The sequence below is a fragment of the Alnus glutinosa genome, chromosome 8, assembly GCF_958979055.1.
Source record: "Alnus glutinosa chromosome 8, dhAlnGlut1.1, whole genome shotgun sequence".
In the NCBI taxonomy this organism is placed as follows: Eukaryota; Viridiplantae; Streptophyta; class Magnoliopsida; order Fagales; family Betulaceae; genus Alnus; species Alnus glutinosa.
In genome coordinates, this window is record NC_084893.1 from 862,711 (window position 1) to 933,340 (window position 70,630).

General features: G+C 36.2%; 8 protein-coding genes and 1 pseudogene across 9 annotated transcripts; 4 read left to right on the forward strand and 5 right to left on the reverse strand.

Annotated features, from left to right (window-relative positions):
* Positions 1–633: 633 nt before the first annotated feature.
* On the forward strand, positions 634–3,664 carry LOC133874754 (large ribosomal subunit protein eL8y). Its single transcript, XM_062312631.1, has 7 exons — positions 634–788; positions 1,525–1,575; positions 1,694–1,895; positions 2,578–2,747; positions 2,865–2,993; positions 3,078–3,170; positions 3,277–3,664. Exons 1-7 carry the CDS (start codon positions 786–788, stop codon positions 3,406–3,408), a joined length of 780 nt encoding a protein of 259 aa, XP_062168615.1. The 5' UTR covers positions 634–785; the 3' UTR covers positions 3,409–3,664.
* Positions 3,665–5,366: 1,702 nt separating this feature from the next.
* LOC133874753 (SWI/SNF complex subunit SWI3A) lies at positions 5,367–9,771 on the forward strand. The gene is made up of 7 exons (XM_062312630.1): positions 5,367–5,540; positions 5,959–6,500; positions 7,647–8,141; positions 8,465–8,634; positions 8,725–8,774; positions 9,087–9,250; positions 9,386–9,771. Exons 1-7 carry the CDS (start codon positions 5,453–5,455, stop codon positions 9,563–9,565), a joined length of 1,689 nt encoding a protein of 562 aa, XP_062168614.1. The 5' UTR covers positions 5,367–5,452; the 3' UTR covers positions 9,566–9,771.
* A 258-nt stretch (positions 9,772–10,029) lies between these two features.
* LOC133875331 (ACT domain-containing protein ACR6-like) lies at positions 10,030–13,192 on the reverse strand. Of its 2 annotated transcripts, none has more exons than XM_062313432.1 (7): positions 13,047–13,192; positions 12,639–12,684; positions 12,437–12,551; positions 12,219–12,286; positions 11,387–11,977; positions 10,707–10,811; positions 10,030–10,626 (listed from the first exon to the last, which is right to left on the reverse strand). In XM_062313432.1, exons 1-7 carry the CDS (start codon positions 13,091–13,093, stop codon positions 10,318–10,320), a joined length of 1,281 nt encoding a protein of 426 aa, XP_062169416.1. In that variant the 5' UTR covers positions 13,094–13,192; the 3' UTR covers positions 10,030–10,317. The 2 variants fall into 2 exon arrangements, with proteins under 2 accessions (XP_062169416.1, XP_062169415.1); XM_062313431.1 differs by having other exon boundaries at positions 12,639–12,759; positions 13,047–13,181.
* Positions 13,193–26,070: 12,878 nt separating this feature from the next.
* On the forward strand, positions 26,071–31,774 carry LOC133874669 (recQ-mediated genome instability protein 1). Its single transcript, XM_062312544.1, has 8 exons — positions 26,071–26,740; positions 26,928–27,098; positions 27,821–27,966; positions 28,047–28,183; positions 28,817–29,160; positions 30,360–30,470; positions 30,555–30,683; positions 30,900–31,774. The coding sequence occupies exons 1-8, from the start codon at positions 26,147–26,149 to the stop codon at positions 31,068–31,070; spliced, it is 1,803 nt and encodes a 600-aa protein (XP_062168528.1). The 5' UTR covers positions 26,071–26,146; the 3' UTR covers positions 31,071–31,774.
* Positions 31,775–31,795: 21 nt separating this feature from the next.
* Positions 31,796–33,832, reverse strand: LOC133874670 (11-beta-hydroxysteroid dehydrogenase A-like; annotated as a pseudogene).
* Positions 33,833–36,011: 2,179 nt separating this feature from the next.
* Positions 36,012–38,329, reverse strand: LOC133875062 (11-beta-hydroxysteroid dehydrogenase A-like; the record flags this gene model as incomplete). Its single annotated transcript, XM_062313051.1, has 6 exons — positions 36,012–36,564; positions 36,650–36,814; positions 36,883–37,014; positions 37,340–37,425; positions 37,639–37,831; positions 38,144–38,329. Coding segments are annotated over 6 exons (1,053 nt in total), but the record flags the coding sequence as incomplete, so codon positions are not given.
* A 1,349-nt stretch (positions 38,330–39,678) lies between these two features.
* On the reverse strand, positions 39,679–40,107 carry LOC133875063 (uncharacterized). Its single transcript, XM_062313052.1, has one exon. The coding sequence runs from the start codon at positions 40,105–40,107 to the stop codon at positions 39,679–39,681; it is 429 nt and encodes a 142-aa protein (XP_062169036.1).
* Positions 40,108–47,291: 7,184 nt separating this feature from the next.
* LOC133875892 (HVA22-like protein e) lies at positions 47,292–48,499 on the reverse strand. The gene is made up of 5 exons (XM_062314156.1): positions 48,305–48,499; positions 48,173–48,199; positions 47,946–48,068; positions 47,636–47,846; positions 47,292–47,532 (listed from the first exon to the last, which is right to left on the reverse strand). The coding sequence occupies exons 1-5, from the start codon at positions 48,349–48,351 to the stop codon at positions 47,512–47,514; spliced, it is 429 nt and encodes a 142-aa protein (XP_062170140.1). The 5' UTR covers positions 48,352–48,499; the 3' UTR covers positions 47,292–47,511.
* Positions 48,500–50,682: 2,183 nt separating this feature from the next.
* On the forward strand, positions 50,683–54,117 carry LOC133875527 (palmitoyl-acyl carrier protein thioesterase, chloroplastic-like). The gene is made up of 6 exons (XM_062313693.1): positions 50,683–51,163; positions 51,366–51,499; positions 52,915–53,028; positions 53,135–53,312; positions 53,451–53,519; positions 53,708–54,117. Exons 1-6 carry the CDS (start codon positions 50,747–50,749, stop codon positions 53,957–53,959), a joined length of 1,164 nt encoding a protein of 387 aa, XP_062169677.1. The 5' UTR covers positions 50,683–50,746; the 3' UTR covers positions 53,960–54,117.
* Positions 54,118–70,630: the final 16,513 nt, after the last annotated feature.

Below are 70,630 nucleotides of genomic sequence, written 5' to 3' on the forward strand. Positions count from 1 at the left end.
CTTATATTCTAAAACGGGGGTGTGACAAGTAGTGTTGTAAAGAATAGGAATTTGCGTACGTTGAAGCTCGAATTGGGCGAGATATTGAATTTCGGGGAGAGCAATAGGAGTTCCTACATTTTGAGTCAATCTCAATTTTCGACAGAGGTGGATGAGATGAACAAGAAGAAGCATTCGCCGGCGTCAAGGGGTAGTCATGAAGAAGGAATGCTAGGGCCACCTCTTTGGCCAAAATGGGGGTGGCCGGCCACCTCCATTGGCCCCCCCCTTTAGTTTTTTAATTTTAATTTTTTAATTGAAAAATGACTCGTGACAATGGTATTATAGATATATTTCGACAAAATGAGTATTTTTGAAACTTTTTAGTAGTTTGGCGATCAAAGTCTTAGGGTCGGTAGTTTGAAGAACCACTTCTAAAACGGCTCGCAATTTAAAGGAATAAATTGTAATTTTCCATTCAACATAATAGGGGACCCAATATCAAAAGATTTGGGTTTTTTTGTTTTGTTTTTATTTTTTTTTCGTATCGCAATCCGAGCGGAGCTGGTTTGCAGATGTTGAAGCCCAAAAGCGCATTTGGTCGGGCGGGTTGAACCCGGGGATTGCTAATGGAGCTGGACAATGACCAAAAGAGCCACCTAATTTCGCTCCTCTGGCCACCCAGTGCCCACCGATATAAAATCCCACATTGCGCTCCACCTCCGCCTCTACTAGTCTGGTATTAGGGTTTTCTTCGCCGTTATCACGAACCCACCAGGCGAGTCCAGGTCCAGCCCCACCCCGAAATGGTACGTCAGAAACCCTACCTACCATCCCTTTCATGCTTGATTTTACTGCATACGTATATGTGTCTTCGATCATGAATAAAATCGAACATGTATTTTTATACATGTTTGTGCATGTGTTTGTGTGTCTTATGTATGTGGTCCAAATGTGGATGTACATGTCTTTTGTTGGATTGATGCATTTGTTTGTATAAATTGGCTTATGGCATACGCACTTTTATGTAACAGTAAATTCCAGATGCTTAGCCATAATGTTATTTTTTTTTCTGAGGTTAAGGGAGTGTTTTGTTGAATCGTTGATGTTTGTTTAGCGGCAAGTACGGGAGATTTTGTGTGTGTGTGTGTGTTTTTTTTCAGTGATGGTAAGTGAAGAATCATGGGTTTATTTGATTTTGTGGGACTATTGTAATTAGAGATTTTTTCTTTTTCTTTTTTTTTGCTTTGTAGAAATTGAGCAAGAGGTTTTGCATGTGTTTGTAAACATTGTTAGAGTGGAGAAGTATGCTGAAAATGATTGTTTTGTCACTCTGTATTGTGTTTATTATGCCACAACAATTTATTTTTGGTATTATCTTTTGGGTCTTTTTTTTTTGGGGGGGGGGGGGGGGGGGTTGGGATTCACTTGACTTTGTTGAAGTGTTATCTGTTCGCTCCCTAATTGTGATTTAGGTGACATAATCATTGGAGTAGCTATTTTATTATGATGGTCAATTTCAATGCTGTTGTTATTTCTATGCAGGCCCCTAAAAGAGGTGTAAAAGTGGCAGCAGCACCAGCCAAGAAGAAACCCGTACTTTCTATTTCTTTTTTTTCTCCTACGTTGGACAAAGAATTATTTGTTCATTATTTATTATGAATTGCTGTTGGTTCTCACTCTTTGCATTTTTGGTTTTGATTTTGGTTTCTAGGAGAAGGTTGTGAACCCGTTATTTGAGAAGCGTCCAAAGCAGTTTGGTATAGGTGGTGCTTTGCCTCCAAAGAGAGATCTTCACCGATTTGTGAAGTGGCCAAAGGTTGTTCGCATCCAGAGAAAGAAGCGTATCCTTAGGCAGCGCTTGAAGGTCCCACCAGCATTGAACCAGTTCACGAAGACCCTGGACAAAAACCTTGGCAAGGACCATATTGCCTCACTTATGGAGTTGCTTAATGTATTTTTTTTGTTGCATTGTTTAGACAATAGCTAATATCAGTTATTTTAAATCTAACCACCACCAGAATATGCTGGTTAAACAGACAAGCACTTATAAATAGAGAACGGCGAAGCCTTTGTTTTCCCAGCCCACTCCCTTTGTATTAGAAAAAGAATCTCATGTAAGAAATGAGTTCAATTTTTATGCCTCTATACACTCCGTCACATTTGTAGTTCTCCGACTGCATGGTACAAGCACGGAATATAATTTATTTATTTTGATAATGGAAGGTGTCAATCTATATGAATTAGTTTTTATTATTAAGAAATTTCTGCTATGCTGAGTGATCTATTGCATGATCTTTCTTGAGGAGTGTGTGGTAAATTTGGTTTGTGACTTTGAGAAATGAGACAAATGTGGGGAGCGTAGAAGAGGAAATAAAATCAGAATAATTGTGGCATTTGAGTGGGGGTAGATGATAGGATTTCAGTAGATATGGGATTATGGCGTATGTGGTGTTGGTTAAGTTGTTTAAAATTGTGATTTACCTGTGTTAGTTATTTTCTTGTTCTGCAGTCTGTTCATGTGCTACTTTTGATGATCTGTATCTATGCTTGTATCGCTTTTTTTTTTTACTATAACAATATTGTCATTACTTGCAGCAACAAATTTGTTCAAGTTACTTCTTAAGTACCGGCCGGAGGACAGAGCAGCAAAGAAGGAACGCCTTTTGAAGAGGGCTCAAGCTGAGTCTGAAGGAAAAACTGTTGAAGCTAAGAAGCCCATTGTTGTGAAATATGGACTCAACCATGTTACCTACCTGATCGAGCAGGTTGCTTAAGAAGTTAGCTGTTATGCATGTGCAATCTGTTTTCCCATTGTACTCTGCTATCTACATATGTAATCTGTTCATTGTAACTATTGACAGTAATTACTTTATTCTTTGCAGAACAAGGCACAGTTAGTAGTTATTGCTCATGACGTGGACCCAATAGAGTTGGTTGTCTGGCTTCCTGCCTTGTGCAGGAAGATGGAGATCCCTTACTGCATTGTGAAGGGGAAGTCACGTTTGGGAGCGGTAATTCATGTTTCATTTGTCTGGCTATTGAATTTTTTATCAAACAAGGGATTCCATGTCATGCGAATGATTTATGTATGACAGATTGTCCACAAGAAAACAGCTTCTGCCTTGTGTTTGACCACTGTCAAGAATGAGGATAAGTTGGAGTTCAGCAAAATCCTGGAGGCCGTCAAGGTAGATTTGAACTGCAGTTTTCGTTATGTAATTCTCTCTTTTTACATGTGTGCAAATTATATATTGTTGTTTTACTAATATATGGTTGGTTGTAATTGCTTTTTAGGCTAACTTCAATGACAAGTATGAGGAGTACAGAAAGAAGTGGGGAGGTGGGATCATGGGCTCCAAATCACAGGCCAAAACCAAGGCCAAGGAAAGACTTCTAGCAAAGGAAGCTGCTCAAAGGATGTCTTAAGAGTATCAAGTGTCGTGGAGAGATGACCTGTTCTTCAATTGTGTTTTTTTTTTTTTTTGAATTTTCGACACTCTTGTTAGCTCTCTTTTGGTTACATATAAAGAACTGTTCTTTTGTTTTTTGAACGATCTATAAGACTATAAGTTTCATCACATGAGTCTGTGAGCTACACGGTGACCAATGTATGTGATCTCAGCGTTTTGGTTGTCTGGATTGTTAGTAATTTGAGCAATAAATGTGAAAAACTTACTATGAAGTTTACTTACCCAAAATAAGTTTTGGGTTGTTTGCTCACTAGTTTGGAGATGCGGGCTTTATAGGAATTTTTTGACATTTGTTGTTTGGAATTGGATCCCCGATATGGTCATTGATCAATGAGATGTCATATGTTACTATTTCATGTCTCCATGACATAATTATTGATTTTTTTTTTTTGTTTCTTTTTCTTTTTTATTTTTATTTTAAAAATTATTAAACAAAAAATTACAAAACCATATAAATGGGTTGTGGTCTAGTTTTGTGTTTTGTGTTTTTTTATTTTTTTATTTTTTTTAAATTAAAATAAAATTGATAGTTGTGTTAATAGTTGATATTTGAGTGGCAAAACATTATTTCTCTTGATAATATGCTGGCAAATGTTGTTTCCTCCTTGCAAAAGCAATTCGAATATTGTTTTCCTCATTGTAAATGGCTTTGTGCAATTACCACTGCCATTCCCCCTTTTCATTCCAATTATGTATTTGATGTTCTTTCTTGGCCACAATTAAGTCCGTCCGTGATCTTGATGCGAGCACAAAATGTGAAACGGTGTTCATGCATGGAGTTCTTTTATATGGTATGCGTCGTCTTAAGGATATGCATAGATTCAAGAAAGAAAACTATCAGAGGTAAATTTAGGGCTTTCATCTCTTGCTGAGCACTAGAAAATGAGAAAAAAGAAGGATCCCAATCCTTGTAATTTTATGTCCGAATTTTAAGGGTAGAGAATGAGAGAGGATGCATGATCTGGGTTGTCTTTGTAGGTAAGTTTTGCACTTTGGGCTACCTGGAGTCTGGAGAGCTGCCTGAACACCTCAAGCTTTAGGTCTCTCATTCCCTGTAAATAATTCAGTTAAGGAGTTTCAATCCGAAAAGAAAAATATAAAAGAGTGAGGATTAGCTTGACTCACCTTACTTCTATTTATGTCTATAAGTATTTAACTTAACGATAAATAATAAATTGAAACCATTATAATCCTCTATAGATGATAATTCGCTGTCTTATCTTACCTTAAAAATCTTACCTTTCAATTTACCCATTCTATTAGCATTTTTCATTAATTTGGACAGAAAATGAGACTCAAATTGTCTATGGATTTGTATTAGATGGTGTAAGAAAAAGACTAGAGCATATGTGCTGTACTTTTTTTAATGGTCCATATTTAATGCTAATTTTTTTTATAAGAAAGAGAGAGAGAGAGTGAAGTTAAATCTAGACCAACACCTGATCCAAATCCATTGTCCATCCCTCTAAATAACCTTCATCTATTTTTTTAGTAGTGTTATAAATCACAAAATATTATTATGACAGTCCTAACTAACTTTTAATTCTTTTTTTTTTTTTAAAAAAAAAAAATACTTATAAAAACATTGAATAAAATTATCACATCAGCAACATAGTTAAATAACTCTTATCATTAGTCATTACTCAAATTTTTCTAGCCTTTTTGAGAATTGTTACACAAATTCTAAAATTTATACTTTTAAATGCTTTTACTTTCTTTCTTACTATTAGATTTTAGATCCATTAAGCAAAAATAAAAAAATAAAAAAATCCATTAATGACTTTCACTTTCACGGTTTCACTTTCACCCGAGGAGTATGTTAGTGTAACATTAATCGGCAGCCTTTCCAATGGTAAACGAAAGTGAAAAGTTTGACTTGAGATACCATTGGTCCGTGACGAAAGTTTACACCTGACAAAGGCACAGTCCCCGCAATGTTTACAGAGCGAGCGATTAAGAGAAAAAGTTAGATCCGGACTCTAAACGATTCAGTCCCGAAGATGGAAATCACACCACACGACCCGACTTCTAAACCGCTCCGACCCGACGAACCAGAGCTCGACCTCTACACCATCCCAATCCACTCTAGTAAGTCTCTCTCTTTCTCTCTCTAAATGCTAACCCTAACCCTAGACTTCAACTTCTCTGGCTCTTCGCTCTCCGTTTAAACCCTAATCTCTCCGTCTGGTTCCGCAGAAACCAATTCCGGAAAATTTTATGGGGAAAGAGACTAAATTCTGTAACTTTCAGTTAAAAGATCGAAATTTTGTCTCTGAAAGCTTTGGGAGCAGCTAATTATACGTTCTCTTACTTAGTTTTTCGCTTTGTGAAAGTCTTCGAAAACACTCACCGCGAATTTCCGCGAAAATTTGAGGCCCAAAGAGATTTTTTCTTTGGAGCCAAAAATAAATTGAAAATTATGATTCTTATTATTGTTTTGTTATTTCTACACTTAACTTGAATTTGTGGAAGCTTAAAAACATGAGATTGAATCGAATTTTCTCAGGTTGGTTTTTGTGGGACGAAATCCACGAAACTGAGAAGACCGAATTGAGAGAATTCTTCGATGGAAGCTCTTTCTCAAGGACGCCTAAAACTTACAAGGAATACAGGGACTTTATCATCAATAAGTACAGAGAAGAGCCTTCGAGGCGGCTTACCTTCACCGACGTCCGAAAATCACTGGTGGGTGATGTTAGTTTGCTCCAAAAGGTCTTTAGGTTCTTGGAGAAGTGGGGGTTGATCAATTTCGGTGCGCCTTTGGGTATCGATAGTAGTAGTTTCGTTGTGGTGGAGGATGAGGAGGACATGTCTAGGGTTAAGATTGAGGGAGTTGTCCCCAATGCAGTTCGGGTAGGGGGGTCGCCGAATTCACCAAAGCCTATTTTGGTGCCCCCAAGTGTGAGGCATAATGCAGTTGGGAATGGATTCAATTTGCCACCCTTGGCGTCGTATTCGGATGTTTTTGGTGATTTGGTGAAGCCGAAGGGGTTGGTTTGTGGGAATTGTGGCGGAAATTGTGACTCTGATCACTATAAATATACCAAGGTATTTAAGTGTGCTCTTGTGAGTTAATTTGTTGGAGATTGCTAGTTCTTAGCGTTTTGGTGTTATAATTCATATGTGACTATGTGATCAAATTGGTTGGTGGAGTAAAATTGGGTATTTGATATCGGCGATTTGTTTACCATACAATGTATGTTATTTTATGAGTTGTGCTTTCTACTACTGCTCTGTTGTTGCTGTTTTGTGTTTACATTTGATCTTGGGTTACGTGTCTCTTAGAAATTGTTAAGAAATAAGGGTTGGCTAGTTCTACTGATTAAATGCCTCGCACGGTCCAGTTACATTTACTCTATTCATGAAACAATCTTATTGGTCAGCTCTTTCTGGGAGTTAGTTTGTGATTTTCCTTTCGATTGGACTTCAGTATAACAAATTCAAATGCAGGGATTTCTCTGTATTACGTGTACTGTAGTGTATTTATAATGTTAGACATATACTCAGATTCAATAGTTTGTTATGCGGACAAAATGTATGGATTGAAGATTATGCAAGTAACAGCTGTGTATAAGTTTATTGACATATTTTTTGTGATGAATAATACGAAATGATAATAATATAAGTTTATGGACATATATGCAGAAGAACATCATGATTCTACAGGTTTTTAATTTAATGAAGGCGAATTATTTTATAAGGACAATTGAGTGTTGGACACAAGTTTCATGACCTCAAATGCCAAAAGCTTCAATTTTCTACATGAAAAAGTGTCTTAAAACCATAGAGGGATCATTGTAGCTAGACAACATAGTTGGGTGCAATGCCTGTCTTATTTGCACGAGCATCATCTCTGTTTGCCTTCATTACAATGTTACTAGTATCTCTCCTTAGGACTTAAGCAGGCTGGTTGCACGGTGGTCCAGCAGCGCCAGGTGATGGGCAGATTATTCTTTGCCTACACTGCGTTGATTAATTATGCAAACAAGACAGTTCTCTGAACTTGATTTAAATATTTTACTTATTGATAGTCTGCACTTTTGGCAGTAAATAGACTTATCATAAAATCCTTTTGCCCCCTTTTTTTGGTATGATCAGTTTTGCATTTGTTTTCTCTCTCTCTCTGTCTCCCTAATTTTTTTTTGTGCTCGAAATTTTTTGATTTTTATATTCTTGGAATTATTACATGAGCAGGGCGAATTCATTATTTGCATAAACTGTTTCAAAAATCAAAATTATGGCGAGAACAGGTCAATGGATGAATTCAAACACAATGAGTGTGATGAAGGCAGTGGTAAACGTGGAGCTATCTGGACTGAGGCAGAAACCCTACTTCTTTTAGAATCTGTATTGAAGCATGGGGATGACTGGGAGCTTGTTGCTCAAAATGTCCAAACCAAAAATAAACGTGATTGTGTATTGAAACTCATTGAACTGCCATTTGGAGAGCTTATGCTTGGTTCTGCCCACAAGTATGGTAATTTTGGTGGCCCCAATGGCAACATGAACAGTGCAAAACAAGTTCAGTTATCTTCATCTGAGTATCACGAGACTATCAAAACAGATGGTCAATGTCATGAACAGAATGATGAAAGAGAGCAGAACGGAGATGCTGTGGAGCAAGGTCCTCCTTCAAAAAGACAGCGCATTACTTCCCTTTCAGATGCTGGTAGTTCATTAATGAAACAGGTAGGAGACATTAGTACAAAAATCTTATTTTTCAGAACTTTCTAGCAAGCTGTTCTTTTGGGACGCATTATTATTGTTTAATCTGGTTTTTACACTGTTTTATAGTTGGTCAAGAGTGTATTATATCCAAATTATAATTATGTAGAAGTGTTTGAAAGACTAAAAATACTGTGAAATGTGCTTTATGGTTTTTTTGCAATGCTTTGGCATACAATTGGCTGAAAAAAGAAGTAATGGTGTTATGTAACATTTATCTTAGAATTTTCAGGCTTTCCCCCCCCCTCTTATTATGCTCAACAAGAAGCTAATTGTGTTTTCATTAGGTAGCTCTCATATCAACCATGGTTGGTCCTCGTATTACGGCTGCTGCAGCTGAGGCTGCTGTCACAGCAATTTGTGACGAGAACTCATTTCCAAGAGAGATCTTTGATGTTGAAGAGGATTATGTTTCTAATGGATTATGTTCTCCCACTACAAGTTACAAGTCAGAGAGGTTATTGATTCATTTATTTATTTAAGATTGATGCCAATAGAAGCACTATTTGGCTCTTCTATTGACATGATGGTTTTAAAATTGTTTCAGAGTCCCTCAGGAAGAAGATTCTGAGATGAAGGAAAGGTCCACTAAAGCAGGTATGTGTTGTTAAGTGCAGCAAATGGTTTCAAAAGTTCTGGGCTTAGTACCTATGTTATAGTAATGATGTCTAGCTCTTGGTAATATTATAGATGTTGGCTTCTGAAATGCATTGATTTTTCTGTACTCTTTTTCTTTAATCCAAAGCATGTTTTTGTTTACAAGAATTTTAATTTGGTCGTAACATAATGTCAACTTGAAGAATCCTAGTCTTTTGTAATTTTTGTTGTGTTTCAGTTCTCGGTGGCTACCTGATATTATCACCCACATCCACAAGTCTTTGCATTGATATGGATCTTTACTTGTTACAGAAACTCAGGATACATCCCTAAAGAAAGATGATATACCTCTAACTCTGCGAATTAGAGCTTCCATCGCAACAGCTCTTGGGGCAGCTGCTTCTCGTGCTAAATTATTAGCTGATCAAGAAGACAGAGAGATTGAAAATTTAGTGGCGATCATAATTGAGACACAGGTGCTCATAGCTTTCGATTTCTGTTAATGCTCCATATGCTTTGCAACTCTTTTCTCCCACTTGTTGAAAACTTACCTTTTAAGGTGAAGCATTAACTTGCCTAATCATTTATTCTTTGCTTGAATGCAAATGTAGATGAAAAAATTGCACCACAAAGCCAAGCATTTTGAAGATCTGGGGATGATCATGGAGAAGGAATTTGATGAAATGGAAGAACTAAAAAGTTCTCTTTTAGCAGAGCGAATTGAAGTCATACAAGGGGCAGTTAATGCTGGTATCTCAAGATGGAGGGATCATTCTGCTGTAAAATCTTGAGGCTGGTTGTGTGTTTAGATGGCGTTTTTTAGTTCATATCATCCACAGAAGGAGAAGAAGAAGAAAAAGAAAAGATGAGATTCAAGATGCATCTCAAGGATTCTAAATCATGCTTTTGTGTTTAGTTCTAAGCAGAAATCACTTGTACTGCCATTAGTTTTCTATGAACACATTTAGAAATGCTCATGGCCCAAAGTTCAATACTATTTACTTTTTGTATTCTTCTATCCTTGTACTAATCTGTAGGCGTCTCCTTGATTTTACATTTGAATATCTAGCAATGTCAATACCATGATTGCATTTTATACAACAATTCCTTCGTCAATTTTGTTAATATGATTTTACCTTGTATTTGTATTCATCAATTTTATTTTATTTTTATTTTTTATTACCTTGTATTTGTACAATCTATTTCATTCACACTCAACTCAACACAGTTCATATACAAGTAATGAGATGTGTCATGTTTTAAGTGGCTTGTCATAATTATTTTAAAAAACAAAAAAACAAAAGAAAAGTTACTTAAAATACACTACGTCAACCGTTACGAAATGAGTGTGAAAAGTAATATTACTCTTCATACGCATGCACCGAATAAACAATTTACAATCATTCCACCATATATGGTGGCTTTCTCAATTCTATTCTCTCCCTTGTATTCTTCTGAAGGCAGCACTCAATGTCGCTTCATTGTTCCATCCAAGAAATAACATGAGCAAACTATTGGGCAGGATTTGATGAGCTTGAAAAATCTATTTTCGACTTTTGAAAAGGTTTTTAAAGAGGAAACTTCTTGCCATCTCCTGAGGAAGTTTCGGAGACATATTTAAGTTCCCTCTCACATGTAATATGTTTTGTCCTATCTGTTGCCTAATCAAATCAACGATTTTAGGGTCAACAGGTTTGCCAGACACATCAGTGACAAAGAAAGTATCTTTTGCTTTCCCACCCTTTGTTGAGACCTCTGCTTGTCTGATGCACAAACCGTTTTCACGAAATATCCTGGTAATATCGGAAAGTAGGCCAAGCCTGTCATCAGTACACAGTTCTAGTTCCAGTCCCTGCACCAGAGAAAGCAATTCTTTAGAAAACTATGAAAGGATGCCGGCTCTAAACTCATTATCTGAAGCGCATAGTCTACCTCAGAGGTTCTCCTCTCAATGGCTGCTTCAAGGCATTCCATAACACGTTGTCGCTCAGCTTCTGAACTTACAGGAAGCCCATCAACATGTCTAATGTAGTATTCCTACAAGCAGATATGGGTTTGACACAGTGACAGGATTAAACTAAAGAAATTTGCATAACCAAACTTTAGTAGTGTTAAATCACCACTGATCAACTTTTGGAATAGACAGTGATTTAATATAGGATCAGAGCAAAAGTTCTTGAGTTCGAACCTTATCTCATCATTTACCCTAATTTCAATTAAAATAATCCACGTGTTGTCTGTGCCCATAATGAAAAGAAGTGTTAAAGTATTAAATAAAATGATTAAATTTATCATTTTCTATCGGCTTAAATTGTTGGAATAATCGGTAATTTAACAAGTAGCACATTCAGAGTACATTCAAAGCCAAGATTCTCTTTTCAATTGTCAAAAAAATTCATAAGCTGAGCGATGAAACAATATCAAATCTCTCAAACCCTTCAAAAAATGATGACCAAATCTTCCAATCCTAAATGTGATCCTAAGTTTGTAATGGAATAAACTAAAATGTTATAGAAATAACTGGAGCCATTTCAGTTCCCATGCTAGATATAATGGAATTTCATTTGATTTTTAACTAATCTACTCAAAAAAATTTCGAGTTCTGATCTTACCTGGTAAGCTTCCATCCTTCCTGTGATGACTGTTCCATGGAACACCACATATTGCATATCTGTTAGAGAACACAGAGTGTCAAATAAAAGCTTGGGCCGGTCTTTGGATCTAACAGTGACAATGGTATAGTCTCTATCATGGCAATCCAATACACAAGCGTGGATTCTTGAACAATGCTTGACACCTTCAATCCTTTCAAAATCTCTATCAGCAAACATCATCTGATGTAATCTCCTTTGTCTGTGCGCTAACCCAGAGGAGGATATTGTCAATCTAGGTTTCCTAAAATTGCTGTTTCCTTTGAGGATATTGCAAAGCAATTCCTTGATCATGGAGAGCCGTTTCGGATCTTCGATTGCTCTTCCGGTCGACTGGTCTGTCACATAAATAACAGCTGCAGCCCTAGAATTGTGTGTCCAGATTTCACCACTTACAACATTGCATCTAAGGTCTGTTAGTACTGCAGATACTTCAGACAACAATCCAGGCCTGTCAGTGCCACATAGTTCTATTGCTGTATGCTCCTTAGAGGGCATTCCCCCAATTGACCCTCTCAATGACTTTAAGCAGCAGGCATCATTTTCAAGAGTCTGCAAAATTGATCAACAAATTCAAGGATGAAACAGGAGAAAATAGAAGTTCTGTGAGAGTCTCATCTCATCTTCTATGAGAATGAAATTCTAATTCCATGCTATTGTGTTGACACTCATGGTGGAAGGAAAACAATGGTTCACATGAAAATAAAGGTAATCTTGAAATGGAAAGAACTTGAAAAATACAAACCAAGTGAAGAGAAGGAAAGTGAAGAATACCATTGCTATGATCACTTACCTTCTGTATATAATTGAGAATCCCTTCATCTCTAATTTTGTTCCCATCACAGTCGGTCACATTAAACACTGGAAATTGAGTTTGAGAATGAGAAATTAGGGAAAAATAAATCGATGCTTCTAAGCAGTTAAAATTGTAAACATAGCTTCCTGCAGGAGAGAGAGAGAGAGAGAGAGAGAGAGAGAGAGAGAGAGAGAGAGAGAGAGAGAGAGCATTACCATCCATGAACCATCCTCCATCATTGGAGATGTATGCTTTTGTTATGATGAAGTTCAAGTCTGCAAGAACTTGGACAACTTCAAGGAGTAATCCGTGCCTATTATCACTAACAACCTAAGCAAAAAACCCAACTTAATTAGAAACATTATTTACTCAACGGTTCAGTTTGCAAAGAAGACAATGAGGAACAGCAGAGTTCACCTCTATAATGGTGGCATGTTCACAAGATTCATTGTCAATCACAACTCTGCAACCACAAAAGTAATGGAGCTTCAAAACTTTGACAGCAAGAGGAGTCCAAAATTCAAATTGAAGCTGCTGGCTTAATCCAATACCACCAAAGCCTTAATTAGCATATACCCAACACAACCATCATATGAAAAATGAATGAAGCAAGTTCAGAGGTGCTTATAAGAAGTAGCAACAACTTCCACAACGCCAAAATGCGTTTCATTTCATTTCCAATGGTTAAGTACATGACCCACAACTCCAAAAGTCTAGGAGAGAAAAACACAAGCAGCATCAGAAACCATTTTCCGTTTTGTGTAGAACAAAAAAGCCAGAAACTACGTTTACAAGAGAGAGAGAGAGAGAGAGAGAGTTCCATACCTTGTGGGGTTCATTCTCTTAATAAACTTTGCATACACGTCATCCATTGATGAAATTCTCAAAACCTCCACAAAACCCAGGCTCAAAAACTAAGCAAAAACCACAGTTGAGAGAAAGAGAGAGAGAGAGAGAGAGAGAGGGCTGAAGCAAAGTGAAGGGGGATGACCGTTCAAATAAGGAACCAAAAGCTAACATACAGAGCAGCAGTGACAACGTGTCAAGTTGTTATTAGTTAGAGTAACAGTTAAGATGTTGTCGGGAACAGTTAAAGCTGTCGACTTGGATTGTTAATTCTTTGGTGAAGATAGCTATTGGGGTCCGTACCGAGCGCGGGAATTTGAAATCACGTGACTGGCATTCCGGTATGTCACGTGCCATGTACGACCTGGTTGGAAATTGATACCACGTGTGTTCAAAATCCAGATAAGATTTAGTCTTTTTTTTTTTTTTAATTAAAAAAAATATTTGATGCTATCATTTCAAATTTCAATGTCTTAGTTGAAGCAAGAGACGTGATTAGAAAATCAATAAATAAATAAAAAATGAAGCAAATTGAGATGTTTCTTTTGGTCCCTTTAGTCCAGTGATGAGGTGTTAAACTATGATCATGGAGTTTTATTTTTTTATTGATAATTCATGCTGGGGATTCTTTTTTTTTTTTTTTTTTTTTTTTTTTTTTTTCTAATAGATACATAAAAGGAAATTATTCCTTACAACAACAAATGTTAGGGATTATTAAGACTATGGGATTTAGTTAAAAAAAAAAAAGAAAAAAAAAAGAGCAAAAACAATACATAGAAAATTTATGTGATTAGGCAGTTTGCTTACGTTTAGCCTCTAATTTTGACTTATATTAACAAGAAATAGGATTAAGACTTATATATATATTGTCCCCAATTAAAACGCTAACATGATATATTCCAATCTCAATATACGCTCCACTTGCTCCGCTCACGAGGCTTTGTTACTTCTTCGTTTAGAATACGGGCCACAATTTCTAATAATTTATAAATAAACTCAAAAATTTCAAAGAAAAAGATGCTGTATAGGCGAGTGTGAGACCATGGGATTGTTTAATATAGTCTAGAGAGAGGAGTTTTATCATTGGATTATTTAATATAATTATCTTAATTACAAGCCATAACTAGATTATCAAATTCTAAGGAATGGATAAGGCTATCGATCGAATACGATATTTTACATGATATTTTACATTTGTGGTGGAGGAAGAACAACGATATATATTTAGATTTTTTTTTTCCTACGCTCAATGATATGTTAACTTGATCATGTAGACTGTTCAACTCTTTTTTCTTTTTTCTTTTTTTTTAAAAAAAAAAAAAAAAAAAAACTTGTTTTTGTTTTTTTTCATGAATAGAACTGTCATAATAACTAGAGTGATCATAAAACCATAAACGTGGCAAATGTAAGCCCAACAAAGGTTCTGGTCTTCTGGATATTGCGGTTTGCCGTGTGAAACTTTCCATACCAGTGATACCACTTGTTAGGGAAATTTATAAAAAAAAAAAAACTTTTGGTGATCCCGGACAAACGCAGAGCCCAACGGCTATAATAGGGAGAGTCCGGAGAGGAAAGGAGGAGCAGTGAAACATTAAATGAAGGCTTTAATGGGGAAATCACTTCATAAAAAGCAGTGATCCAGCTGGTCAAAGACAACCGCTGCCATCTAGAAAAGCACAAATTGCGGCGTGAGATGATCATTTGAAACCGACGAAGGGAATTAATGAGGAAAAGATGAGCATCTCAGAGTAATAAATAGCAGTACGGACTAAGAAAGAAAAAGATATAAAAGGGGGAAGATTCAGAAAAACATATCCAGGTTCTCCAATCTAAAAGATTTTCCACCCTCCATCTTCGAATCCATACTAATTTTACTGTCGGAGGGGGCTTGGCCGGAAACCCCGCCGGTCCTTCTGTTTTGCAGGGCGTGGAGGAAATCGTTCCAAGGTTTTCCGCTCCAATCAACTCGGAGTCCGGAGACCAGTCAGGAGCTGTCACGTGTCACATTCGAAATTTGACATCAACACCACTAATATTTCTGTATTAGGTTAGGGGATTTCTTTTCTCATAAGAAAAATTTATGTGAAAAGGTCCCTAATGACTTTCACCTTTCAACATTTTTGCAATAATATTCATATATTTTAAAAAAGTATTAATTTAATGTATTAATCTTTCAATTTGTTTCAATTTTACTACTTTGTTAGAATTTTTTGTTAAATCTTATATATTGAAGGGGGTCAAAATTCTTAAAATACTCTTCATTTTTTTTAGGAAAAAAAAATTGCAAGGACTTAAATGTTGATCAAAATTTAACGGAATTTGCAAAAATACCCATACCTGAATCTTTGATTTTTTTTTTTAATAAAAAAAATATGGATATTTTGGAATTTTTGACCGGATTTAACGGAAAATCCTAAAGAATAAGTGAAATTGAAAAAAAAAATTAAAAGATGGATATATACACTAAATCGACACTTTTTATAGTTTAAGGGTACGATTACAAAAGTGATGAAAGATTAAGAATGGTAAGTGAAGTTTTTCTAAAACTTAAAAGTAAAACAACAAAGAATGAATTGAAAGGTAAGTAGGGAATCACCCTCCAAAAAAGTTGAAAAGGGATCACAAAATTTTTACTAAGATGATGATAGAGTTAAAATATATACCACAGTATTGAACCATCCTCCAAGATGAAGATCTGAGCCTCAAGATGAATTCCTCATTTTTTTAGCTCATAAATGACTAATTAAGAGGTTAGAGGCACACCGCCATGTGTAGCTGCGCGCAACTACATTGGGCATAATTGCGTGTATATATATAGGTGATGTTTTAACTTTTAAATTTATTCAGTATTGGTGCTGCACAAAACTACCTAGTTGTCGAGCAGAACCCAAGCTGAACGACGTGGTTATAGTTCTTTCACTTGTTCGAAAGTAAAGGGTACTCCAGCATCGTTTAATATTGTACGTTTTTTAGGAACATGTCAACTGTCAAGTTATATGTTGTGATTTAACGATACTCTCGTAGATTGGATCATCAACATCTTTGAAAAATGCTACCCTTAACATTTTTTTTTTTTGGTAACATTTTATTTAAAGACCATAAATATTTGACACTTCAACCACAAAAAACAGGCCAACTTGTGTTCACCCTTCATTAATTGTGGCTAATTAGTTTGCAAATCATTTTTAACTCATAAATGATTAGTTTGTAAATCATTTTTAGTTCACACATTACCCATCTATATTTGCTTACCTTGCTAGCTAGGCCTCCTTTTAGTGATTTAGCTGTGTTCTTCTCATCAACAGCACATATCCTAATAGCTATCGGCTATATATTGCTTTCAGAATTCACAGCATGAATACAAACACACCATTCTTATTGGCTAGTACAATGAAGTACAACTAGAGGTTACGTGAATCACATATAATTAATACGAACTTTTATATGTTGTTTTCAAAGGATCGGGATTTTTTTGAAATTCTTTGGCCGAATTCTAGGAATATTGGACATGGAATGAGAGAGGATGATGCGGGCACCGAGGTCTTCGGGTAGGTGGGCTAAGCATCCCAAGCTCCACACCCCTTCTCTCATTCCCTGCCAGAATCCTTAGAAGTTCGGGTAAGGGCGCTTTCAACCTAAACAGATGCAAAATTTCCCCCGAGGCCTCGTTGCACAGGTTGCACTGAGAAATTTTTCTTGCAAGGCCTTTTTGCATTCAACAAATGCATTGAGGAAGTGTGCATGGGTTGAGTTGGATCCCAAATGCACACTCCACTGGTTCCAGACCCAGAACCAAGAATCCAAGCACCATGGCTACCAACACCAGAGCAAATTTCTTCATTGTTTCGATTGAAAGTAATGCTTTGCCCTGAACAACTTTATGACTCTGCAGATTTTAGTATCTTGAAAAGGAAAACCGCGTTGGCTACATTTATAGAGAGAACAAACACTCTTGAATGTTTCTCCCATAAGATTAAAGCATATAAAAAAATATTAAAGATTACATGAAAGCCTCACCAACGGTGTGATAATGGGGCTAAATTATGGAAGTTGGGCTATATATCCCATTATAAATGAGTGTTTTATGCTTGCAGCTGCTTCCACCAACCATGGCTTTGGCCTGTTTTCTCCAACATTAGTGGATTGGAACCAATAAGAGACTGCCTTGTGGTCAAAGCCCTGCACTTTTTGTTTTCCACGTGTAAATGTTTGATTTTAGGCAATTTCTTTAATGATCAGCCACAATTTCTTTAATGATGGAAATTTAATGAATCATCAAATTAAAGAGAATACGAGCTTATTGGAGCATTCTGACAATGATAGTTTTGATGCTTAAGTCTATATAATTTAGGGATAAACACCTTTTTAGTCCCTGAGTTTTGGCAACTTTATTTTTTAGTCCTTGAGTTTCAATTCGCATCACAGATGATACCTAAATTTTTGGTAATGACCAAATAAGTACCTCAGTTAACTTCTCCGTCCAAAAACTAACGGCTCACCACGTCACTGACACTTAGCACCACTAGAATGTCGACATCTGTCCAGTGAAACACGTCAGCATCCACTTAATTTCCAAATCACCCAAACACCTCCACATGACACACCCACGTCATTTGTTCATTTTGGGGGGAAAACTATTTTTTGCAATTTAAGAAACTCAAAACTGAAACTCAAATATTTCAAACAAAAAAACTTAAATCATTTCATCGTTAATTTGAGAAAGAAATCAAAATCCCTAAAATTAACTTGTGAAGTGAAGAAGTGAAGAACCCTAATCCCTAAAATCCCCCTCGGCCGACTCTCTCTCGACCGGCCGACTCCCTCCCGGACTCCTGGACTCTCGCTCGATTTCTCTCCCTTCGACTCCACAGAACCGGCCGACTCCCTCTCGGACATCGAAGAAAGGGGATTTCACCTAACCTCGGCCGGACGTCGAAGGAAGTGGATTTCGCTCGCTCATCAAGTCGGCACATTCCGAGGTATTTTGCCCATTTTTGTGTTTTTAGAAGTTTGTTTCGTTCTATATATATATGGATTGTGTATTGTGCTTGTCGGTTGAATCTTTGTTTTGGTTTTTGGAACAAATGCTTATCGGTTATAAAAACCGAAACTTTCGGTTGTTGTGGGTGTATCCCGAGTTGGGTAAGGCCTGACCATCGTCACATGCCTGACCATCGTCACATGCCTGACCATCGTCACATGTTTTTGTCTTTTGTTGGGTAAAGAAAACCAACAACCAGTTTGGTTGGGTTGTTGTCCAGCACATTGCATTATTGAATGTATGACTTTATTGCATATCTGTCTTTATCTGTTGTGTTTGTGGTTGCACATGTTGGCCAAGAGGGTCCCAACTATGCAAAAGGGAACAATAAAGTACAAAAAGCACTATACATCCTGTCTAAGAAGCATCTGCAATGTGAAAATTATTGATTGACGCATACAACTCCAATGGTGTTGTTCACAAGGTTATCAATATTTTCTGCTTTAGCTTTATAAAGCATCTGCTTGACAACCAAGCCTCCCATGCTGCATACAAGAGAAAGTCAATCTATTAAAAATAGATATGCACACGAACACACACCAAATATATACTCATGCTGTGAACAAACAGAAGCAAAATTTAAATTCATATTCACTCTAGAAGTCATATAACTTTTACCAATTACAGGACTAATTCATTTTTTTCAATTCTTCACCAATTAACAGACAGACTTATTTTTTCAAAACAAAAACAATGACTGACACTTATGATGATTTACATTTATTAACTAAACCAGACCCACTAACATAAAGTTCCTATTGTTCGGGACAGAAATCATTAATAAACTTGAGGATGAAGGTTGAATGACTATGCCTATCTGGAGGCAAGATCATTTTTTGAAAAACATCCCAAAAATGTGTCATGTTACTTACTACATCAAAAAAAATAAAAAATAAAAGAGAGGAAAACAAAAGAGACTTTCTAAGAAGCCCCTCTTTTGTGCCCGTGTGAGTTTACATTTTACATACTTTCTTTGCCCATCTCTTTGGTAGTTAATTTTACAGTTTTTATTGCTAGAGTGTGACGATCCTTTTTTGTTTAATTCACAGGGTGCAGAAAATGTCAGATCCAACATTTGACCTACTTGTTTACCATAATGGGTCACTATCTGGACACAGGATGGCCTATATTGGCGGAGACATTCTTACAATCGCCGGTATAGATGCATCCCAGTTCAAGTTTGGAGATTTGACAAACATTTTGGAGTGCTACCTGCAATATGAATACAACAACATACCCAAAATGTACTACAAGTTTGATGATGAGACCAACGAGCAAATACACGGTCTTCCCAAAGATGGTGATTTCGTTACTCTAAAATAAAGGGCTGCTGAATAGTGGCAGGAAAAAGCTGCATGTTTTTGTGGATCATGAAGAACCTCTTCCAATTGAAGTGGTAAACCCTGTTTTGCTTTTGACCCAGTCTCCTCCAGAAGTGCCAGCAGTGCAACAGACACCCCAAGAGCCAGCAGCAGTACAACATCCACCACAGCAGCCAAGGAAACGGCCAGCTGGGCGGCCAAGGAAACAGAGGGATGAGAAGGAGGAGGAGGATGAGGATATTGAGTTGAGTGATTTTGAGTTGACTGATGGCGAGGAGGAGGACATGTTTGTAGGGAAGGAACAGGATGTCCTACGGGAACCGAATGATGATATAAATACCTGGTTTCAGACTTTGGATAAAGATTCCAACGCGGGAATTGGAGTCGATGCAGCAAATGACCCGGACGCGGATTCATATGACAGTGAGTACTTTGACAGTCTAGACAGTGGTGAAGAAGACAGTGAAGGGTCACCTGTAAAGCGTAAGAAAAGGTATCCCCAGTGGAAGAAAAAGCGGGACTGGAGTCAGACAGTGGAGTTAAGTGTAGGGTTGAGGTTTACGAACCCGAAAGAATTTAAAGAAGCATTGCAACTATTCGCAGTGCAAAATAACTTTGATTACAAGTATGTGCATAACGACAAAAAACGGGTAACTGCCCACTGCAAATCGTTATGTCACTGGAAAATACATGCCTCCTGGACGCCATGTAGAAAGTATTTTCAGATCAAGACTCTCTATGATGAGCATAACTGTGGCAGTGATTACTACAACAAGAAGGCAACTATCAGGTGGGCTGCAAATCGATATGTAGAGATTTTTCGAGACCAAAGAAGCTTTAAGGCTAGGGCGTTGAGGGAAATGATACGCCGAGAGTACAACGTGCAGATGACAATATTGAGTTGCCATCGTGCAAAGAAGATGGCAATCGAAATCCTCGATGGAAGAGATGGTGAACAATATTGTCACACCCGAGAGTATTGCAATGCATTGCGGAAGTGGAATGCCGGTAGCTCGGCTTACATCCAAAGGGACGGAGTGTTCTTCCAGAGGATGTATGTTTGTTTGGCGGCATGTAAAGAAGGATTCTTGGCAGGATGTAGGCCGATGATATGTGTTGATGCCTGTTTCATTAAGACGAAATGGGGTGGGCAGTTGCATGCCGCAATCGGCCGTGACGGTAATGATGACATATATCTTATTGCATTTGTGGTATGCGAGACCGAGAACAAGGAGACATGGACATAGTTCTTGGTCCAACTGTTGGAGGATATTGGGCTTCCGCGGGAGCATATGTGGTCGTTCATGTCGGACCGACAGAAGGTAATATCTAATACAATTATCGTATGATCATTTTTATTTTAATAACATTTGTTTGATATTTATTTATTGTTTACACAGGGACTAATCGATGCTCTGGAGGATCTAATGCCCGGCCTCGAGCATCGTTATTGTGTTAGGCACCTGCCTGCAAACATGAAGTGGAAGGGATGGAAGGGGAAGGAGTTCAAGGACGCGTTATGGGGTGCAGTTAGGGCACCCAATGAAGTCCAATTTAAGTACTACCTCTCTGTCATTGGAGGTATGAACAAAAAAGCTCTCGAGTATATTGAGGGGGTTAACCCAAAAATGTGGGCAAGGCACGCATTTCGAACCACCAGCTGCAGCGACATCTTGCTAAATAACGTCGCTGAGAGCTTCAATGCTTGGGTGTTGGAAGCAAGAGGCCAGCCGATACTAACTTGTTTCGAGATTATACGGCGGCAAATTATGAACCGGTTCAGTCAGAAAAATGCTGGGGTAGCAATGACATCGAACGTAATTTGTCCAAAGATTGTGAAGAAGTTGGAGAGAAACAAGTTAGAGGCGAAGAACTATATTTGCCGGTGGAGCAATCAGATGCAGTTTGAGGTCGATCGTGCCCATGAGTCTCGGCGGGTGGTGGATCTTCAAGGAAGAACATGTGGCTGTGGGAGGTGGCAACTGAATGGTATTCCTTGTCCACATGCAGTTTGTGCAATATACCTCAATAAAGGAAAACTCGAAACTTATGTCAGCCATTGGTACATGATGGATACATACAGAAAGTCCTATGCCTCCGGGATTTGTCCTATGCCTGGCCCGGATGAGTGGCCTGTTGATGAGGGTGTGGAACCTATAGAACCACCGCAGCCAAGGAAACAGCGCGGGAGGCCCAAAAAACAGAGGAAAAGAGGAGTTAATGAGCAGCCAGACGAGAGCATCAAAGTGAGTCGCAAAGGGATACAATGTGCGGTGTGGAAATTGTGGTGAAAAGGGGCACAATGCTAGGAGTTGCCGTGAACCCGACAACCCGAATAGGAAGAAGTATCCCAAACAGCCTAGGAAACCGAAGGTAGGTATTTCTGGTCGAATAACTATATTTCTATTTACTGGTTCAATGACCATATTTCTGTAACTAATGTGTTTGTCAAATATGGGCAGGAAAGTACATCAAGGACAGGGCCATCAGGTGCAAGCCCATCTACCCCTGCAGGCCCATCTACCCCTGCAGGCCCACCTACCCCTGTAGGCCCATCTGCCCATGCAGGTCCATCAGGTGCAAGCCCATCTACCCCTGCAGGCCCACCTACCCCTGTAGGCCCATCTGCCCCTGTAGGTCCATCAGGTCAACCAGCAAGGACACCTCGAAGACGAAGCATACCTCGAGGAACAAGCATACGTCGAAGACCAAGAGAAAGGAGAATGTCTTCCATGTACAAGAGGCAACCAAAGGTTGGCCACATACTAATTTTTAACTTTTGTTACCCTATGTGGGTTGGTTAATTGTTATTTAAATACATGTTGATTGACCTATCTCTTGGTTGGGTTGCGGCAAGGTGGATCACAACCAATTCAAATAGATTGATGTACAAGACAAAGACAAGACACATTTTATGTTAATGGATGCTTGTATCCGGGTTGTGGATGCCCGAGAGTATTGTTAATGTATTTTGTTACCCTACTGGGTGTTCATGTGATGTGCACATATTTTGTGTTGTATTGATATTTTGCAAAAATGGCTGTTGATGTACATATTTGTACATGTTTGATTATTGGATGCACATATTGTTAATGTATTTTGTTACCCTACTGGATGTGTACTGGTTGTTGATATAACTATTTACACATATTTGTTAGGCAGGCTATTTGTAATCAAGGCACAGGTTGCTCGTGACACATATTAAAACCCATACGGAGGTACTATTTGTGATACTTATATAAAACCTAGGTACCTACTATGATATAAATGGAAACATGAGGTACTCTATGTGATACTGCCTGAAGGGCAATGGAATAAATTGTTTTTACCCAAAATTTGAGCACAGCGTGTACATTTGTTGACAAATTGCAACATGAATGGATATTGTTTGTGTTTTACATTAAAAATTTGTGAAAACCCATACGGAAGTACTATTTGTAATACTTATATAAAACCTAGGTACCTACTATGATATAAACAAAAACATGAGATACTCTATGTGATACTGCCTGAAGGGCAATGGAATAAATTGTTTTTACCCAAAATTTGAGCACAGCGTGTACATTTGTTGACAAATTGCAGCATGAAGGGATATTGTTTGTGTTTTACATTAAAAACTTGTTAAAACCCATACATAGGTACTATATGTGATACTTATATAAAACCTAGGTACCTATTATGATATAAACAGAAACATGAGGTACTCTATGTGATACTGCCTGAAGGGCAATGGAATAAATTGTTTTTACCCAAAATTTGAGCACAGCGTGTACATTTGTTGACAAATTGCAACATGAACGGATATTGTTTGTGTTTTACATTAAAAACTTGTTAAAACCCATCCGGAGGTACTATGTGTGATACTTATATAAAACCTAGGTACCTACTATGATATAAATGGAAACATGAGGTACTCTCTGTGATACTGCTTGAAGGGCAATGGAATAAAATTGTTTAGACCCAGAATTTGAGCACAGAGTGTACAATTGCAGCATGAAGGGATATTGTTTGACATAACATATTAACAATATTTCTCCAGCAGCTTCATCCATAAAACTTACATACTTCTCATAAATATACAAAATACATATCCAAACTACATAATCTACAATTCATATCTCAAACTACATTTCATTTCATAAGTGCAACACAAGCAATCAACAGAATTGTAAACCATGACAAGAATAAAGCATACATCAAAAATTTCTCTCTTGTCCTATAGCTGTCATTTTCCTTCTCTAGAAACCTGATGATTTCCATTTGTTTATCATCCCACTTCTGTGATTGCCTAACTCTTTCCATGCAACTGACATTTTCATTCTCCAAATCTTTAACCCTTGCTACCAAAGTACTATTTGCATCCTCTACTTCGTTAAGCTTCTTGGTAATCTCATCTAAAACCTCCACACCCCTTGCACAAGTTGGCTTGTCCAGCCATTTGAAAAATTTGCATGCAGCTTTTGTCTGCATGTTGAAGTGTAACATTCAGTCAGCAAAAACTCACGACCGACTATCTATAATTATAACAAAATGCTTACTCTTGAGTTGTAAGTTGCGCAACCCCAAAATCTTCTTCCAGGGTTTTCCCTAGTCCACGAGGTCTTCAATGGGGCGGGTAAATCGCAGAAACAGAAATAGGATATGTCAACACGGCCCACTGAGGATGATCCGGATGATGACTTCAAGGAACGGACAACACAAAACACATAACAAACAAAAAATTGTCTAAATCTTCAAACGAAAATTAAGGAAAAAATTAAAAAATTACAAATTTTTTAAAAAAATTTGAGCCGAAGAACCGACCTTGTCTACACCACGGGAAACTTCCTTCCCTTTGGAATCTCGTGTGCGACAAGAAGCCATCAACTTTTATCCACCCACAACAACCGAAAGTTTCGGTTTTTATAACCTCATCACTTTGCCAAACAACCGACAAGCATTTGTTCCAAAAACCAAAACAAAGATTCAACCGACAAGCACAATACACAATCCATATATATATAGCACGAAACAAACTTCTAAAAACACAAAAATGGGCAAAATACCTCGGAATGTGCCGACTTGATGAGCGAGCGAAATCCACTTTCTTCGACGTCCGGCCGAGGTTAAGTGAAATCCCCTTTCTTCGATGTCCGGGAGGGAGTCGGCCGGTTCTGTGGAGTCGACGGGAGAGAAATCGAGCGAGAGTCCGGGCGACCCGGGAGGGAGTCGGCCAGTCGAGAGAGAGTCGGCCGAGGGGGATTTTAGGGATTAGGGTTCTTCACTTCTTCACTTCACAAGTTAATTTTAGGGATTTTGATTTCTTTCTCAGATTAACGATGAAATGATTTAAGTTTTTTTGTTTGAAATATTTGAGTTTCAGTTTTGAGTTTCTTAAATTGCAAAAAATAGTTTTTCCCCCAAAATGAACAAATGACGTGGGTGTGTGATGTGGAGGTGTTTGGGTGATTTGGAAATTAAGTGGATGCTGACGTGTTTCACTAGACAGATGTCAACATTCTAGTGGTGCTAAGTGTCAGTGACGTGGCGAGCCGTTAGTTTTTGGACGGAGAAGTTAACCGAGGTACTTATTTGGTCATTTCCAAAAATTTAGGTATCATTTGTGATGCGAATTGAAACTCAGGGACTAAAAAATAAAGTTGCCAAAACTCAGGGACCTTAGAGGTGTTTATCCCTATAATTTAAAGAGAACAATCTAAGAAAAGCAAAAGTACCGTCAAAAAATAAGAGAGAGATGAAAGTTATTTTTTACTTGACGTCTGCCACCTTTAATAGCAAATTTGCTGTAACTGTCGGCTACGTTGTACACTCTCATTAGAGATTGACTCCCCTATTATTATGTTTCCCTAGGTCCTGTGACTCTTGTAGATGATCATCTCACTTCGAGATTATAAAGACAATTACTGGCATCCCAAAAGGGGGGATCCAATATGGTATCATGCGGTTGTTATTTAGTTAATTGGTCAATGTATTGAATATGGAGTCCACATGTGCAACAATTATCACTACCATCACCCGTCGGTGTCACCATTATCAATAGATTCAATACCATAATATTATACCATTATTATTACTAAATTAGTGTTGTCACTGTTACGATCATAATCGATGTAAGTGATCGAGGGACAAAACTATAAAGTTGATTTTAAGGAGGTCAGATTGTAGTAAAATTTTCTTAAGAGGCAAAAGTTGAAACATAAGACCTAAAATGTGTTTTTTTTTTTTTTTTTAATTTATTTTTTTAACAAATTTAAGAGCTAAAAAAATGTAACTACCATAATACTTAGATATCTTACTAATTTATATACTTATCCAAACAATATAGATTTAAATTGATGAAATTCAAATTCCTCTCAGTTTGAATCCCACCATAATCAACATTCTAATAAAGTTCATTAAAAAACAATCTTAAATCATAGTTTGGATGAGTAACCAAAGTCACATTATGCAATCCAATGTTCATCGATCATGCTCCTGATCCAGCCCAAGATCTCTTGCTCATTGCTGATCTGGATTCTAGCCCAAGGCTTTCCTATTTCAGGCTCCTCGGGCCACGGGTTAAGAATACATACGGGTCCGTTTCATACGCGCTCCACGTATCCACTTTCCCTCCCCTCCAAAACCCCTCCAAAACTTCAAACACAGCATAATACGACTGGAGGGAAACACAAGCCCGCACCAAAACCCAAACCCTTGTTACCCTCCCAAATTCCCAAATGCCCAGACGACGCCTCAGACTAACCTGCTCCTCCGACGATGAAGACGAAAACCCTAACCCTAACCTGAATCCGGTTCCGGATCCATCTGAGCCCGTTGCAATCTCAGACGACGACGAAAACGGCGACTTCATCGACGTCTCCGACAACCTCATCCCGTCCTCTCCTCCTCCGGCTCCGGCATATGAATCCGTTGCAGTCTCCGACAACGAAGAAAACGGCGACTTCATCAACTTCTCCGACAATCTCACCCCGCCCTCTCCTCCTCCGGGGCCGGCGTCGGCGTCCGACTTCTCGGCACAACCACCTCCGGTGAACTCCACCGGCCAAGGATCAGAATCGCGCTCGGGTTGTCCGGTTGGGGATTCTCTTATAAGGATCGGGCTGAGCTTGAAGACGGAGTGGCTGGACGCGTGTTTGAACGTGCTCCCGAGCTCGGTTCCGGGCTTCGCGAGCCTCGACGTCGCGGCGAAGGCCAAGCTATGCTTCGAGCGGTTCTTGGCTTCGGACATGAATCTCTGCGGAAACGGTGTGCTTCCTCCGAACGTGGACTCAATGCACCTGGTCGACCTGCCCGGGCCGTACGTGTTGCAGGTCAGGTCCGAATCTCGCTTTGAATCTATTTGATTGAATAGGTTTAGCGAATGCTTTATAAAATCGCTGCATTTTGCTTCGAAATCATGGAGGCTTAGCTGTTTGATGCTTCTTTAGGTCAATAATTAGTAATTGCGAAAAAAATTATTGTTCTTGAACTAATCTAAGTTGGTTTTGGAATCCAAAGGTTGACGAGATAGTAAATATCACTTGCCCTCTGAAGGGAAGGTATGAGAAAGCGCCTCCAGGAATCAAAAGGTGCCTCAAGTTATCAATGACGGACGGTGTTCAACGTGTGTTTGGCATGGAGTACAGGCCTATTCAAGCTCTTGAAGTTTTGGCTCCAGCTGGATTGAAGGTACAAGAAAACTGTATATGGTTTTTATATCTTCTATCTTGTCACGGTTACTCTTTAGGTTCACGGATTGATAGACTTTGAGGGGTTCTCTGTTTACAAGTGATATGTAGGCATACGCGCTTAATGCTCTTGCACAGGCATGCTCACAATTGCTTATTCTCATGGAATAACTGTCTAGTATTCGCATTTACAATTGGGAAATAGGTAAGTAATATGTCAGGGTCACTTGAATATATTATCCCACAAACCAAACGGATTCACATTTTCATGGTGTTTGATGAGGGAGTGAGGTGTTAAACTGGCTGCCTCAAGACATAACGAATTATGACGCTGATTTCTTTGCCAAAAATTGTGTCTGTCATGCGTATATGTTGGTGGTTTGGCACAAAAACAAAGTCTACAAAAAAGAGATCTTTTGATAAGTTGGCATGAGATTGTGACTGCTTTTGGTGTGACCCTATGCCTTTGTGTCATTAAACTAGAAAATAATGCAATTGATTTAAAAAAATTGTTGAACTGAGGGATTAAGAACGTATTACTCTTAGTCAAATTTTGTGTAAGAGGCCAGCTGTTTCCATATATATGTGGTTCATTATCTGAACTTGTTGCTTGAACATTTTCATATGCCAACTAAAATCAAAAGAGAAATATCTAGTATATCTTTCCTGCTTGTTAAGATTATTCATGTTCTGACCTAGACAGATCATCTTTTTGACTTGTAGGTTGCCATCTGTAATGTACATATACGTCATGGACTTCTAATGCTGGTCCCTGAAGCGTTTGAAGTTCTAGGGGGATTGGTTGAGGAGTTGGAAGCAGCACACCAACGACTTGTTGATGAAATAAATAAGCCACCAAGGGGGAAAAGGTCTCTAAAAACCCAACTGTTTACACCTTTAACAGTTGCTATGTTGACTATCTGACATCGTTTTCACTATTCTTATCCAGAACGAGGACAGGAGTTATTCCTCCTTTAGCAACTAGAGCAACTCTTGCTGCATGGCCATCAAATGGTGCTAATGATGCCGGGCACCACAATAGTTCCACATTGCAAGACGCAACTGCCTCTCAACCAAATAACCAAGGTACATCTTTTATTTATTTAAATATTTTTTTGGGGGTGTGGGGGTGGGGATTCATTTGAGTTTCACCAATACAGAGTAAGACCTTGTATATAATTGCACTTAAATTTGTGTGTACTATATTTCTTCTAGTTGTGGCAACTAGGGGATGTTGAGAGTAAATAACACCTCATGCAATGTTTTTATTTTTTGTTTTGGACTTTTATGGTACTATCTATACAATGGTGTATAAATGTGAGAGCTTGTAGGAAAAACGAGCTGTTCCCATTTCTTTCCCTCTTTCATTCTCTCTGTTTTCTTTTCTTCTTTCTTCTTTCTTTTCTTTTCTTCTTCTTCTTCTTCTTTTTTTTTTTTTTTTTTTTTTTTTTTTTTTTTAATAATTAGTTTCCTTCTTCTCACCATTGGGGTGGGGGGGTTGTACCACTGGCAGTTTCCATCTTCAAGACATATAAGCTAGGACCTGTAATTCCAGTGCATTGCGTGCATGTATTGTCACATTAGACATCAAATCGTAATCAGTATATGCTGAGAAGAAATTTGCTAAATGGTATATGCTGGAATTATAAGTCATTAAAGCAGGAATTGGTACATGCCTGTATTGCCTTGTTATTTTTTGTCTGATTTTGTGTTCTGTAGGTGCTACTTGGGTCCCATCTGGCAGTAATAACAACCAAAGGACTACAGAAGAATCTAGAGCTCCGGTTACTGTAGAAAATGCTGCTTCTAGCACATCATCTTCTGTTATTATGGGTTTTGAGGAGATGCATATAGATACTGTTCCCTTTAGCAGGGGAAATACAGTGCCTAACCCATCCTATAATATTGTTTCGGAGGTTGAGGATATTCAAATGGTTGATGAGGTGGACCACCCTGTCATGCTATCTGGAGACCGGGAGATCCCATTCACATACTTGGCTAGTTTGTCAGCCAAGATGGCAGCAATGAAGGAAAAATCACATTCTGTTCAGGGAAAAATTAAGGTATATATTCTGTTTGCTCTATCAATAAGATAATCTGAGTCTTTTGTCTATTGAACCTGCATTGAGCCTTCAAAACATATTGTAAATCAGATTAAGTTCAGCTCCACTTGACTCCTCATCAAAGCCTGGCCTTATTGATCCGCAGTTGGCTAACTAATCAGATAGTCCATTTGTTACGAATGATAAACCTCTAATATCTTTAATAATTTCAAAGATCAGACTTACGTGCATGTCATTCCCTTTTCCCATTTCCACCATAATTCACACCATTGATGCTCTATGAATTATATATTTGATTGGCTCTTCTATTTTTCCATGCCGTAAAGGAACCAAGTGGTTTTCAATAGCTAGATTATTTATTTACTCCCCTTGCAAATTGATTGTTGAACTTTCCTCTTTTGTCTATACCAAATTGAGTGTCAATCTGTAAAAATGTTAAAGCATTTAAATTTTCACTTCCTCCCACTTTTCTCACCAAACAGTATACGAACCTTCTCTGGGACATTATGCTAACATCCTAAGCAACCTTACTTTGTCACTAATCATGTGGCAAATGTTAACGTCATATTGGGAGGCTCATTACTTCAATTGAGATATTGTGGGAAATTTTTAGAAATTCTAGTACTTAGGCTCCTCTAGTGCCGCTAACAACATCTTAATTGTCATTATCTTAAAAAACATGGTTCTACACAATCATACAATCTTGATCATTGTTGGTTCTTTTCTTTGTTTAGTTATCTCTTCGTTTGGATCAACTATATACGCTTGCTTCTTTTGGCTCTTATCTAGCTCAATTAAACCCAATGTGATCTATTGATCAACATTAGTCAAAAAACCTTCGACAACTTGCTCTTTTTGAATTAATGTTACTTGTGTAAAGTCTTCAATTTTAGATGGACTTGCACTCTTCAAATCTAATATATATATATATATCTCTTCAAATCTAAGATATGCTTATGCAATTTCACTTTTTTATTGTTGAAGGAGGAGCATGGAAAACATTACAATGTAATCCAATAATACATATATATACCCGAGTCACATTGTGCTTAATGTTATACTTATAGTTTTCACTTCTAATTTTATTGCGAGGTATTTTCAAATTGGCCTATATTTATTGTCCTGGTAGAAGTATTCACCTACAATTACTCCACCCTTTGTTATTACATTTTGCTGAAATGTGAACCCAAATTTTGTAGTGCTTTTTGACTGGCGTAAAGGGATTTCAATATAAGCAGCGGCCAACATATGAACTCCGGGTATATGTTGATGATGGTAGCCTTATTTCTGAGATCCTCATTGATCATGATGTGAGTTAAACTTGGACCTTCACCTGTTCATGATATGAGCTTATAGAACTTTTGAGTTGTTGATCATTTGTTTATGCACTTCAGGTTGTACAGAAAGGAATAGGTCATTCTCCAGACGAGGTCACAGCTGCTCTTTCTTCTTTGGACAAGAAAAAAGTTAGTGATATGAAGGATACACTCAAACAGTTCCAGATTTTCTTAGCGAATTTTGAGGTAATATCTTTCATCTTTTTTTTTTTAAAAGAAGAAAAATTATTTGCCCTTGTATTCTCTCTCTCTCTCCCTCAGATTGACTGAAAGATCAATGGGCCTGTTTTATGAGTTGAACACTTCTCTGATAATGTCGTTATGGTTCTTGAGATGTGAGAATTAGTTTTTAAGATTAGTTGATCGATCAATCACTTCTTAGTTGGGAATGTTTTGTACCAGGGCACAATGCTTATAGAGATGAATAAAAATTCTTCGCTCCCAAATGCCATTGAGATGAACCAGGGCTGTCCCGAATCTGATGCATGGTTGCTCCTGAGAAGACTTAAGTCCATTATTCATTCCCAAACACCACATCATTCCCCCTTAGAACCCATTGATGTATCCCCTTGATTGGCTATGCGGTTTACCACTCTGGAAAGAAATTAGGCTGTCAAAATTGACAGGGTGGTGTTCATGCCGAGTCCATCTTTGGTGCAGGAGAGCTCCTTCATCCATAAACTGTGTTTGACAAGCATTTTGGACGGACATGAAAAGATGTTCATGGATCATGCCGAGTCCATTTGACGGCCATATTTGTTTATTCGTCTGTGGTTTGAGCTGATTCTCCGGATGTACAAGCTCTGATAGGAGAAACTGATTAGTTTGCGGGAATTTATTGCGCATCACACTGGTTTTGACTGAACTTCAATGAAGAAATGTTGTTAGACTGATTAAGCTCTCTTAGTTTAAGGAAAGTCATCCGTCAAATGGAGCCTTCCATATGAAGTATATGATCTCTACGGTGAGAAATGCCAAGCCAATCAGCTATCAGGAAAAAAAGACCAGGCCTGAGAATGCTGGGAAGAGCTGGAGACTTCTATTGCATCTTCTGAAGTGAGTTGCACCAGGTATTTGTTCCACAAATTCCAAATTGAAGAATTAATTATATCCATCAACATTTTTTTATGCTACCACTTATGCAGGTGCATCAAAAGTAGCATTACTTTCCCTTGTGAAATGTAGCAAAATGTAGTTTTTTGCCGATGAACCTGGAAATATGGACAATCGGAGTGGAAAAGTACATAGAAATTGAACTGGAACAACAATATGACTTCTTTATTGTCTTATGCCTGACAACTCCATAATCTTTATTCATTTACACTCACAAAGAGCGGTCTATTCTTGTATTGACATTACACAACCTAGAACTAGTTATGCCCGCCGGTCATCTTAAGTGTCCTTGTGCTCGGGAAATCAAACCGTATCTGGGTATATGTATTTCTTTAAGCCGGTTAGTTCGAGGAGCTTCTTGCTAGGTGTATCTCTTTCTGAGGCTCCAGGTCCGGGGAGTAGCGAGCGGTTGCACCACTCCAATATCTCAGGGCAAAACACCTTCCAGAAAAATGTCACCCTGACCCAAGCTGGTTCCGTCAAGTATTTCTCTCCACGGCATGCACCATCCACAATTGCTTTGGCGCACTCTCTAACGGGTGCTATCGGCATTATACTTACTAAAACCTAATAGCAATAGCATTTGAGTTAACAATCTGGGGGGGGAATAAAATGGATTAACATCATTATGCAGAGAAGCTTACATCTCTCATATCTGGATCAAGTACCATGTGGCCTTCTTTCGATAGGAATTTCCCTTGGGTCATTTCTGACTCAATGAAGCCTGGAGTCACAATTGTTATTCCAATGTCGCTCCCAAATTCAATCTTCAGGGTCTCGTAGAAGCTTATCACTGCTGCTTTGCTTGCCTGAATTGAGTTTGATCTCAATGCAATAAGAGAATTAAGTAAAGAATACTTATGAAAAACAATGGAGAATTGAGTAAAGGATGCTGATGAGTCTTCTTACATTGTAGAAGCTTAGTCTTGGTGCGGGTAACCGTCCAGCAGCGGATGCGATTGGTATGATCTTCCCTTTGCTCTTTTTAAGGTGTGGTACTGCAAAATGGGTGGCATATACTGAACCCCAGAAGTTTATGTCCTATCAAAGATAGGAGAGAACTGAGAATGGGATGTTATAGTTCATGCTTCGTAACTCGGTCAGACGATCAGTTCACCTTGCAAATTTGGGAGGTTCGGACAAAAGGTGTGACAATCAATGGGTAGGGACTAGGGAGTGGGTGGAGCTACGAGTGTGAAGTCCCACCTTAGTTCTATTGAGACGGGCTTTCTGATTCCAGGGATTTCCTATTGGAACTTGATTATTTGACTGCAGCACTCGTACAAGTAATTACTCATCAAGGTGTACTAATTATACAAAAATTTCATTAACATATAAAAGTTCATACTTCACACTGTCTTATTTATTTTTCCTCCTAAATTAAGTCTGAAGTATATAAGAATGCAAGAAGAGATGGCCATGACGATGAAGTAATTACCATAGCCGGTGCAAAATTAGTAATATCGGTGATGTTCTCAAACAATCAGACCGGAGCTACTCCAGCATTGTTCACCAGATGATCTACTGCCAGCATGAAAACCCACAAAACATTATTTTTTAATATACGAAGTTAAAAAGAAAAGAAAAGAAAGACCAAGTGCAAAAATGGAACTGTTTTCATTTCTCTTACACCGCCCAAAGTGCTCGACTGTTTCATCAACAAACCGCTTACAGTCTGCAACCCTGGGGAAGTCTGCACGAATCACGATAACTTCAGGGGAGCCGAGCTGATAAGTCGTGCCGGCGACTTCTCGGAGACGGTTCTGTCTTCTGGCAACGAGGGCTAGGCAAGCTCTCCTTCTAGCGTACTCGTACGCAAGATGCTTCAAAACCACAGTATATATACAAGCACGTGAACAGGAAAACAAGAGAAGCACGCAAAAGTGAAGTGAGGTTTTGATTCTTTTGAACAAACCTCGCCAATGCCAGAGGACGCCCCAGTAATGAGTATTACTTTTCCAGCCACATCTTCTTTGAATATGGATCTTTTGATGGAGAGGAGAAGCTTGAAGAACAGATATGCTGGTAGAAAGGTGACTAACATGGTTAGGGCTATGGGAGGGATTATGATATTCATGATTTTGTGAATGATATCCATGGCTTCTCTGCAGAGGAGAGCGAGAGAGAGAGAGAGAGTTTTAATAAATGGATTGAAAGTTTGGTTGTCTACGACGTACTAAGGACTGGACATAACTTTGGAGATGCAACACGTAGACACCTTTCCAGCAATCTGCCAAAAGGCTCTCCATGTGTCAGTGATTAGGACTGCATGGTGTTGTTCTATTTGGCCACTTGGCGCCCAGGAGATATTTATGTTTGAAATTCCTTTTTCCTACTCCTTCCCTTTGAAATTTTTTAGAAAAAGTACACATAACCTCCTTAAACTACCACATCATTGTCAATGTACCCCCTAAACTATTAATTGTGTCAATCTTTCCCTTAAACTATCAGAAAATGTCAATGTCCTCTTAATGACAAAAATACCATTCATAAAATTATTAAAATAAAATAAAAACTAAAAAAAATTATTAAAAAAAGAATATAAAATAACAAAAAATTATTCCAAAAAAAATTAAAAATTAAAACTGTTCTTTTTTTTTTTTTTAAAATAATAATTTTCATTTTTCTTTTCTTTTTTTTTTTTTTTTTTTTTTTAAAAAATTGTTCTTTTTCGTTTTTTTAATTTAATAAAAACTGGTTTTTTTTCATTTGTTTTATTTTTTTAAAAAATAAATAAATAAATTGAAGTTATTTTTTGTTTTTTCGTTTTTTTTTTCTTAAAAAAAAATGTTCTTTTTCGTTTTTTAATTTAGTTAAAACTGGTTTTTTTTTTTTTTTATCATTTGTTTTAATTTTTTTTAAAATAAATAAATTTCAGTTATTTTTTGTTTTTTCGTTTTTTTTTCTTTAAAAAAAATTTGTTCTTTTTCGTTTTTTAATTTAATAAAAACTGGTTTTTCTTTTTTCTTTTTTTCATTTGTTTTTTTTTTTCAAAAAAAAAATTCAGTTATTTTTTGTTTGCTGCTTTTTTTTTCTTTTTTTTTTTTTTTTTTTTTTTTTTTAAATATTTATTTTTTTTCGTTTTTTTTTTTTTTGAAGTTTTGAAGTTTTAGTTTTAATTTTTTGAATTTATGAGGACATTTTTGTCTTTAAAAAAAAATTATGGTCATTTTTGTCTTTTTGTTGGTCTTAAGGGGGACATTGACATTTTTTGGTAGTTTAGGGGGGATATTGACACAATTGGTAGTTTAGAGGGTACATTGACAATTGAGTGGTAGTTTGAGGGGGTTATGTGTACTTTTTCCAAATTTATTTTTAACGATCGAAAAATAGGATTGATGTGATATAACGATAAAATAATTTATATGAAAAAGTGAAAAAAAAATTTGTATTGTAGTGAGTTTTTTATTTAAAAAGTAATAAAAAATTATTGATGTGATATAAAAAATGAAAAAAATTAAAAATGTTTTAAAATTTATGTTTTTTGGGAGAAGTAAAAAGAAGGAGAGGCAGGGGAAAAGGGATTTCAAACGGGGCCATTCGATTTTTTAACCCCCACTCGAAATGCAACATGGTTAGAATTCTTATTTGACTAAGATTTGGTAGTACTCTTTTCGCTTATTTATTACATTCATTTTATAACAATTAACATATTTAACTTATTTAGCATATTTATTTTATACCAACTAACATAGGGTGTCCCATGTTAACCACTTAAAAAAAAAAAAAAAAACACTTAAAACATGCTAAATCAGCCGATGTAAAATGTTAGTTTTCTATTTCAATTCCTTGACACTCTTTCTGATTCTTCTCTATGCAGACTGGAAATCCTTTGATATCGTAGAATCCCAAAATTATTACATGAAGAAATTAATATATTTATGTTGTTCATTACCGATGTTCTGCCCTTAGGTTTCATGTGCAGAAAACAGTCACAAATAGGTTACAACCCAATAAAAGCCAGCGATTTTCTATTCTATGTTTGATGATTTTAGTCAATCATCAGCCTCCTGCCTCGAGTTCTGGAGTTTGGTTGAGTGCAACATCTTCTTGCCTGAACAAGTTTATTTTGCACTCTTTGCCAGGTTCCATAACAGTAGGAGTGACTCGAATTGTTCGCGTGTTGAGTTCGTATCGTGTCGAGATGAGAATAAAATTATATTAGTCAACTTTAATCCGACTCATTTAATTAAACAGATTAGACCCTTCAACCTGTTAATTTTATGTTAAATTCAATACATGTGTATAAAACTATATAAATCAACCATAATTCGACCTATTTAATTAAACGAATTAGACCTTTAATCATGATAGGCTAATTACGCATCGGTTACTCAGATGATATCAAAATTAACTGGCCCTACACAACAGGCATAGATCACCATCATGCATACGGCTCGAGAAATCGAGAAATCACACTGGATTATCAAAAGGAGGCTCCCAACCTCAACATCTTGCGACGACATTTTTGTACAAAACTTCACATACCCTTATTGCGTAGGTACAGACCCATTACAAAACATCCTCCTATCTTCCATACACCAAAAAAGGAGGAAATAGAACACACAAAGCTGATAGCAAACGGAACACGTACACAAAACTGAAGAAACTGATCACCAGTACTATGAACCTCCTAGTCCTAGAACACACAAATTCCTCGTTTTTAATCAGTCTTAATGTCAGGGGTGTGGAGTGTAGATGGATAGAGGGTGTTCTTGGCTCCCGTGAGATCCAATATCTTCTTGCTGGGCGCTTCCCTGTCTGAAGTCCCTGGCCTACTGATATACATCAACCTGTAACACCTTTCGATCACCTCAGGGCAAAACACCTTCCAGAAATAGGTGACCTTGAACCACGCTGGATGTGTCAAGTATCTCTCTCCCCGGCAGGCACTGTTCACTATCGCCTCCGCGCACTCTCGTACTGTCGCAACTGGAATCATGCTTACTTGAACCTGATTTGTTATGGATACAAGTATAAATTGGCACTCTGGCAGAAGCATACACTAAAAAAACACTGGCGATAGGGGAAGAACTTACATCTCTCAAGTCCTGATCAACTTCCATTTTCCCTTCCTTCACTAAGAACTTGCCCTGGGTCATTTCAGACTCGATGAACCCGGGTGTCACAATTGTTATTTTGATCTCAGGCCCAACCTCAATCCTCAAGGTCTCGAAGAAGGTCACCATTGCTGCTTTGCTTGCCTGAGATGGCAGGACATGCATAAGAATTCGTTCCCAACAGCTAAAAAGATAGTAAATACATTGCTTACATTGTAGAAGCTCATTCTAGGTGCAGGCAGCCATGAAGCAGAGGAAGCAAGGGCTATTATCTTGCCTCTACTATTTCTGAGGTGTGGAACTGCAAAACGGGTTGTATATACTGAGCCCCAGAAGTTTATATCCTGCGACGACAATACATCATCAGACATTGCAACTCCAAATCATTGCTTGATTCAGACAATAAGAAATCTCCTCTCATTCTCTCAGCCAACCTTCAAACTGCTTAAAAACTTTGTTTAATAACAAAATTTTGATCTGATATATACTTTACAGAAAGTAGTTTTGTTAAAAATTCTGTGCTACAATCGTTAAGTGAGAACGGTTTAGTTTTCCTGCAAATTGAGTTGAAGAATTAAATTCACATCGGTAAAATTAGAGGAAATTCTTTCGACTCGATCGGTTTATTAAATTAACATATGTGCTTAGAACCGTATAACAGTCAATTACCATAACAGCTCTAAAGACTGTAATATCGGTTGCATCTTCAAACATGCAGACGGCATTGATCCCAGCATTATTCACTAGATGATCCACTGCATCATATTATAATCAAACACTCATCATATTGTTGTTACTAAAAATTACCACGATAAATTAATGAAATCCGCAATAAAAATTATTTTATTGCATCCAAAAGTGTACAGACTACTACATCATTTAAAATTGGTGGCGACATATATATTCATCACCTGGCATGATATACATCGTTAGATCGATGCAACAAAAGTACCATTTTTTGCACTTACATCTCCCAAAGTGATCCATGGTTTGGCCAACAATTCGCTTGCAGTCCTCAACCTTGGATACATCGGCAGGAATCACAAGAACATCAGGGGAGCCGTACTCGCGCTCTCGATCAGCAACTTCCTGGAGTGATTTTTCCCTCCGGGCAGCGAGGGCTAAACGAGCCCCTCTCTTAGCATATTCATAAGCCAAATGCTGCGCATCCACAATATATAACCAATTAGATTAAAATCTTCTCAAAGATATGTATGTACTGCGACTCCGTAATAATAAGTAATTGAAATAGATAATCTGTATAATAAGCTTTAATTACCACACCCACAAGAAATTGTATTTGACATTTAAGTAATATTCCGACTTAATCATTTAAGCAATATTTTAATTTAATCATAATTAATATTCTAACATCACTGTCCAAAATTTAATCAACGTCTTTCATCAACTACTAATTTTAATTTAGAAATTAAATATATGGAAAGAAGTTTATAAGTAGGCCTGGGTGATTACCTCGCCTATGCCGGAGGAAGCACCAGTTATGATGACGACCTTTCCGGCGAGATTTTCTCTGAAAATATAGCTTAATATGGAGAGAAAGAACTTGTAAAAGAAAAAGGGTGGTAGGAAAAGGCAGAGGGAAAGGAAGGTGAAAGGAGGAGCTACTATGTTGAGGAACTCGTGAATAAAATCCTTTTTTTTTTTTTTTTTTTTTTTTTTTTTTTTTTTTTTCACTTTGTTATATTGTGGAGAAGATCACAAACAAACGATCTGAATTCTGAAAAGAGCGATGGTAATTAATTAAACCATTTGGAATTCTTATAGTATGCTAGAATGTTAAAGAGGAGAAAGTGGTGGCGACGTTGCATGGTAACTAAACGACACGTAGCTTAAACTTACTTTTCTTTTCTTCGTTATCATCTTTTGCCGCTTGCTTGCAAACGGTGGGTTTTGTGTTTTCATGTTAAGAGTCGTGATAGAGTACGAAACATGTTTGTGGATAAAGGCCGTGATACTTTAATATATTTTTCTGCATATTTATTTTTATTTTAATATGGTATTTGAAGAGGTGAGAGGTCGATCTACTTGATTTTGTCTCAATCTCTTTCCCCTTGTTGGTGGGTTTTGGTCCAAATTCACTTCAATTTCTTTTCTTCAATTTGTTGGTGGATGGAAATCAATCCAATTAACTTCAGTCACTGATCTCTTCATTTTCCTCTTCTTGGTGATTTCTATCCTCACCTTAATTATAAGAGTTGGTCGATCCAACTTTGCTTCAATCTCTTCAATCACTTGAGGGAAGTCTTGACATATATATATATATGATTCATTTATCATATATATTAGAATAATAATGAATGGATTAATATATTGTTAGAAATTATAAGTAATTAAAGAGATTACAACAACCAAATTTAATTCAAATAATAAATGCATTTTTGGTCTAAGAAAAATTTTAAAATGTGATTAATCACTACTCTCTCGAGTTAGTTATAAAAACAAATCGGTCTAAGAAAAATATTAGCACCAAGTTAACTGGTTTTTATTTTACTCTTTTGGTTTTAATTTTTCTATACCTGAAATTGACATGAGCGACATGGAGGGAGGGATCTAACGACGTGAAGTACTCCATTCTATTTAATTTGCCTTGCTGTCAAGTCCACCGTGTTATTTTTGTAGTGTTTAAGCAAATCGGACACGTGTCCTTATTTAATTAGTGCTGACAGGTCAGTTTAACGAATATTATTAATTTTCTAACCGTAGAGACTAATTTATTTAAACTTATGAATTAATTTGTCAAAACCTCAAATCACATTAACTAAAAATGCATTTATGCTAATTTTTTTTTCCTTCTCCGAAATATTCTTTCCCATAATTATTTTTATTCTCTTCCAATTAACAAGAAAGGTTAATTATAAGGTGATATGTTAAAGTAAAGTGTTAAACCAACTCGAGTACTAAGAAATGATGTTATTCTTCCTTATACAGGAGAAATATATCTCTTCTCCGCCCTTATATTCATCAGGTAATTCAGTACTACGTACAGATCAGAGGAGAATTCTAGCTTCAAGCTTCCTGTTTCTTTTGACCCTTGCAATGAGATCATCAGCCCTTCTAAACAATTCCTCAGCAGGCAAAGCAAAGCCATTGTTTCCATCTAAATCCTCTTTTGCTTCAGCCCATCTGATGGCTCCAGTGTCCTCTCCATCTTTATCAGTCCTTTTCACATTTTCTTCAACGCATATCAATGTTTTTCCCCGACTCTTGACGTCAATGGTTGAAGAACTTTGAAGGCTCTGACTCCTGTTAATATACTCGTGATATAGAACATCACTAGCTTGAGAAGGCTTTGAGGAAAAGATTTTCGATTGTCCTATGAGGAAAGCAACGATGAGATTGCCTATTATAAAGGCAAACTTGTAGCTGAAAAGGGCCGAACAGGAGTTTGGGAGAAAGCCAAAGAGAAAGACCTTCATGGAAGAAGAAAGAGAGGGATACCAAAAAGGGCTGCAACAAAATAGGCCGCAGGTTAATACTGTCAAATAATAAAGGAATTGGTTGCCCAGAAGTTGATTGCTCTTATACTTCTTGATGGCTCTGAGCTTTTCTAAATTGATAGGATCCATTGTGGAGTTAAAAGTATAGAAAGAAGAGTTAACTTGGGTTTTAAGGTAGGTTTAGGGGTCTTTATTCTACTTGGTGAAAGGGATAGAGGCAATTTTGGCGAAGAGTTCTGGGACCAACAGAAGAAAGAAGAAGATAGAGGATTTCCATCTGACTGAACATGGAGCATCTCAAACTCAGGATTATATAGTAGGGAAAGGGGATTAGTTTGGTACGATTCCTCACATGTTACTTTATTCCTATTTTTTTTTTTTATGAGATGACTTTTAATTATAAAGCTATGGGTCCACGAGAGATTTATCAGTGTTCAATTATTGGGTACTTTTCTTTTTATATTAGCTTTCCACTACTTTTGATACTTTTACTGTTGCAAATCCTATAGTTTTTTTTTTTTTAAGTGTTGCAAATCCTATAGTTAGTAAGTCTGGGATTGAGATTCTTTGCACGAGTGCAGTAGCTCTAATCTTAGTTAATAAACAGTTTAAAATCTATACCATGATCATCGGGTGACCGAATTATAGTTGTGTTTAAAGGGGTGATTCAGCCACCCTCAACCTGATATTTGGGAAGGGTTGAACAACCCGCTAAAGTAGGCCGGTCGGCCACCCTAAAATACCAAATTTCATGCTCCAATGATCACATAAGATGGTTCAGCCATCCAAAACAGAGTCGCCCATATATATATATATATAGAGAGAGGGAGAGGGAGGGGGAGAGGGAGAGGGAGAGAATCTTTTTGTGGTGATATGGTAGTAGATTGGTAATGGCAGTGGAGATGTAGCGATCATGTTCAACGTAAGAGTCGGCGGCTAAAAAGACAGAATAATTTAGTTCTTAATATGCAACAATGATGTGATAGATTTTGAGCCGTTCATCCTGGATTAGAACTATTACTCCTTTAGGTATTTCAATACCTAAGGTATTTCACGGGATCTCAATACAATCACTATAAAGGTGACAAGAATTAAATATTTTTTCTTCTATTTCAATTGTAGAGTTAAACTTAATATTGTGATTGGTCTGCTCAAAAACTGGCTTGCATCACATGTGGATATATTTTGGTGTGAACTTGAAATTTCCCTTCACTGATTGTGTTATTGCATTGATCTGGCGCTGTTGGGGGCCGGGGAGGTATATTCTATATTCTCCAAAAAAAAAGTTATGTATCTTAAGGCCTACACTTAACCCATTAAAGGAGAATTCCACTTAAAAAGCATTTGTATCTTCTTTTTACTTTCTGTGATGCTCAATGGAAGAGAAGTGGGGGGGTTGGTTAAAGGAGTTGCTTAGCTTGCTTTTCCTTTAATAATTCTACCAGTAAAAGGCAGATTAATTATTGAGTAGAAAAGAAAATGAGTTGCTTTGGTTTGATGGTTTAGCAGATCCCAGAGAGCATGAAGAAAAACATGGCTACTTAGCAGCTCTAAACTCTATTAATTATAGATAATATAAGTAGCCTTTTGTTCTGTTTCAGATGCACTTTAAGGGAACGGGTCTAGCTAGACAATCCCACCTTTTTCATTCCAGATTTTTTGCAAATTGATTAGTCAATATTAGTGGTTAGCAGTATCACAATCACAATAATTTTGCAGTCTCATCCAAATTCCTGTTCACACTACTTACATTTGTTTGCCATAGAAATAGATAGCTACAGTAATGAATTGCAAGTTTCATCCTTGATAGAACTGATCTAACATGCAATTTCACACTTAGAGGATTCCCTAGAATTTTTTGTTTCAATTTCTGGGATTTTGGACAGGGAATGAGAAGAAGGGATGCGGGCTTTCCTTGTCTAAATTCTCTAAAATTCAGACAAAAAATTATAGGAAATCTCAATCGGCTTTCCATGAGGTAATTGGTAATATATACTTGAATATTAATGCTTGATAAAATAACCAAACATTTACAAATTATTACCAACAAGTTTACAATGAATTACTAGTTGGGCATGCAGCCTCCCCCCATGATTATAAAGATAGAGAGAAATGAGAATGGGCAATTTGCTTTTGGAAAAGGGAAATTTCTAGATTCTCTCTAAAGAGACCTTTTGCAATTTAATGTGATAGCTAATATGAGAGTCACGTACCCAAACAAATTTTGGGCTACCAACCTATCTGTTTGGCTTGGTAAATTCCATAGAAATTTCTCACATTTGTTGTCCATATTCAATCAAAACAATAAATTACTGAAGATCCAGATATCCGTAAAAGAGAGAGAGAGATAGAATTATCGAGATTTCATAACATCTTCTCAAATTATTTGTTTGAATTTGAGAGGATTCGGGCAGGTGATTGTGAGAGACCACTTATGGAACCTATCTGATCGGATAAGTGGTTGGACAATTCAATTTTTATTTGGTCATGTGGGTCCTATAAATGGTCTCTCACAATTACCTGCTTGAATTCTCTCAAATTCGAACAAATAATTTGAGAGAATCCTAATCCGTGCAGTTGATATCAAAATAATTTCTCAAAATATTAGTATCGGAAATTGAAAATTAAATTTATGCTGCCCTTGGTTTTGTTGTGTTATATTTTTTTACCTAAAAATTCAATGAATCTAAACGCCTCGTCATTCAAGATATGTTGGTTTTATTCAATTCTTTTTTTCCTGGACACTTTGTTTTATTTATTTGCTTAGCATTTTGTTGTGCTATTTCCTTTTAGTAATTTATCAGCAAGTTGGCATGCGGCCCACATATATCGATCGAGTGAGAAAGTAGCTTTTACTAAATTAATAATACACCCTTCCAAAGGTGTGTCAATTAATTCCTAAAATACATGAAACTTCGTCTGATCATCGTGTTTGAATTGCAAGAAATTCTTTATAATTGTCAAAAGTTTTGATGGGTAAGTACTATCTGTCTTGTTAAGACAAATGAACTTTCTATTTGAGCGTATAGACTTTATCCTTGCATGATTTATCTATCCTAGCACATAGGTGGACTGTTCAAGACTTATTCGACCACGTAGATCATAATTGTTGTATGAATTACTTAGAATCTTTATAGACGATATTCAGTGTGTGCTCGATTATTTGGCTAAATGCATGTGAACATTATGACTAGGCCATGTGCGATGCATGTACGTACGTAATTACGACCAATAAAATATATGGAAATTATGTCGATTAATTCTTCGTATTTGCGTAGTTTTGACAATGAGATCCAGTTTTTAATTTGCAAATCAAGACATATATCAGTTAGTATTTTTCCTCAAATAAATAACATAACGGTATACAAATACAATTATACCCCATAATTCAAAAATTCAAGGACCAAAAGAAAAGGAAAAAAAAAATAGTTTACCAAGCCCAGCCATGGCTAGGCACGTCCCACCCGTAGCCATGGTTGGGTGGCAGCATCCAGAGCCCAGTCATCATCCGGTCACGGTCATGGTTGCGGTTGGGAGTGGCTGGACATAGCTGGGCTCCTAACTGGCCACTTTTTTTTTTCTTTTATTTCTTTTTTTAAAAAAAACCTGAGGTTATAATTATATTTTTATATTGTTTTTATTATGTATTTGACAAGGAAAAATGGTAGAGGTTTGATTTATAAGTATTCAAAGCACGAGGTCTTGATTTCATTAAATTGAAAAAGTGGTCTCAATATAAAAAGCGCGAGAACACGAGAGGATTGTAACGTAATTTTGCTAAAATATATGAGGAACATAAAGGCTGAGCCTGAGCAACGAGCAAAATTAAAAGGGCAAATTACTGGTTGAAATGCAATTTGGCTTATATTTATATAAAGGCATTAGATTCCAATTCCTTTCACAGTTTTAAAATATTATACAGGCATTATATTCCAATTCCAATTTCGCTTATATATATATATATATATGCAATTTCTGTGAAAGGAATTGGAATCTTAATGCCTTTATATAAATATAAGCCAAATTGCATTTCAAAAAAAAAAAAAAAAATGAAAGCGAAATTGCATTTCATCCAGTAGTTTGCCCTTTTCATTTTCCTCCTTTCATATATATATATATATATATATATATATTTTCTAATTAAAATGGCAGGCCAGGGAGACTAATGCCTGTATATTTTAAAACTGTGAAAGCAATTGGAATCTAATGCCTTTATATAAATATAAGCCAAATTGCATTTCAATCGGTAATTTGCCCCTTTTCATTTTCCTCGATTTTTTTTCCCCCCTAATTATTAGAAGGGCAGGCCATGGAGATTTATTGCGGCTATTCTAGAAAAAACTGTAAGCGCTCCCTCGAACCTGACTTGAGCTATAGTTTGACCGAGCTTCACCAAAGCATCAATAGGAACCAACGTGATTTACACTAATTAGGCATAGAGATTTCCATTGTGATGATGTGTCACAATCCTATGAAACACATAATTTGGAGAGTAAATTTGGGATAGGATTTTTGGGAAGTGTAACATTTTTCTTGTAGCAATTATTTGGAAACCCATCTGCTCTAGATAGGTGGGTTTTCGCGGATAGAATTTTCAACAAGTTTGTTATTCAAATTGCTAATAATTTAAACAATAAATATGAAAGAGCTTTTATGAAACTCATTTACCCAAATAGAGGGCAAGTAAATCCCATAAAAGCTTTCACATATTTACTATCCAAATTGCTAGTTGTAAGTTTGAACTTGAGAATCGTAACTCGGACTGTCCAGAGCAGGTGAGCCTGGCTCTTCCATAGAAACGCCAGAATTACATGCAATTTGGGCAGGAATTTCAGCGGATTCCATCCCAAATCGTTGGCTCTCTCTCAAATTTCCTCTTTTTCCAAAGTGAAATTAATGTAGATGGAAATTATTCTTATATATATTACAACAAAGACATCTGAAAAGCTCGATTCTAGACCAGGGAAAACAAAATAAAAGATAGTATATATGCCCATCGTCACCGAGAGTTGACTGGGGGAAGAGAGACTGCAAGTCGGGTATGAACAGGAAAATGGATCACCAACGTTGTTCATGGGCCGGGGTGATGAACTCCACGAGCTAGTCTTGACGATCTCTAAACCATCCATTTTTCTTAATTTGCTCCCTCACGAATCTCTCATACAAGAAAGCTGCCCCTTTGGACTGAGGTAGAACTAGCCATGCCACAAATAGTAGCTTCACTTCGTACCATATTGGTATCCTGCAATTCAACCGTACCCCGGGAAAAGAAAAAAAAAAAAAGCATACTTAATTTCATAGATATAAATGTTAGAATATTAATTGAATGATCAAATTTATTTTTTTCCCAATCATGGCTTTAGGAGAAATAGTAATTTAAGATGATATCAAATCGAAAAGTCATTAGTTTGAACTCTGCTAGCTTTACAATTTAATTAAATATTTTACATGTTGAGAGGAGGTTTGAGTCCACGCGTAAAAGAATGTGTTAAAATATTAATTAAATGATTAAATACGTTATTTTTGAGATAAATAGTAATTTAACAGTAAACATAACACATTTAACAGTGATATATTGAAATTCTTACAACTGCAGAACGGGTTGGAGAAGCATCTCGAGGAGAGTGAGTAATGAGTATAGGATCCAATAAGCAAGCCACTGCTCGTCATCCACTTTTGATTTGCTCTCTATGGCCATCACTGTTTCATGTCTGTAATCGAACCATGCATGCATGATGATGCATGCCGATTACCCCCACCCGAAAAAAAAGGGTCAAAAAATGGAAATTCATGTCGTTATATATATATATATATATGGACAAGTTTGTTTGAACAAATCAACATAGAACAAAGAAAAAATAAAACAAATAGAAATTAAGCTAAAGAAGCATCTATCGAAAGTGTTTATGCTTACAAGGGGTATAATAGCGTCAACATCGGCCTGCATGAATTCATCAAATTAAAAGATGTTGAAAAGTAAACATTAATTAAAGATAGTATGAGAGGAAATGTTTTTTTTTTTTTTTTTTTTTTTTTTTTTTTTTTCAATTAAGTATTTTATATGTTAAGTATCATTTATTTAGAAAAAGTTTGAACCTAAACGTGAAGAAGATAGTTAGAATATTAATTAAAACGAATAGTTTCTTATGAATTTAAGTTTTTTGGACATTTGATAATCTAATAAAAAAATAAATAAACAAGGAAAAAAGAAAATTGATTGACAAATTATCATATAAAGCTTACCCAAAAAGTGAACGAACAAAGAAGAACAACATCCACAGCATCCCCATTATAATCCACCCGGCCAGTAACTTCGTGGTTTTTTCCACAAAACCACCAAGTAAGTGAAACTTAACAGAGAAAATGGTTCAGAGCTATGAACACAAATCATCTTGAAAGGTTATATATATATATATATATATATATATACATTAATGCAGGATCGACGTGCTATTTGTAATTAACTTCTAGACTGCCACCCTCATAATGGCTTTGAGCTTTATTTTTCAAGCACAAGCGATCGCGTTTGAAGTATCTAATTAATTAAGCAGGCCTGGTTGTGAGTAATTGTCGCACATTGGTTTTCAACTCGCATAGCCCAGCTATGAACTCTTGTAAAGGGGTTGCGGGTCTGTCTCGGGCCACCCAAAATGCAGAAATCACCAATCTCGGATAGAATTAAATTTGGGCTATACATTCTTATTGATAAACGGAAGCACAATTCGAATAATGTAGAAACATAAATATAAAGATAATATTTATTAATTATATATATATAATATTTATTAATTTTATATATATTGACTCATTCAATTAAACAAGTTAAACCTAGCTATCAACTTTAACTCACCAATTTTATATTGAGTTCATGTTGAATTTGCAGATCGATCGACTTAAAAATTGTCGAACTTAAATATAACGTATCGAGGTATAACCATACAAGTATTTAACTTGCTAATTCGTGATTGTGAGAATCCAAATCATGTCAAAAATTATTAATTATAATCGAAGGCACTGCTGAGATTCCATATTAGCTGAGCACGAAAGGATCAATTACTTTTGGTAAATGAAATCAAAGCTCTATTGTGGACTGTGGAGTTCTCTTTAGAACTTGCTATCAGGAAAAAATGAAATTTGTATGCCCATTGTAGACGTTTCAAACATCACAGAATCAAAGGTTTCAAGATTAGAAGGCCATCTGATTACATAGTAACAGAAAATTAAATGTCTTTTGAAGTTAGAAATTAAGTACAATATCCGCCAAATATACCACAACGTACACCAAAAGAAGAAAAACCAGAAAAGCTAGCTACACGTTGAAGGAGACGATCCACCCAACCAGCTAGCAAGGAAAATGTATATGTCCCACAGAGTCCTTTCTCTTCAAGATGCCTCATGATCCCCCTGTCCATTCACATAGACAAAATCCAAAGTATGAACAAACATGCTTTCTGAATATAAAAATATATTGGTATTAAGTGTTTCAAATGGTAAATGAGTCACCCACTTTCTTTGGGACGATGAAATGCACGAACTTGGTCTTGCCCTTGTTGCCATTGGGGGACTTGTGGTGATCATGATGATCATCTCTCACAGTACCTCTATATTTCTTGATTTGCTCTCTCACGAATCTTTCATATAAGAAAGCTGCCCCTTGGAACTGTGGTAGTACTAGCCATGCCACAAAGAGAAGCTTCACATCATACCAGATTGGTATCCTGCAATTCAACCGCACAAAAGAATTAAGCTTCACATTACACTAAATTTATCTAAAGAAGGGTATTTTGCTATTTAAATACAAAACTTTTCTTTTATACCACTCCAAAATGGGTTGGAGAAGCATCTCCATGAGAGAGAGGAATGAGTACAAGATCCAATAAGCAAGCCACTGTTCGTCATCCAGTTTTGTTGTGCTCTCAATGGCTATCACAGATGCATATCTGTAATTGAAGGAAGAAAAAAAAAAATCCATTTTCTTATATATAAAACACAAAACAGAAAGCTAAGCTAGCTAGTTTCAATTTTCAAAAACATAAATGCTCACAAGGGGTACAGCAACGATAACCCTGGCCTGCATCAACCATAAAAAATATTGGAAATAATTAGCTGTGAAAGGAAGCTTCAAGTTGATTCATTATAACAAATTGTCACATAAATTAAATGCGCGCTTAATTACCCTGAAAGTGAATGAACCTGGGTGATGAATGTCCAGAGTTTCCCCATTATCCTTACCCGATCGAGTGTCTTCGTGGGTTTTTCCAGAAGAAAACAAAACAAGAGAGGAAAGTGAAAGTGAACACAGAAACTGGTTTCGATGGGTAAAGTGAACAAGTTGGTGAGTCTAACGAGGAAGTGGTTCGGTGCTAAGAAGACAAGAGGTCAGGTGGGAAAATTGAAGGGTTTACGTATAATACAAGAAAAGAGATGGAGCCACGTGGCGTGATGGGAGAAAGTATCGGATTCTGCCTTAGGGCGTCGAGCTGGATCTGTCACCGTCCAGGTGCTAGCTCTCGGACAGAAGTAATCTACACTAAAGTTGTTGCCTGTTGGGCCTTGCCGCCTTGCTATTGTTTAATTAACATTTGATCTACCTTAACGACAGCTTGGTTCTTTTCCCCGACCACAAGCCACGTGTTTCATTTCGGCGTGCAAAGGTCGGTCGCACGTGGCACCAGATCAAGGCTCCAAATTTTATTATGGGATAAACCTGCCGTGGTGGTGAGCAAACGTCATGCATATGGATGTCCAACTCTCATAGGGTAAGGTTTCTAAGGTATAAGACTGACTCACTATAGATGTGTGATTGATTTTTGGAATAAAAGAATTAAGGAGTTAAATCATCAATTATCTCATACGCTTAAGTTGATAAAAAAAAAAGTGAATTTAATTATTTAATTAATATTTTAATAATATTTTTATTATTTATTACGATTACGATTACGATTACGAGATCCATTCGAATATGAAATCTAATCTTAGAAATACAGCATTCCACTTTTTTTTACTACATAGGTTTCGAAATATGATTTGTTTCCAAACAAAAGAAGTAAAATGTATTGGACAAAGTTTTTTTTTAAATTGAATTGGAGAAAATTTATTAAATAAAATCTATTAAATTATCACCTATTCTTATATTATGTATTTCTCAAATGCATTTCAATACGATACTCATAATACCATCAATGTGTTAGGCCCCTTTGGTTCCAACCCCAACAATGACTCATTACGATCCTACTATAAAGCCCAAAGAGTAGCCCAAACAACTTAAAACTGTCCCAAACCACCCATACTGAATTGGGTGGCTCGTAGGCTGGTCCATCTACAAAGCCATACGCCTATCAACTGTGGGCAATAATCTACTTCATACAATGGCCAGCAGGCCCACAAATTTTATCAAAGGCTTGTTCTTAGAGAGGGCTGACCACCGCTTCCTATGGTGAGACTAATAGGAATGCTTTAAACAAGTGATTTTTTTTAACTATTTTGACTAGTAAAATTTGATAAGGTTACTAAAAATGCTCTTAGTGGCTCTCAAAGACAACAACGTCGAAGCGAAGAGAGCGGAGAGAGGACTCAAAGCCTTAGTGTCAAAAAAAATTGAGAGGAGGTTGCTTGAGAGTGGAGCAAGCGAAAATTAAGGGGTAAGGGACGAGAGGCTGAGAGCAGCGAAAAATAAGATCGAGAGAGAAAGGGACGATAGCAAATAGTAAAACCATAAATCCAAAAGTGAGAGGGTGATTTTGCCTTTTGTAAAAGAGTAAAGTGTTAAAAAAAAAGGAATAATAAAAAAAGGATCATATTATATATATAATGGGAATGTGGGCGGATCGATATTATCCGCTTCGCATGCCCAAATACTGCTAAATGGGCGAACAGAAAAAAAGCCCATCCACTCGCCCAGAATAACAAGGGAAAAATCTGCCCATTACTCTTACGGCCCAATGGGCCAGTTAAAACCGGCCCGCTCGCCCCCTATATATGCTTACATAATAGATATGGGCAGTCATAGCTGGAATTAGCACTGGTCTAATATCAGGAAATTAATGTAGAATATACAAAGTAAACGGCCTATATATATATTATATAGTTGGGAGACAGATGACCTATAATGACATTTACAATATCTTATTTTCTCTCACATCTGAACCACTCCATTGTCTATTGTCTAGAGGCCTGCCTTTTTCCCAGCACAACGAGTGGTACGTACACTTAACTATTTGTCATTATCATCACACAAGTTACCTACAGACTACAGGTAAACACTCCCGTAAAAAACCATGCAACCAAGCCGTTCAGATCTCTGTATTTGCGTGTAAGCTAGCTAAAGAAAAAAGACCTCTTCATTTCTCCCCCACCCTATGAAGTAGTTGAGCTGCAAATCTATTCCCTTTAGCAGTTCTTCTTCACAATCATGTTGTTAAGAGATTGAAGATTTCCCTTTCTGTCATTCTTTGACTTAGACCAGCTGTTTCTCCTACCTCTTTCTAAATTTGTTAGACCAACCAATATTTGAAACTTGTATCCATCTCTTAAACAAGCAGGCAACATGAGGTAGAAGCCACACCACCTTATATTTCCAAACTTAAATTTTGCTCGTATAAACTTAGATTAGCGCGCGATGACATCAATGGCTGCAACGAGAAATGCTAGACCGTACTTTGGAGAGGCTTTTTACAAGGCGGTGGAGAAGAAGAATGTGGCCACGGGGAAGGTGGGTTGTTTTCCTTTAAGAAAGCTGAAAAACCGAAGCTTATCAGTGATAGCAAGTGCTAGTAGTACTCCTGGGAGCATAGATACTATCAATGGAAGGAAGATTAATATTGGGATTAACGGGGGAGATCATCAGGCTCCATTTTGGGGCAATAAGAATAGTGAGTCTGCAAAAGAAAGCGGCGTTGATGCACCATTTCACGCAGTTTTGCTTGGACGGTTTGTGGAGGACCGGTTTGTTTATAGACAGACATTCATTATCCGTTCTTATGAGATTGGACCGGACAAAACTGCCACCATGGAAACACTGATGAATCTCCTTCAGGTTGGTTCATGATTGTCCTCATGAAACTCTGTCTATCATTTCAATCCAGCGGTCAAAAGAGTTCCCTTTTCGATCATCTCTGGAATAAATAAATTGATCAACTGGAATTGTAATCATAGAAAGCATCTTTCTCTGAATGATAGTTGTTTTGAATTATGCATGTGCTTAATGAATTGCTATGGTATATATGCAATGAGTACAGGAGACAGCTCTGAATCATGTGACAAGCTCAGGGCTTGCTGGAAATGGGTTTGGTGCTACCCGTGAGATGAGCCTCCGGAAACTCATTTGGGTTGTCACGCGCGTCCACATTCAAGTACAGAGATATAGCCGTTGGTATGTATTCGATCTCCTACTCCACACCAACAATTTATATATATATATATATATATAGGATTAGATAGTAGTTGCACTTCACACCTTCATATGTTCATTCAAATTTCTGCGAGGCACGTTGCTTAAACACTCTCAGTCACGCTGCCTTTGTTTACGCGCGAGTTCACTCAATTTCCTGCAAGTCACATTACACAAACACTCTCAATCCAATTCGGATCTTCAGTAACATGTTAATCCGGAAAGCAAATTTAAGAGACTTTATGAGACTCACTTGCCAAAATAGGTGGGCAGACTGAAGAAGACCTGCTCAGACAAATAGGTCTCATCTCATGGAAGTTCTCTCACATTTGCTGTCTGAATTGTAAAATTACTGAAAATTTATCTCTCTCTGTCGGATTAGGATTCACAATAGTTATTTATCCGAATTGCTAATAATTTGGACTAATAATATGTGAGAACTCTTATGAAACCTATATGCCTAAATAAATTTTGGACTATCAATCCAACCATCTATCTGGACAGGTGAACCCTATTTAAACTCTTTCACTTTCCTTTTTATATAAACCGGCCATAGACAGTTAGTTCCCTAATGTAGCCCGGTTTTGAAATTTATATATATATATATATATATATGTCCTAAAAATTAGGTTGGTCCATCATTCGTACTTTTGGTCCCATGCAAAATCTGGGTTTCGTCCATAAAGTTATGATTGAATCTGTTAAAGATACAGCTCATATCAGTAATGATAAGCATATCAATGAAGACAATGAAGAGTGATTCATAGTTGAAGATAATAATTAGACAATTGAAAATATCTCAAGATACATTGAATATAAAGCGTTAGAAGATGTATAGTGAGATAGGAGGTAAATAGTTGTAATAATTCATAATTGTAGTAAAAGTTAAAAGGTTGTGTAGTTGTTATAAATATCAATACAATAATCCCATAATATTCATGGGGAGAGATATGTAGTTCTCAAATCTTACAAAATCAATGTCTAATTTATTTTGGGCTTCTCTGTATATATCTTCTCAATAAAGAAGCGATTTAAAGGAAAATTGTAGCACTGGCTCAGTCGTTAGAGATTTTTAGCATTGTTTTCTTTGCAAAAAGTATATATTCTAGTTAGCCTCCAAGGCTCAACTCAAATGGCCGACTCGTTTGGTTAATATCACGAGATCGGTTGTTCGAGTCTTCACTAAATTGATACACGGTTCTTGTAGGCGGGATTGTGTACCCGGTATTTACCTGAGAGAGATGAGTAACGAAGTGGCCTTATCTTGAAGGAGCTCCACATCATTTTTTTTCTTCAGATATATAAATATATATATATATATATATATATCAGTATTCCAGACTTCCAGTTCAATCTTGCAGACAAGCTGATGTTAAAAAAATTTGGAATTTTGACAGGGGAGATGTTGTTGAGATTGATACTTGGGTGGATGCAGCTGGGAAAAATGGAATGCGCAGGGACTGGATAATCCGAGATTACCACACCCAAGAGATCATAACTAGAGCAACGAGGTACAGCTTCTTTAGGTTTCAACTTTCAAGCTAGAGCCACTAAATATTTTTTACTCATAATTAATTACCTCCTTAATCTTATTCTGATCTCCATGCATGGATGCAGCACTTGGGTTATCATGAACCAAGAAACAAGAAGGTTGTCAAAAATACCTGCACAAGTGAGACAAGAGGTGCTACCATTCTACCTGAACAGAGTTGCAGTTGCCACTGAAAAAAATGACAGTGAAAAAATTGACAAGCTTACTGATGCAACTGCGGAGAGAATTCGATCAGGTTTAGCTGTAAGTGTATACATTTGAGTCTGTCAGCAATATTCAGCTTCAAATTATGTTCTTCTTATCTAGAACAATAGAAGTTAGTAGGACATTACTTGCTTTTCTTCATAAACTGCTTCTTTCGTTTCTCTCAATGAGTTCCAGCCAAGATGGAGCGACATGGATGCAAATCAGCATGTAAACAACGTGAAATATATTGGATGGATTCTGGAGGTACTACTCAAGTCCCACCAACACAACTATCAAACTATAAAAACATTGTTAAAACGGCTTTATAAGAATCGGTGAATTTAATTATTTAATTAACATTCTAACACTTTCCGTGAGCTCAAAACTTTCCGACCCAACACACACACACGTAGTATATTTAATTTAAATATAAAGTGAATTGTTGCCTGCAGAGTGTGCCAATGAATGTCTTAGGAAATTATGCTCTCACAAGCATGACTCTGGAGTACCGGCGTGAATGCCGGCAATCAAATTTGCTAGAATCGTTGACTAGTTCAACAGCAGCAAGTGTGACTGAAGATTGGAACAATTACATCAATATCAGACCGGACTTAGAATACACACACCTGCTTCGCATGCTTGCTGATAAGGCAGAGATAGTAAGGGCAAGAACAGAGTGGCACTCTAAGCAAAGACATGTCTGAAGAAGCTGTGCACCCACTCTTTCTTCCTCTGTTTATTGGTTTATTTCGTGTTTTTTTTTTTGTCCCCTTTCTTTTACATTTTCTGGTTTCAATTTTTTTCCATTTGATCGGGTTGATACTTTTGGCTCACAAATAAAGATTCCCATCTGGATAATGCACGTACATTAGTGAAAAAAAGATTACAAGTACTGATCTTCTAGGCATGTAACATTTTACGAAGATCTTGCTATACTTGGAGGAGTACTGAAGGTCTGTGATGGTTGATCATACGATAATCGTGTGTTCCTTCACACATGACCATAATCTCCCATGGGAGATGGATGTTTGTTCATGTTAAGAGTTGTTTCTGCTACCAGATGCAATCATTGCTTCTGAAATTACTCCTATTTCCCAGTTCTGAACGCAAATTTAATATGCAGATCATGGGACTTTGAGGTTTACAAGAATGGAGTTGGATTGGGCCTGGAGATCTACAATGTCTAATGTAGGCCTCAATCGTCAAACAAACGGGGGCGGCCCATATTAACTGGAACTTGCCCCAAATTAAGAAATGAAATTGTATTATTACACTGTAATGCAAAGGGGAATTGGGACAGAAAATAAATCGAATTTTGTTTAAACATATACAAAAATAATTCTATTTTTCAGAGAATATTGATTGGTTTTCTAATGTGTTTTTTTTTTTGTGTTTTAATAGAAATTTGTTTGAAGGAAACGTAATCGAACTGACCTCGTACCAAGGTGACCAAATTAAGCATAATGCCAAACAGTTTTTCCAACAAGATTTAGGTACACCAAAATGGGTTTGATTTTGGTTTAATTTCAGTTAGAATTAGACCCATTGAAATTATATTATATGTCTAACAACTGGACACAAAAGACATATTTCTAATCCCAACAAATCTAATTCAAACAAAAATAAAAGCCAAATCCGGCAATTTGTACTAGCGGTGATATTGTATCGAGGCCTGCCCAACATTTATAGGCAAAAAGCACTTTGCCAACTCGGTTGGTTTGTAGTCATTCAACTTTTTACCTACCAATTAATGGGTAATTAAGCCCAATATTGCGTTCGAACGACCACCTGGCCTGTAAAGCGGGTAAGATATATTTTAACTCTCATTTTACTTATTTTTTTTTTTATAAGCAACTCTCATTTTACTTATTACTTATCAATGTTTGATTTGACCTAAAATATTTATTATCATAAAATATTTTCAATGAAATTATTTTTTATAAAAAATAATTTTTAGCTTTTAGCTCATACAAAAAAAATACCAACAGCATAAAATTGAATCCGGCAATTGTCACCGGAATTTAGCGACGCCCAATCGATGTCGCCGGATTCCGGAAGAAATTTCAAGATTCCGACTGTACTGGCTGGAATTCGATTGTGCTGGCCAAATTCCGGCATATATTTTTAGATTCCAAACAAACTAACAAAAATTTCATCTATATTGGACGAATTCTGGCAGTACTGGTTAGATTCCAGGGCCGGAATATGATCTGCCGAAATCCAGCGAAGTCACCAGATTCAGGCGTAAATTTTCAGGCTCCGGCCAAACTGGGCGGAATCCGGCTGTACTGGTCATATTTCGATAGTTTGGCTGGAATCTAATTTCGCCGAATTCCGGCATAAATTTATAGATTCCAATCGTACTGGTTGAAATCTGGTCCGCCAGAATCGGGCGACGTTACCAGATTCCGGCAACCATCGCTGGAATCCGACCAATGCTGTAGGATTTCGGCAATTCGATACTAAAATTTGGGGATCTTCGACAGTAAAGTCGGGTTACTAACAGACTCCAATGTCCGATAGTGGTGGATTCCCAAAAACATGCATGCAAAAATGAAGAGTTTAAATCAGAAAACGATTTACTGTAAATCATTTCTCAAAAATTAAAGGAAATTTTACGGTCAAATTGAAAATGATTTCCGTTGACCATTATTTTCGCCCCCACCAAACAACCAAAAATGCCGAAAACATTTTCTATAAAATATTTTACGCCGAAACAAATAGAGCATTAGATTAGTTATTGTTGAAAAAAAAAAAAAAAATTAGTTCATAATCCTGTTATATTAGTCCAGTTAGATAAAGGTGAAAGAATGATGTATTTTTTAGCATTTCTCATTTGAAAATGTGATAATGCAAGGACTAAGATGCCGAAGCATAATAACAAAAGGGTTTTTTGAGAAAAAAAAAATGTGATAATGCAAGGACTAAGATGCCGAAGCATAATAACAAAAGGGTTTTTTGAGAAACAAAAAAAGGGGGGGGGACCGAAAAGAAAAAACAACAAAAAAAAACAAAACAGGGTCAAAAATAATTTTTGTAAAGAGAATGCTCATAAAAACATATATTTTGAGAACCTTTTTAAATTTTTAGGGTTGCCCAATCCCCCCACCCATTAAGGTGGTTCTGCCGTAGTCTTCACCGTTTTATTTGAAAAGGAAGTGATGTGTTAATATTTGATAAGCATAACATGAGTTCTCATATTAGTAAACCATTGCAGTCAAGTCAAATTTAAGGGTGTACATGTGGATATTCGTGTGGTTATTTTCGATATTTGCATATGCAAAATGCAAGTAGTGATTTTTGTTGTCCGCATCCGCGTATACAGATAACAGATAGGTGCTAATAACAAATGCGAACGGTTAATATCTGTCTGCATGTACACCTTTAGTCAAATCCTTTTGAGTATGCGTCAATACGAAGGCTAAAATCTTCCGTTAGTAAATCACAGGAGACAAGTCGAGCCCTTTTGAGTATAAAGAAGTGTTATACATATTCTCAAGTATTCACTTTTTCACGTAACGGTGAAAATCTACGTAATTAGATGAAAGTTCTTATAAAACTTTTCGCTTTCCTTGTGTGTTAAGTCTTACAAGTTACGACTATTGGAAAATAGGGTTTGATATTCAAGTTCAAATATGAGAAAGTTAGGAAAAAGAAAATAATGGAGGTAAGTCCACAGGACGGACGATGAACCCGGCCGCCTACATCCATTATTTTATGCTTAATGTCCGACACACACCGTCCATTGTGGGCTTTCGAGATCTTCCACCAAACTTCTTTTTTCGTCAACGAAAATTGAGAGGATTTTGACGCGAATATCCAGTCAAAGACCTTAATCAATAATTAATGAGTGCGAATTGCAATGAATGAAGAAAAACTCTCACAAACAATGCAGCAAACGCAAGATAATATCATTATTAATTGAATAGAAAAAATTAAAAATAAATAAAAGTCATTATTAATTATCACATCCTGACCCATTCTCCTTCCCTCCCATTCTCATCCAACCATATCGATTCATTGTGGGGAGACCTGTACGTGACCCAAAATGGCTTCAGAATTACATCCCAATAATTTCCCTTTTCATCCTCTCATGATATAAATAAATTCCGGAATTAATTCCGTGCAATGATTGTAATAGGACAGCCTCGTGTGAACTTGTTTGATGGATAGATCCTTTACTTGTTCAATTAGGTGTCCGGTCGTAATCTAAACAGGTGGAGTTTAAACTATCCGAATATCTGTTCAATCTTAGCAAGAACAACCCGAACTACCTCGTATATAAGACTACACTTCGTTATACGATATCAAAATTTTATTGTTTATCTAGTTTTTACTTCATTTTTATATTTTTATTTGAGGGTATTCCAATTCTTTTACGTATAAAAATAATGCATATTCCGTTTGATTTAACGATCTTGATTACAAGAAGAACTTTATTTTGTTAAGAAATGGTAGTTTAAGACGGTTGTTGAATGTGACAAGTTGTAATTCATGAGAACAATGTATAAATGAGTGGTAGTTTAGGGGAGAAAATGTAAAAAGCCAAACAAACAAATGGTTAAATAATATATTTTAAGCCTGAGTTAAATTTTTAGTTTTGTCCCTGCACATAACAATAATAAAGAATTTTTTTTATTGACTTGAAATAATTTTATATCTAATATTCCCCCTTTGAAACACACCTAGTGGAGGTGTGGAATCTGTGGATCAAGTTGGATGGAATGAATTTTTTATTTCTTTTACAGCAAACAGAGAGAAGTAAGAAATTATTGACATATATTTTTTTTAATTGAATATGAAAAAGGTTACAAGGGATAAATTATTGACATATTTACATAATATTATTCCCATCTTAGTGTTGCACTTATTCCGAAATATCCCTCCCAACCCTAAGAAAAAAAAAATATTAGTAAAACAAGAGTTTCAGTCGGAGGATCTACAGATTGCACTAAGTTTATGGTCTCGATCACTACTTTTTGTCTCAAAATCATTAGTAAAATGGAAGGTGCTCCCATTTCTATGACAATAAAAGTGTTTTCTAAGTTTTTGAAAGTGGGAGTGCGAGACACAATCACTCTTCATTGGTACAAGTGTTTTTGTTTGATCCAATAGTGGTTTGATCTTCGTTGTATTTTTCATTCAATAATTAATGCCTTACTCCAAGAAGGAAATTTGAGCATCAATTTTTCATTTACATATGTAAATTATTAAATTATTATTTATACCAAAAATATAAGCTGGTAGAAATTAGTAATATTTTTCCTTACGTGTAAACTCAAATTTTTCACTAATAAGTGAGGTTTAATGCATAAAAAAAAAATAGCCGGTCCTATAAAAAAAACTCTCAGAAAACAGATTTGAAAAGAGGAGGGAGAAGATCTGATCCCTCATCCTCTCATTTTCCCTTTCTACTCCCTGCTCCTACTCCCTTCTATTCTGGTTTTTTTCTTTTGTTTTTAGGTGTTCTCCAACTAGATTAGTAATTTTGGCATCTCCGCTATACATACGTCCATCTACCTTCGTGTTGTGCCGTTCATCTCTTCCATGGTCACTGCTGCTGCTTGCTAGTTGTGTTTTTGTTTTGAATAAGAGTTTTATTTTCCATAGATCTGCCATCATAGACGATCTATAGGATGAAGGTTAATCAGGTGTGAGGGGTTATCTGTCACAGTTTGGATAGTTCGGTATGAGAGATTATCTCTTACGGCCTGAATAGTTCGGTGTGAGGGGTGATTTCTCATGACCGGTTTAAATAAATTTTTTTAGGATATTTGGTTACCATTATCTTAGATCTAGTATGCTCGGAGCAGATCTGCTCTTTAACTATTCTTGTACATGGGTTAACGGAAAATGAAAGTCATAGATAGCACTTCAGTGTAAGAATTTTGTTTGTATCTATGACTTTGTAACCTCGTTACATATGATTATGATTTTGCATAGCCTTATGTTCGTGGCCTTTGATCAATGAAATATTCAGATCTTTCGTTAAAAAAAAATAAATAAATAAAAATGCATGAAATATTTAATTAAAATGAAAAGTAAACGCTAAAGACAAAATTCAAACTCTTGACATTTGCTTTGATATCATGTTAAAATATTACTCATCTCAAATGCTTAAATTGATAAAAAAATAAAAAAAAAAAAAAAAGAAAAAGAAAAAGAAAAAAAAAGTTAAATCAATTATTTAATTAATACTATAATAAAGCTATAAAATAATAATAAAATGTATAATGTATTTTTCTTTTCGTCCGTTGCTTGTGAGCCGCACCAACCTCTAATGTCCTCTTGAATGATAGGTTTGCCCTACTCATTTTTCTTAATAATTATAGGAATTATACTCTTATCCTACTATTATTACGCCATATTGACGTGGTTGTACTAATTAATTTTAATTTTTTTTTAATGAGAACTAATTCAAAAATTGATTGATATGTACACATCACCAAAATTCATTCTTTTCTTTTTCTACCTTGTACTTTTACTTTTTACTTTTGCTTTGCTGATGAGCTAGTGTCTTTCACTCACGTGAGCTTATTGCTTCATCAATGCTGTGACAATTCAACTGTTGAGGAATGACCATATAATCTCAAGCTCAACCTTGCCTATCCTGAACTAATTGATGTTTTGGTCCCTATTCTTTCACCTTTTTGTACCTTAAAATGTATAACCTACTAGTCTATAACTTCAAAAGGAAACCACAGTAGCAGAATCTTAAGGGCATCCAACTGAGAGAAGAGATTTGTTTTACTGCACGGACTTCATGGGTCTTACTTATTTGAGCAGGTGATGAAGAGATGTGAGCCCATCCAAAGCCTTTCTTTTCTCAGTTATTTGTTCAATTGAAAGGGATTAAACGTGATAATTTGTGTTTGCATGTAAAGTTCGAATCGTGTCGAGACATAAATATAATATTATATAGGTTAACTTTAATTCGATTTATTTAATTAAATAGATCGAATTCCTCAAATCTAATCTATTAATAATGTTAAAAACTATCCAGACAAACCATTATAAAGAATCTCTCTCAGCCTGTTTGATGAATCCTCAGTATTTTCGTATCTTATATTTATAAGAAAAATATTAAAATTACAACGAGCACACAACTACAAAGCACGTTAAAATGAAACCTACACGTTGGAATTGTACATTTGTAATGCATTTATCACAACTTTATTTGTAGGTCCAAAATTGTTTTGTATTTTCCGTTTTATGTAGTGATGTGAAATGGTCCAAAACCGTAGGCTGGCTAAGCAGACACGACAAGTTACCAATTAGTGGCGCCACGTGATGACCGCAACCCGTCCTCAGTGGCCGTACTTATTTGCCGGAAAGGCTTGGCCACAAACCGCCACCCACCAAAGTTAAACCCCTCTTCTCCTTTTCTCTTATACAGCGAAAGAAATAGGGTAATTTATAATTATTTGTTCAAAATTAAAAGAATTCAAGCATATAGTTTTGAGAGATTATTTATAAAATTGAAAAATTACAATTTAACCTTTTAAACTGTCAGGCGTATTGTAAGTAGGCCTACGAACTGTTAACGATTAGACTCTGACCTCCAAACTATCAAAACGTTTAAAAAATGTTTATTTTGTCAAAATATACCTATAATACCCCGACCACATGTCATTTTTCAATTAAAAAACAAAAAAAAAATATTAAAAAAAATTAAAACCTTAAAAAAAAATTAAAAAACTGAAATTTTATTTGTCGTGACGGCCACCTCCCAAACACCCAATTCTTTTTTTAAAATAAATAAATTTAAGTTTTTTCTATTTTTTTTAATTGAAAAATGACACGTGGCAAGGGTATTATAGGCATATTTCAACAAAATGGGCATTTTTGAAATGTTTTGGTAGTTTGGGGGCCAAAGTTCAAGCGTTGACAGTTCGTGAAACTACTTGCAAAACGGCTACCAGTTTAGGGGGTTAAACTATAATTTTTCCTTATAAAATTTATTTGATCGGATAAATAATTTGGCAGTCAATTTTTATTTGCTCAGGTGAATCTCATAAATAATTTTTTTATAATCACTCATCTAAATTTTTTAAAATTAGAACAAATGATTATAAGAAATGACATCCCAACACCTTTTTTTAGAATTTGGTTCCAACCTGATGTGTCGTAAATCTTATGAGAATGTGATACATTTTTTAAAATAATAAATCTAATAAGATTGTGATACATAATATTAAAACTAAATTCTAAAAAAGATTGATCAGATGCCTAGCATTGCTTAATAATTATAACCAGTCCATGAGTGAATAGCCATGCACAGCTTTACCATTCGGTGAATCTAAATTCCTCTGGAGAAAGGGGAGTGATTCCTGGCATTCCTGCACTCCCCATGCAGAACATTACCATTTCCCTTGGAGCCGTGCTGAGTTTGCTGACACAACATTGTTACGGCTACTTGCACCGCACGCAGCACTCATCTTCAGAGTTCAGACAATCCCACGGAGTCGGCCTTTGCCACTTGCGACTCCCGAGGCGTCCCCCCATTTATTTAGAGAGCGAGCGAAGGGAAACATCAAAGCCGACAAGTACGAAAATTGCTTTAAAGAATTGAATATAGGTTTCTCGGGGGTGGGGTCGCGTGGGTTGGGCCCATTGAGGTACTCTGGACCCATCATGTGGACAACCTTTTCCTACCAACCCATCCTTCTTTGCATGTTCCAAAATTGAAGATCTACGCATTCATGTAGTGACAAAATAAATGTAAAATCTTAAAAGTTCTTTTCAAAATACATTAGATTCGAAAGATATATAATTTACCAAACTGAATTAAAAGATCAATTTGGCAAAAATTGTCATTTGTAGACTGTGATACGGATTAAGATTTCTTATGATTAGAGATCCTTGTTATTACTCATGGTTCTTTTTTTTTTAGGGTTGAGATATTTGAGAGGGGACTCTCATTCTTGAACAGAAAATTTGTATAAGCAAGGGTCTTACATAGTCAAAAGATTCCCGCTTAGACAAGTCTAGGGTTAGTAACTTTTGACACGACTCGCGAATCCGATACGAACACGATACGGAGTTATAGAGTTTGAATTTATACTAAACGGTTTAGGTCATAAGTAGGTTGACCCGTTTATGACACGTCAATCTGTTTATGACCCATCAACCCGTTTATGACCCTTATAAACGTGTCGTGTTCGGGTTTCGTGTCTCAACCTGTTTAGCTAATCGTGTTGGGTTCGAGTTGATCAAAATTGGTTGGCTGGTCAACCGGGATGATCCAAACTCGACATGGTAAATTGGTAATCCATTTTGCCAACCCTAGGCAAGCCTCCTCTCTTGGCCTCCTACAACTTCTCTCTCTCTCTCTCACACACAGGAGGCAAGAGACAAGAAATTGATATTAAGATTTAGTTCAATATCTCTCCTTTATTGAACGGCAATAGGGCAAAGCATGTTTGGAAGAGAGGGCTCAACCTATTCGAACTATCCAAGTATCAACCTGAATGATAGACCCTTTTCTACACTTACATACTCTATTGAAATGAATAGTACACTCATCTTTATGAATTAAAATTTACAGTAATTACTTGTTTAAATTGTTAAGTAATATAAGAAATTCTATACAAGATTCACCCGTGATGACCCGTCCAATAATTGTTGTGAATCTCGTTGCCCATTTTGTATCAATGAAATTGTAATGGTACGAGAGATACACAGCACTGGTCTGACCCTACGAATAAGAAAAAATATATATATATATATATAACACTGGGAAAAGAATATTCCATTGAAGTCACCAGAGACTGTTAAGAGTAGTAGGAGTGAACAAGTCCATGTATACTAGATTTTTCCGTTTCAAGTAATATCATTTACTTTTAAATACTTAGGGTCCAAATCATTCCACGTCAGATGACACCCACGTTGTCGTGATGGGTTCAAATCTTGCCAAGTTGGATGACACCCATGATGTGATGGATGGAATCCCATGTTCAGACCCCAAAAGGAAAAAAACGAAAAATAGTCTGACGTGGTATGACGCAATAGACCTGATCAGATGGGCTTTGTTTTCGATTGGATAGATTAAAGATTGCGGATAGGATTGCAATTCGTGCTGTCTGTTTGGATTCCTTATAGTGGAAGCATGGATAGAAGATTACGTAAGTTAATTTTAATTTTTATTAATTGAGTTAATTTTTTTTTTTAATATTAACCTATTAATTTTAGTTTAAATTCGTTAACCGCTTTAAAAATTGTTGGTTCTTATATTATGTATCAGGTTTCAATCATGTGAATTCATGAATATAAAATTATATAAATTAAAATTTGATTAATTTAATTAAACACATTAGACCTATCAATTTTAATATGTTAATTTCATGTTTAGTTACAAAAAAGTAAATTTGCCAAAGACTATACCACTAACAGAGAACAGAAGCATAATTCAACCCAAGTGAAAAGTACTTGCCAAGTTATATTATACGGTAAATTGAAATTCGTCACTTAAAACCGGCACAGAGACATTACCATTTTTTCATGCCTCTTCCTTTTACAAAGAATTAGGTCTACAAAAATGTTCTATTATAAGGTGATGCGCTTCAAGTAATTAAGGTTGTGAGTTTCAATATATGCAATTGAATCGAGTAAATTTTGATAACTAATGGATATGATTACTCGTATAATGTTAAACTCTTTTTTTAATTAGCAGATTTACCATATTAATAGAATTGATCACTAATAAAAGGTGCATGGCTTAACTGCGGCTATAATCCCTAGTTCCCAATCAATGTGTGAGGCAAGAATGGGTCTATTCTCCGGTTGTGCCCTGTTGCTGACACGGGTGCTATGTGCTTGCTTAATCACTCCCAATGCTGATTGAGATAACTAGCAGAGGCTCGAATAAGAGACAAAAAAGTGCAGAGTTTGCGGCGTTTTGAATCATCTTCATCGTTAAAACTGAAAAGAGAGAAAAATATATATAAAGTTGTTCATTAAAATGCGAGCTACTACTTTAGCAGTTTAGCCCCCCATCACTGACTCAGAGACGCCCCACTCTCTCTCTCTCTCTTCGATATGGGTAAAAGTGGGTAAAAGTTTTGGGTAATGAATAAAAGTGAATTTAAGGGGTGGCCAGGCTTATAAAAATATTGAATAAGATAGAACCCCACATATACATGGTACATCAGCTTTTATCTCAGCCCAATTCTAGGAAATAATTGGAAAAAATGGATCTTATATACAATTTTTTTTTTTTTTTTTAAATGCAAATAACATTGACTATATATATATTTGGAGCATATGCAAGAAGTTTAATAATATTATCTCGTTTTGGATTCGGTTTAGGTTTAATTTCAATTATTTTAGTTAGAATTAGTGTCTTGTTTTGGATTTGGTTTAAGTTTAATTTCAAATTTTAAATAGAATTAAATTCGTTGAGATTTATGTATATATATGTTCTTTGTATTCTACGGTCTATAAACATTGATCCAATGATAGTTATTTTTCTTTTGGAAGCTCTACCTATAGATATTTTTAATACAGCCTATAGGTTGTCATCTTCTTAACTCAACAACAAAGTTACAACCCATTCGATCTCATACTCGACGTGGTGTTCGGTATGGGTGAAAATGCGGATGCAATATTAGCAACATTCGCATAATGTGGTTATTACTTTTCAGTATCCGCGTCCACATTATGCAATCACTATTTATATCTACACGGTTATTGCGGTTAATATATGTTATTCGCATATGAGGTAAAATGGACGTTTTGAGCCTTGAAGTTGTAATTCCTACTTCTAGTAAATACAAAAATGCATTATTTATAGTTAAACACTATTATTTAGATCACACTTGCTAATCATTTTTCCCATGAAATTTTCATCTCATGCATTATTTAGTTTCCTGCATCATCTATCTATAATTGGTGAAAGAAAAAAAAAATATTTGACAAAATAATAATAATAAAGGAAGAATATATAAGGCAATTAAATCAAAATAAATCATAAGAGTTTTCTAGCAATGAAATCTAATAACATTAAAAACGATGTCGTTTTAGTGAATTTAATATTAGATATATTATATATAAAGGGAATGCAAGTGCGGTTATTAACCACATTTGTATATCCTAAGACTGCTATCCGCATTCCCTTTATATATAATAAATCTAGCGGTTATTATATACTTGCATTTTTATCTTTAGTGGTTGGCTTTGATACCAAATAATACAAACTTTGAGTAGAACTGATCATTGAAAACCAGCTTGAAAAACGAGGGTGCCCAGCACCAAATAATACAAAATTATATCCAAGCCACGTGAAACATTTAAAATTGCAGCTGATACGACATAAAAATAAATATAATTTTAAATGGTTTTTATATTTTTGTTTTAAAAAGAAAAAAGAAAACGAAAAAATGTAAGAGGCTTTTCACTTTTGCTTTCCCAAGTCTCCGTATCTCACTTCACTCCGCCTCCTCTCCTTAAACAAAACAACAGGTCCTACTTCGTAAAATGCACTAGAATATGACGAATCTCAACAACGTCGAGAGCTGTCTCCAAAACAATATAATAATATAATATGAACATGCATGAACCCAATACATTATTCTAACATAAATTCCCCTATTATTCATTAAAGAGAAATATTAAAATATTTTCTAGTGTTCTCCGACAATGGCATAGATATAATTAAAAAATTACATTTATGTCTTTTTGAATGGCATAGATGTAATTTTTTAATTAAAAAAAATTATATCTATACCATTCCAGGAGAACACAAAGAGATGCTCTAACATTCTTCATTCATTAATATTGTGTGTGTTTTCCGGTTTACTGTGTCCTATCCTTTGTTACCAATTTTATTTTATTTTTGGATTTTCACGTGGAACAGTTTTCGTAGTTTGGAGAAGTGTTTTTTTATGTTTGGTTTCTTTGTTAATATTTTTTAAAACACACCTAATCTTTTTAAAGACATGTTTGTGTGTTCGATTTTTAAAAAAATTGTGAATATTAAGAGAATTTATTTTTTGAAATTATGTTTAAATGATTTAAAAACCTAAGGCAAAATTAGAAAAAAGTCGAATAAAATTTGAGTAAAATTTGATATTTAAAAAATAACAAGTCACCCAAACATGCCATAAAACCCGTATCTCCCTTGATCTTTTTCCTTGATGTCTAAACCAAAACTTATACATTATGAAATTAATTTGTTTAACCTGCACCATTCCGTTGAATTTGCCTTCCAAAACAATAAATTGTCGATCGTCAGCTAAACAAATAGATGATTTAATCTTGGACCTTTCTTGGTTGGAGGTTGGCACTTCTGTTATTTTCTTTTGTTAACAAATTTTGAGTATTAAAATACAAAACAAAAGAACATGTCGGCATATGCATGACTCGACTAAAGTATGATGGTACGTAACGTAAGCAAAGAGGTAGCTAGCGACAGAGCAAAATCCATAAATTCCACTCAACCAACAAGAGGGGCAAAGGTTCATTTTGTTAAGATGACCGAAGAGATGGAGCAGGGAAAATCAAAAAGAAAAAAGAACTGTTTACGCTGTGTCAGTGAAAGACTCCAAGGAAAATGCCAAAAAGAAAATTTAGCATTGCAGATGCACCGTAAACTACTAGGAAAGATCATATATATTGATATAGTTTTCGGTACGGTGACGTGTTGCTTTTTGATTAGTCACCTTTTTTGGTATTCGTTCTTCTCGTAATCTACAAAATAGTAAACAATTAGTCGGCCCCGATTACACCTACTCCGATGCCTAAGTCAATTTAAACTATTTATTTTTTGGAAAGTATCAATAATCTCAGAGCTTAGACAATCTGCATGTGTAAAAAAATACTTGGCGTAGTAGTCTTATTTATAGGCTCACAGTTCACAGTTATGAAATTACTGGAATACTTGGAGCATAATTTGATTTGGAGCCTGAGTCCTAGATCACATAGTCTTTAATCTTATCTTCATAGAATTCAAATTGGGTAGTAGAGTCCAAACTAGATAGGACACTACATCTTCAATTGATGTCATACTATTAGCTACCTTATCTCATATTTGATGGGATAAAAGTCTATCTTGATATACTCGGGATATGCGTCTTTTTGGAGATAACGAATGGCCTTGTATTTAGGTCTGATCTGACCAGACCGACCCGACGGGCTTGGCCCCTTATATTACCTTAGGCCCACGTGTCTTTGAAGCTGATTATTTATTTAACAATATATATATATTATGAAAAATCATGGGAGTAAATTAAGTCTGTCACTCTTTTATCTGCCCCGAAAAAGAAAAATAGACAGGTTCGTGTACATTGGGGGCCCGGGCCTATGTGTTAAAATATTGATTAAATAATTAAATTTACTTATTTCTATCAGCTTAAGTTTTTGACATAAGTGGTGCTTTAACACTATGGCCTTGATTTTTTATTTTTATTTTTTAAAATAAATTTGTATTAGGCCTAAAAATTAGGTTTGACTCCGGCCTTTTTTTTATTTTAACTTTTGATAAGAAATTTTGATTTCGTCCATGTTCATCTATCCGTTTATTAGGGCATGCATGGAGCAAAGGACAAAAATTTCCTACAATTACTGGTTAATTTGTAGATAATTTACTACAAACAAACTTTTAATAGTGACATGTATCCTTTGCACGTGAGAATCACAAATTTTTTTAATTGCATATGCCTCTCACAAAAGTTTTTATGAAAATTTGTGTTCTGTAGCAAATGGAATCATTTTAGGAATAATTTACCAGTTTTTTTATTTTTTATTTTTTATTTGATGATCGTGTCATTAAAATACCGGTGGTTTGGGTTTGTAAAATGGGTAATGTTTGGCAGTAGCAAAATTTCCGGAATTTTTCCGGAAATTTTGCCTGTGGATGGCATTTCTTGTAATTATGAATAATTACAAAAATGCCATCCACAGGCAAAATTTCCGGAAGAATTCCGGAAATTTTGCTACTGCGTAGCACTGCCCAAAATTATCGGTGTTTTGTAAAACGCTGATAAACATTGATTGAACGACACGAACTCATGATTTATCGGATGTATGTCTGTGCTTATTTTGGATGCAGTGAAAAATTGCGCGGGTAAAAACCCTATTTTTATTAGTGAATTAGGACATGCATGCATGCTTAGGTTGGGAAGTCTATTGCATATTTGATCGATCCCAACTAAAGAAACATAAACAAAAACCTCTGGCTGGGAATGATGAAATTAGCATGTGAGGAATCGAATCTCAAGAGGAAGCAGCCACCACAAGTTCTTAAGATCGAGGTTGAGTGAACTTCCCATAAACTAATTAATATACGTACGTCACGTAGGCATGATTAAGTTTGTTTTATCGTTAATTGCTAGCACAACCCTCGACATCCCAAGAGGCAAAGCATGTGCTAATACCCTAGCCACTTTTCCTCGTTCAGGAATCTCTCTTGAAATATTAGAACCCGCTCATAAACTAATTTCAATTTTATTATCAAATCAGCCGTGCACGATAAATAGTAATTTAACATGACATCAGAATTAGAGCAAATATCTCAAACGTTCTGAAATCTAAATTTATTAGTGAAACTAAAACCATGTTATCAGTACTGAACCTTATTAGTGAAACCGTGCTAATCTTGGCAGTGTGATTTACCACAAAGGAGTGACAAAATCAAGGATGACAAAAAAGCCTCCCTTTAAGAGAAATGATATTTTGCCATCCAAGGACACAACTATTAAAACCGTGCTAGTCTTGATAACATGATTTCCTACAAAGTATTGATCACAAAATCAAGGATGACAGAGAAGCCTCCCCCTGAAGAGAAATGATATTTTATCGTCCAAAGATACAACTATTTTTTTTTTAATTGTTTTTGTTTTTTCTTTTTTTTTTTTAAAAAAAAAAATAAATAAAAATAAAACTACAAAACCAAACCCTAATCCATTTACATGATTTTGTGATTTTTTATTTAATAAAAAAAATAAAAAATTAATAATTGTGTAATGGGTGGTAACATATCACTACTCCCCCTGAAACCGTTCATGGGAAAACGGTCTCTTATATAAACCATACATGAAATAAATTGAGGATAGAAAATTTGAGGAAGGTGAGGTCTTTTGAAAAGTTGGAGTTTTCATGATTTAGGTGGAAAGTTGGAATTTTGAGTAAATATAATCGAAAGCAGAAAAGGGGAAAAGGGTCTCAACAAGCATAATTTTTAGGAAAATGCTACAGAAAGGTTGGTGCAGAAAAATCATTATCGAAAACCGGACTACCCCAATAAATATAAGCGAGATTACAACTAAATATGTCACCCAAAAAAAAAAATCCATATAATGAGTTTATTTACTTGCTCAAAAAATAGAAAAAGTATTGAGATAGAATCATTTTATGGTTCAATTAAGTTTTATTAAATCTAACCACATATATACTGCATATGGTTTACCAGACTATAAGTTAATTATTTCATATAAAAAAAGTTATCTCTCTCCCTGCTCTGACAATTTTTTCCTCTTTGAGAAAATACTTTTTTGACTCTGAAAATAGAGGAGGGGAACCTTCTCCAGTAGGCTGTGGTAGTTTTTGTTTATAAATAATCTTCCTTATTTCCTTGGGGGTCGTTGGCAATTGAAGAGGTGAAGGGATTTTTTTTTTTTTTTTTTTTGTCTCGTCCTGGTCAAGGATGGAGACGTGGTTTTTTTTTCCGTTTGGTAGGGTGTAAAGGCAGATGTTTTCTCCCGATTCGTGGCGCATGGTGTATGATTTTTGAGAGGAGTTCGTGATAAGCCGTTGCTTTTTTGAATGGCCGCGCCAATGACTAAATTGCATTGGTTCGAGTTTTTGGTTTCTTTTATGGATATTCCGGCTTGACGGTGTTGATTTTGAATAAGAGGCGTCGATCTGCCGCTGCTGGTTTGGATGACCACGCTGGAGACGAAATCTCTCAATCTGATGTTTTTCATGGTTGTTTGCAGCAGTGTCGGTTTTAGGATTTCCATTGGAATAGAGGTTTAGGGCGAAAGGAGATTGGCGGTTTCGGTGTTTTTGATTCTTCGTTTTCGGCGGTGCTGTAACGGTGATTCTAGCGCTTTTTTCGGGTGTGATTTTAGGGGTAATCAGGGCGATCTTCTAGGAGCGGTTTCCGGATCTTCTGGAGTTTGCAAACCGTCGAGCAAATCGAGGAAGTGAGGGAAATGGTCCAGCTTGTGCATTTGTAGTTTTTTTCTTTTTCTTTGTTTGTGTCTGGTTGTTGTTAATGTAGCTGTTGTGTTGTTTGTTTAAGATCAAAACCTAGTATGTAAAAACCCTCTCCTAGATCTAGCAGATGTTTATGTTAACATAGAGGTTTCTTTCTGTTTGTCTAGGTTTTTGAGTAGCTGTATTTTTGTAATGGTCTTCGTCTATTTGGCCTGGGTGGA

Coding starts and splice junctions, on each gene's coding strand:
- LOC133874754 (XM_062312631.1), top strand. Junction 1,576..1,693: donor CACCAGCCAAGAAGAAACCC/GTACTTTCTATT, acceptor TTTGGTTTCTAG/GAGAAGGTTGTGAACCCGTT. Junction 1,896..2,577: donor GACCCTGGACAAAAACCTTG/GCAAGGACCATA, acceptor CATTACTTGCAG/CAACAAATTTGTTCAAGTTA.
- LOC133874753 (XM_062312630.1), top strand. CDS start 5,453: ATGGAAATCACACCACACGACCCGACTTCTAAACCGCTCCGACCCGAC. Junction 6,501..7,646: donor ATCACTATAAATATACCAAG/GTATTTAAGTGT, acceptor TTACATGAGCAG/GGCGAATTCATTATTTGCAT. Junction 8,775..9,086: donor GGAAAGGTCCACTAAAGCAG/GTATGTGTTGTT, acceptor TACTTGTTACAG/AAACTCAGGATACATCCCTA.
- LOC133875331 (XM_062313431.1), bottom strand. CDS start 13,093: ATGGATGACGTGTATGCAAAGTTTATTAAGAGAATGAACCCCACAAG. Junction 12,287..12,436: donor TGGAGGATGGTTCATGGATG/GTAATGCTCTCT, acceptor CTCAATTTCCAG/TGTTTAATGTGACCGACTGT. Junction 11,978..12,218: donor TTCTCAATTATATACAGAAG/GTAAGTGATCAT, acceptor TCAATTTTGCAG/ACTCTTGAAAATGATGCCTG.
- LOC133874669 (XM_062312544.1), top strand. CDS start 26,147: ATGCCCAGACGACGCCTCAGACTAACCTGCTCCTCCGACGATGAAGAC. Junction 26,741..26,927: donor CCGGGCCGTACGTGTTGCAG/GTCAGGTCCGAA, acceptor TGGAATCCAAAG/GTTGACGAGATAGTAAATAT. Junction 28,184..28,816: donor CTCTCAACCAAATAACCAAG/GTACATCTTTTA, acceptor TGTGTTCTGTAG/GTGCTACTTGGGTCCCATCT.
- LOC133875063 (XM_062313052.1), bottom strand. CDS start 40,107: ATGAAGGTCTTTCTCTTTGGCTTTCTCCCAAACTCCTGTTCGGCCCTT.
- LOC133875892 (XM_062314156.1), bottom strand. CDS start 48,351: ATGGGGAAACTCTGGACATTCATCACCCAGGTTCATTCACTTTCAGG. Junction 47,847..47,945: donor CTCCAACCCATTTTGGAGTG/GTATAAAAGAAA, acceptor GTTGAATTGCAG/GATACCAATCTGGTATGATG. Junction 47,533..47,635: donor ATTTCATCGTCCCAAAGAAA/GTGGGTGACTCA, acceptor GTGAATGGACAG/GGGGATCATGAGGCATCTTG.
- LOC133875527 (XM_062313693.1), top strand. CDS start 50,747: ATGACATCAATGGCTGCAACGAGAAATGCTAGACCGTACTTTGGAGAG. Junction 51,164..51,365: donor CACTGATGAATCTCCTTCAG/GTTGGTTCATGA, acceptor CAATGAGTACAG/GAGACAGCTCTGAATCATGT. Junction 53,029..53,134: donor ATCATAACTAGAGCAACGAG/GTACAGCTTCTT, acceptor GCATGGATGCAG/CACTTGGGTTATCATGAACC.